We start from the raw sequence: 72,089 nt of genomic DNA on the forward strand, positions 1-72,089 counted from the left end.
AAAAGAACCCCTCATTCCAACCGAAATCCCACCACACGCGTGGCACACACTTGGAACGGACCTATTCTATCTAAGAGGAGAGGAATTTGCTGACTATCTCTCAAAATTCCATTTTGTTAGAAAATTCCTTAAGGATAAAGCACCAGTCAGAAAGTGACTACTATGACAAAAGAGATAATCCGCGAACATGGTATTTTCGACCTCATTTTAGCGGAAGCGCTAACAAAAACTTTATTCAATCTTATGGCATAAACACGAAAGAAGAACCACATATTACCCTCGCAGTAACTGATTTATAGAAAGCCAAGTCAAAATAGTAAAACGCACACTATTAAAGACTTTCGAAACATAATCTGACCCCTTTCTAGCTTTGTTGGCACTTCGAACTACTACTATCGACAAACATTCCGTCAGCAGCAGAAGCACTATTTGGAAGAACAAACAAAGACCGACTACCCAGAAAGCCCTTGAAAAACATGAAAGATTAGGCTTTATCCACAAATCTTGAAAAACGTCAAAAATCACAAGAGGTCTATAACAACCAAATTGCACACCATCAATCTTCGCTCTCAGTTGGACAACCAATAAGATACCAAAACAGAGCCAATAACTAAATGGTAACCCGGTCTCATCACAAGAGTTCATGAATCGTACCCAAGATTATACCATCTTAAGTCACGAAATGGTCAAGATATTCGTCGTAACAGGAACCATTTTCGTCCTATCCCCAAGGAGTGGCCTCACGGGACAACCCAACCACCAAGCGTCGTCAAATCAGGGACAGCACAGGTCCAACTGCCATGTTCACCGGTGCAGGAACAGTCTTGAGCACGAGCGCTCACCTCTTCGTGGAGACGAACTACCCCAACATGACACACAGACAAACAAATCACAATGCGTTATTCGGAGTGGTCGTACTGTTAAGTTACCACAGGCTTACAACTGTTCGGCATGGCCATTTGGAAATCAAATGTTATGGGAGTACGATCACTCAACATGGCAAACACACTTCACCTAGGTTGCAATTTAAAATTTTAAATAAGATAAATAAAATAAAATTCCCTTTTTTCATCCCATTCGGGAAATTTATCTCTAGGTTCTATTCCAAGAGAAGACTGGAATAACCCAGGCGTCAGCTAGGGCGAGGTGACTTGCTTTGGGCCACACAGCGCAGGGGCGGGTGATCGAACCCAGTACCTTTCGGGTACGAAACCGCGAAACCACGCTGCCACTTTAGGCACAAGAATAAGCCGCTATGGCATGAGTAGGTCTTATCTTCATCTTATAATATCCTAATAGTATAAAAAAGCGGATGCATTTGTTTCTTGGTAATAAACTTGAGGTCTAAGGAATAATGAATTAACTTTGAAAGCGAGAACAATACATAAACTCATACCAAGGATACCCGATGAAGATGATTAATGTTAACTATCTCCTAACCAGCCAGAATTTTTCATTAAACTTCACACCCACCCAACACAAAAAATAGATTTTTGTTTAGACTCAAACAGAAAAGGAACAAGTTAAGTATATTCTATACATAATATTGTCCAGTGTCTAATTTTTATCGCTAGAACAAAGTATTTTTTTTATAATTTGAGATGTACAAAGGATATCAGAATGAGAAAATTGTTGGAGGTATCATAACGAATGTGACGATTTTCCTAAGGGTGGTAAGGAGAGGTTTAATATTAACTGAGTGATTCACAGCTTATAATCACTTTTTAAAAGAGGGAATATGATTTGTGGTCTGAAATCACTTAATTCCTGATCAGTAACGACAACTCATGTTTCCTACTTTCGTTTGTTCAAGCATTAATAATTGGAATTTAAAAGCAAATTAATGTTATCGTCTTGAATCATTATCTGCATCTAACATTTTATCATTACACTATCCAAAATAGGACTTGCCGAGTCGATCATCGAGAAAAAAATAGGATGTGGTCTATTCCAAATTGTCATCGTGATATCCTTATTCATATTAACCAAGATGTCATCCCTCTTCATATTCATATTTATGGCATTTGGGAACTACAATCCTGGATGGAGATGTCTAGACAACAATACTGTCTCCCACAACGCCATTAATGATTCTGATACTCAATTACTAAATATGAGTCCCACGAACAGAAGCCTGGGATATTCCAAAGATCTCACGTGTGAGGAGTTTCAGGCATGTGAACTGGTGGAATTTAATCCAGAATCAATAACTATTGTTACAGAATGGGGACTCGTCTGCGACAAGGCATGGATTTCATCTCTGATGATTTCTATACAAATGGCAGGAAATCTTGTCGGATCTTTTTTCTCTGGCCATGCAGCGGATACTTTTGGACGGAAGAAAACTTTGTACGGATCTCTTCTCATAATTATTGTTTTGACGTCAACTTCTATTCTTTCCACCTGTTGGGAAATGTTTGCATCATTTAGATTCTTTATAGGATTTGTAAGTGCGTTTTTCGAATCATTGAACTACGTGTACACGGCAGAATTTCTGAGTAGAAGATGGAGGGGGCCTTTAATGGGTATTCCTGGTTGGGCAATTGGTGGAATAACATTTGGATTTGTATCGATGCTTTTGAAAAACTGGAAACATGTTCTTTTAGCTTCGAGTGCTGTTTTTATTGTTTGTTTCTGTCCCGTTATTTGGGTTCCAGAAAGTTTAAGATGGTTAGAAGTGAAAAACAAAAGTAAAGAGTTTAAAATTGTTACTAAGAAAATGGCCCGATTAAATGGGGTAACGCTTGAAAATGAAATGTTAAAAGGCCGTGCTGTCGAACCCGAACAAATGACAGAAACATTACAGAAAATTGATACAGCAAACTATACAATTATAGATTTATTTCGTTGGGGATACTGGCGTGTAACTATTCCCATTTCAATAAGTTGGTTGCTTATCTCTATAGTTTTCTTCTCCACCAGCTTCGGAGTCAAAGCTCTGAATGGAAATTTTTATTTAAACAATATTCTATTATACACAATATACATACCTTTCACAGTTTTCCCACTATTTGCTACTAATCTGTTCGGAAGAAGAGGAGCTTCTTGTGTGTTTGTTCTTTCATCGGGACTCTGTTTTTTTGCAGCAATGACGCTGGACTTGTGTGCCTCGGGAAACGATCAAATGATATCCTCGCTAATTTTATTTATCCTTGGAGTAATATGCGTTGATACGTCTTGGACATCACAGCAAGTCCACGTTACAGAGCTTTATCCAACAGTTGTACGAGGAAAAGCCATGAACTGGGCCAATGTCATGGCCAGAATCGGCGGAATTATCGCCCCTTTTCTTATTCCAAAAGATTCGCATCACATTTATGTTTGGTATTTGGTAATAGGATGCTTGGCGGTCATTTCTTTTTGTCTTTTTACCAGATTGCCAGAGACAAAGGGAAAATCTTTGAAAGAAACATTTGAAAAGATTGGGGACATGGCTGTCGGTGTGGAAGAGAATGAGAAGGAAATGATGATGTAAGGGACGTAAAAGACAACATAGAAACAATTTTAACTAAGATCTAAACAAACCGAAGACACTTGCAAAGTACTAGTTTACTCAATGACTTTAGAATACTCTAGACTTACTCTAGACTTTACTATTGCAATTCCCTCCTCTACGTGTTGCCAGACAGCTTGATCGTTAGACTGCAGATACTCCAAAAGAAAGTTGCCCGCATTGTTACGATATTTAAAAAAAGAACATATCACTCCAGTTTTGCATTCGTTGCATTGGCTTCCCGTGGAGAGGTGGATTACTTACAAACTTGTCAATTACTGTTTTAAGTGCATCCAGGGCACTGTTCTCAACGACTTGTCATCTCTTCGTTTTAACTCTACAATCTAAATAGCTCTCTCCGCTCAACTTTTTTTGTACTTGGACCGTTTAATTCTTACCTCGAACTTAACACAACATGCGTTTGAACATTCTGCTCCGTCTGTGTGAAATACCCTTTCACTTTCAGCAGACACTAGACACAGTAACTCCATATCCTCCTTTAAAACCTTGTTGAAGATAGAGTACATCACTTTCAGATTTTCTGTGAGTGTTTTATTAACTGATGTATTATATGATCGCATCTGCAGATTATTTTTTCGTCTATGTATAGATAGTATGCGCTGAGCTAAAAAGTTCAGAACATTGCTACCCGAAGTATAGCGGACCAACACACAAAACTATGTGTAACCTTAAACGTTTATAGTTTGTTTAATACAATTTTGTGGAAAATACTCATAAACGCGGGTGGCAAAAAAAACAATAACAAAAACTGAGTTACGTCAACTTCGATCTATCTATAAGCGCTTCCGAGCACTTTTAGTGGAAAAGCACTATAGAAATTGAGCATTATTTTTTTAAAACAAAATACTTGAGCTTTTATATAAAGCAATATCCACTAAACATGCTCAAAGCACCTCACTTTGGTCCCTGACCAACAGCAACATGTAACGTGTACCTGTGGACGGACAGGTCATGTGTTTTTGTTCTATATTATGATCTGTAAAGGTAAGGGGCCCCACCTTCTTGTGAAATGTTTGTGACTTGTGTGTATACCTATTCATTGTTTCACTTTCATTGTTACTGTCTAGTGAATTGAGTGATCGTCATTACATGGGCGGATGAGAGAGAGGGAGAGAGAGAGAGAGAGAGAGAGAGAGAGAGAGAGAGAGAGAGAGAGTGGGTGAGAGTAATTTGCTTTAATAAATATATAAAATATGAAAATTTACTCATCACTCTTTGGTTGTTAGTTTGTTGGGCTGATCAGTTTGTTAACGTTAGCAACCCTTTAAGGTCATTGACTGGGATAGGAGATTCTGCAGACCACCGACTCACTCATCCAGAACAAAAGACAGAGAGCAACGTAGAAAAAGAAAACAGACATTATGGGCGAAAAGGACACAGCAAGTGACCTCTTGCCCACAGTGGGAAGTCAGAAGACCCCATCCAGTAAAGAGCCTTTACCAAGGACTCAACTTTGGAATGCACACATAATGTCTCGAATCAAGGATCTACGGGATCAAAGTCGAGCACCATTCTACAAACCATGAAGATGCTCGACGTATTGATCCACAACGGTTCTTTTAAGAGGATAATATGTTTCATGAACGATTTTTGAGAGCTGTCTGAAAGTGATCAGAAGATCGTGGACTGATAGAGTGATACGTCAGATATATCTAATTGTAAATCTTTGTAGTCCAGTAGATTTAGAGTTCGACCCGGAAGAAATTGGTACCAAGCTAATGTTTATTCTGATGACACTGGATTATGTTCTGAGCCTTTTGTGACAAGTCCACCAAAATCCGTCTTTGGGAAAAAAAATGACAGCCATTTTAAATATAATATCTGTATGAGAATATTTTCCTCTTTGTCGTTGTTAAAGGGAAATAATCAATTAAAAAGCTATTCTCTTCCTTTAACACAGACGAAGGTGGGATAAAATGACGTTGAGAAACCCCTCAATTGGGCGCCTCAATGTCATTTTCATTTAATTTATTTTTCGTAGATCCAATCCAGTCCAACATGGTTTCAACTTCATTTGATGAAGACTGACACGTGTGGTGGGGTGGCATTGGCATTAGTGCCGCGCTGAGGACCGGACCGAGGACCGGTCCCACGGTCTTTTAGCTGTGAACCGTGGTCCAGTCCCAAAGAGGAAGACCGCCGGCGGTCCTCACTTCTTATCACCTTTCAACGGTCTCGCGCCATACTACTTCCCCAGCGATTCGTTGCCTCGGTCCTTTGCCTATCTTCCACCAATCACCACCCATCCCACTTAATTAATCGCACCCACCCCCCTTTGCCATACACTAAACGACACAGACGACCATAGAGGCAGACGACCACCTCCCTCCACTCCGCAAACCGCCCTTTCGTGTGTGAGATGGGGGGAACAGGAGGCGCACGCCTTGGACGATTCCATTATACGGGGTAAATTTCAAAATTTACTACACCATAATGATCGCAATGACAATGATCTATGATGAAGGCATGACCCCTCTTCTCTAATGGGTTATTGTTTGAAATGTATGTGACTACTAAAGATGTGTGTGTGTGTGTGTGTGTGTGTGTGTGTGTGTCGAACCTAGCAAGTTGCAAGTCTGATTTTTTGTTTTCTTTTGTCCATCTCTTGTCGCCACTCCTTTCTATCGCATTGTTGTCATTTAAAATAATACAATAATATTAAAATTTCGTTTGGTGTTTTAACTAATCAAGTAATATGAGTTTCATTAGTTTCTTCCGTCCAAAAAAAAACAGTTATAACGTCTGTATTTTTAAAAGGTCCAATAGAATATTTGGGGACCCCGATAGCTCAGTTGATAGAGCACTCTCTTTATACGCAAAGGGCCAGAGATCGATCCCGGGTGCAGTCGATTTTTTTCTGAATCCCTGTCTACTCAGCAATGAATGGGTAGCTGAGTTTGTTAGATCTGGCGAAAAGTCACCATCGACCCCTCTTATCACCTCATCCACCCCCTCTTATTATAACTTCACGTCTCTCTCTTACTATTCAATGCTCGCTGCCCTCTAATGTGTGTGTGTGTGTGGGGGGGGGGGTAGGAGTTGCGTGTGTGTATCAACGCCACGAACAACTCGATCAACGCCTTGGGCGATGCCATTATCTCCGTTAATGGGGATAAATTTCAAATTTTATTAAATTATCGAAGTAACAATGAAGTACGGTGAGCAAATAAAGAAGGCATCACCCCTCTTCTCTAATTAGGTTACAATTTGAAATGAGTGTGACTACTCCGTGTGTTTTACTCCTGTAGGCCACGGTTTTCATCGTGTAGCGGTCTTTAACGGTTCAAGAATGAACGGACCGGAGACCGGTCCTTGCGGTCTTCATTTCCCAAGGACCGTAGGACCGTGGTCCTTAAGCTTGCCAAGGACCGCCCCGCACTAATTGGCATACTATCTAGTTTTAAACTGCTCACTAAGCATGAATCAGAACTGGTTTCAGAGCACGCCAGTGTCATCGCTCTCTTTACGTAAGGTTTGCTTTTATCTAACGCGACAGCTTATCTTGATGGGTAGCATAAACACGGCAAAACGCAATAAAACTTGTTAAGCCGTTACTGATCTCTTAGTGAATAACATACATAAGATTTAGACATGTGCTACACATCATTTAATATTTCTGAATGAGTTAAATGAAGAGAATCGAGAGCAAGTCATAATACAATGCACCTCAGTTACAACGAATCTATGGAACTGGAGGTGAAATGTTCGTTACGAGTTTAAATGTACTTCGTTATAGCACAAATGGTGTTGGTTTTGTGTCTGGGTTAGGATAATTGAGTTCGTTTCTGTCGTACAGTTTTATCATGATTGGCTTTATTATGGCGTGAAACTGAAATTTTGAGTGGAGACATGTTCGATGCAGAAAGATACGAATTTAGACTATGGAGCTGGAAATCATCTGATGCTGGTTTTATATATTATATTTAGTTTGGCATGGGCATCTGTGAAACAAATGTGCGTTCCTTGGTTTTATTTGGTTGTTGTGCCTGTACTCGAAACTGATATTGGGGAGTATATCCAGTTAATGCCTTGATAAAACCCAATAAAAACAAATAAAATATATTCTCAGCGTTGTTGCGACAGGAAACGATAACACAATATACAAGACAAATCAGGATGAATGAAACACTTAAAACGATTGAGACATGTGAGAATGGCGTTGTTAATGTTAATAAACAAAATCCATTGATTTTCGTGTTTTGTTAATAAAGGGGAAAGCCGAAACGTCTACATTATCTATTTTCCTTTTTTTTAATTGAAGCTTACTTTCAATATTTCACACTGACTTGACTGGATTCACGTCGGATTTCAACATGATTAAATTTGTCATGGATGTTTTTCATTTTTTGTTGGGTTGTTTTTGTTGGTTAGTTACTTAAATCTATAACTCCATGACTGGAATTATACAGTAGTTTGTTTCTCCTCTTTTCTAGGGTTTGGAGAACTTTTTACTTTATTGTTCTTTAAACATCAACCCAATTTCAAAAGATATTAGGTGGTTGGAAACTTTTATCTATATTATAGAAGTGTAAGAAACATATTTGAGATGTGAACTAAATTTTAGTCGGTCGATATTTGAAGGAGATTATACAATGTTTTGTCAAATTAAAACAAATGCAACCGAATACACGAAATTGCATTTTCCACGATGATACAAATAAAAGCTATGAAATCATTAGTCGCTAAGACAAAATAAAGTGGCCAAGTCAACTTTTATGTAAATCTTGCTGCTCGAAGCTCGAAGAAATAAACAATATGAATTTGAATGGAAGCTTCGATTTTATCACAAGAACAGATCGAATGAACGTTTCGGGTTTCCCCTTTATCAACAAAACAGGATGAATGCAACACTACAGATGGATGAGATAATGTGGTAGTGGCGTTGTTACGATGAATAAACATTACATTGAATGCTGTAGTGTTTCATTCATCCTGTTCATATTATTTATATCAAGCCAAATATAGACGTCTGATTTTCGATAGATCAAAGATAAAATGGATACAATGTTTTTAACTATTAAATTTCAGCGGAAAAACCAATCTATTAGTCAAAAACTTTAAATGTTAAAAGGTAAACAGTCATAGTCTGAGCCTGTTATATTTTATTTTAAAAGTGCAGATCTATCAAACAATAATTAGATAATTTATGACTTGGTACATTTGAAATGTTTATGTGTATTTTTCCTTTACTTCATCCGCCTAAGATTGCAATCCGGTTAAAATTTTCAATTTTCCAATTCCTATTAACTAAGCTCTTAAACTGAGACCGCTGTATTACCTTACTGTTTTGATATGAACTTTCAATGTTAACATCATATTTGACTCAGCGTCCAAAACTAGTATTATGTCAGAGGAAAATGTGTGCCAAAAATAAATAGTTAAACTCAAAACGACCGGAAATGAGAAATTTCAGTATTTGGCAGTTTAAGGGCCTATAATATTATTAAAACTCATTCGGTTTTGGAAAAATCGGATAATACTATAAAATAATGCTATTTATTGTTAAAAAAGAAAGCAAAAATAACAGAACAAAGAAACCCTAATCAAACAAACAAAACAAAACAAAAACAAAACAAACAAAATAATAATATTAATAAAATGATAATATAGGAAGTCAAGAAAAAATTTTCTCAGTATCCGGCTATACTTAAAGTAAATTTTGACATGACGCTTAATGATATCCTGGCCATGCTTAAGGCCAAACTAACCGTTGTAGAAAAAAAAAGGAAAACATTTTGATAAGAAAAAATATCGGTGAAATCATTAGAGAGTTATAATAAAGGTATTCGTGAACTTAGTAATTTAAACTCGTTCCCAAGATCACGAATGGAACGGCATTGGGAACTTATTCAGAATTCCAGACGCATGCGTTCAAGAATCTCATATTCATTCTCTTCAATATATAGTTGTATAAAAACTAAGTTTCTAATTTTTGACCACGTATTAATTTAGTTTTCAGCATCTAGTTCATCCCAACATAATACCGTTTAGAGGCTGTTAGTCACATTTAAGAGAGATAACTAGTTTGACTACCCTTGCAGTTTTTATACGATTTTAAATATCTTAATGATAAAGGTGTATGTCAGTACATGGGCTTTTCATGATTGGATATGGAATATTTGAAGTAAAGCAATTATGCTTGGCCTTGTTTCTTTTAAACCTTTAACTGCGAGGCTTAATTATTTTCAAATCCCAATTTCTCTCATTATCCATCTGCATATTTATAACTGCAAATCTTTTAAAAAAACAAACCAAGAGTTCATAAATCGTGATGCTAATCTGGTTTCAATGGGGGGGGGGGGGGGGGGGGGCAAGTCATAACATTGCGATGCCGCTTTTTTGAGTGAAAACGGTAAGTTACGATGTCAGGTTAAATTCAAATTGACCTCTGCCAGTAACGGGTTAAAGGAAATGTCTCTTTATATACTATCCATTTATTGATAACAACGGAAAATAGATTGTACAGTTTGACGAACCATTTAAGTGTATACTTTTATTCACAGGACGGTTTTAGAGTTGACACATCATATTACCAACGATGGAGGAAATAGGTAATTTATATTTATATATAAACCAAATAATGCACACAATTTATATACATATAAATATATATATATAATGCAATGAGTCGTATACTTATTTGCATGTCTGATAACCGAAATTGTTGTGGTCTCTGTGATGGAAATACTCTCAATACTCGCATACACGAGTAGCTTATTTTTATGTTATTCCTGTTGATAATTTTATGTAGCTTGTGGTCTTTTTTTTTTGGAAAGTGTGTATCAATTAACTTCAGGAACTGCTGTCCAATATTTGTGCACAAATCACAATACGTTATTCGGAGTGGTCGTACTGTTAAGTTACCACAGGCTTACAACTGTTAGGCATGGCCATTTAGAAATCAAATGTTATGGGAGTACGATCACTCAACACGGCAAACACACTTCACCTAGGTTGCTCTTTAAAATAAAAAAGATAAATAAATTAAAATTCACTTTATTCATCCCATACGGGAAATTTATCTCTAGGGTCTATTCCAAGAGAAGACTGGAATAACCCAGACATCAGCTAGGGCGAGGTGACTTGCTTTGGGCCACACAGCGCAGGGGCGGGTTATCGAACCCAGTACCTTTCGGGCACGAAACTGCGGAGCCACGCTGCTACTTTAGACACATGAATAAGCCGCTAGGGCATGATTAGGTCTTTTCTTCATTTTATAATATCCTAGTAGTATAAAAAAGTGGATGCATTTGTTTCTTGGTAATAAACTTAAGGTCTAAGGAATAATGAATGAACTTTGAAAGCGAGAACAATAAATAAACTCTTAACAAGGATACCCGATGAAGATAATTAATGTTAACTATCTCCTTACCAGCCAGCATTTTTCATGAAACTCCACACTCACCCAACACAAAAATAGATTTTTGTTTCGACTCAAACAGAAAAGGAACAGTACATTCTATACATAATATTGTCCAGTGTCTAATTTTTATCTCTAGAACAAAGTATTTTCTTTATAATTTGTGACGTACAAAGGATATCAGAATGAGAAAATTGTTGGTTGCATCGTAACAAATGTGACGATTTTCCTATGGGTGGTAAGGAGAGGGTTAATATTAACTGAGTAATTCACAGCTTATAATCACTTTTTAACAGAGGGAATATGATTGTCGTCTGAAATCACTTAATTCCTGACCAGTAACGACAACTCATGTTTCCTACTTTCGTTTGTTCAAGCATTAATAATTGGAATTTAAAAGCAAATTAATGTCATCGTCTTGAATCATTATCTGCATCTAACATTTTATCATTACACTATCCAAAATAGGACTTGCCGAGTCGATCATCGAGAAAAAAATAGGATGTGGTCTATTCCAAATTGTCATCGTGATATCCTTATTCATAATAACCAAGTTGTCATCCCACTTCATATTCATCTTTATGGCATTTGGGAACTACAATCCTGGATGGAGATGTCTAGACAACAATACTCTCTCCCACAACGCCATTAATGATTCTGATACTCAATTATTAAATGTGAGTCCCACGAACAGAGGCCTGGGATATTCCAAAGATTTCACGTGTGAGGAGTTTCAGGCATGTGAACTGGTGGAATTTAATCCAGAATCAATAACTATTGTTACAGAATGGGGACTCGTCTGCGACAAGGCATGGATTTCATCTCTGATGATTTCTATACAAATGGCAGGAAATCTTGTCGGATCTTTTTTCTCTGGCCATGCATCGGATACTTTTGGACGGAAGAAAACTTTGTACGGATCTCTTCTCATAATTATTGTTTTGACGTCAACTTCTATTCTTTCCACCTGTTGGGAAATGTTTGCATCATTTAGATTCTTTATAGGATTTGTAAGTGCGTTTTTCGCATCATTGAACTACGTGTACCCGGCAGAATTTCTGAGTAGAAGATGGAGGGGGCCTTTAATAGGTATTCCTGGTTGGGCAATTGGAGGAATAACATTTGGATTTGTATCGATGCTTTTGAAAAACTGGAAACATGTTCTTTTAGCTTCGAGTGCTGTTTTTATTGTTTGTTTCTGTCCCGTTATTTGGGTTCCAGAAAGTTTAAGATGGTTAGAAGTGAAAAACAAAAGTAAAGAATTTAAAATTGTTACTAAGAAAATGGCCCGATTAAATGGGGTAACGCTTGAAAATGAAATGTTAAAAGGTCGTGCTGTCGAACCAAAACAAATGACAGAAACATTCCAGAAAATTGATACAGCAAATTATACAATTATAGATTTATTTCGTTGGGGATACTGGCGTGTAACTATTCCCATTTCAATAGGTTGGATGCTTATCTCTTTAGTTTTCTACTCCACCAGCTTCGGAGTCAAAGCTCTAAATGGAAATTTTTATTTAAATAATATTCTATTATACACAATATACATACCATTCACAGTTTTCCCACTATTTGCTACCAATCTGTTCGGAAGAAGAGGAGCTTCTTGTGTGTTTGTTCTTTCATCAGGACTCTGTTTTTTTGCAGCAATGACGCTGGACTTGTGTGCCTCGGGAAACGATCAAATGATATTCTCGCTAATTTTATTTATCCTTGGATTAATATGCGTTGATACGTCTTATGCATCACAGCAAGTCCACCTCACAGAGCTTTATCCAACAGTTGTACGAGGAAAAGCCGTGAACTATGCCACTGCCATGGCCAGAATCGGCGGAATAATCGCCCCTTTTCTTATTCCAAAAGATTCGCATCACATTTATGTTTGGTATTTGGTAATAGGGTGCTTGGCCGTCATTTCTTTTTGTCTTTTTACCAGATTGCCAGAGACAAAGGGAAAACCTTTGAAAGAAACATTTGAAAAGATTGGGGAGATGGCCGTCGTTGTGGAAGAGAATGAGAAGGAAATGATGATGTGAGGGACGTAAAAGACAACATCGAAACATTTTTAAATTAAGAACTAAACAAACCGAAGACACTTGCAATGTACTAGTTTACTCAATGACTCTAGACTACTCTAGACTTACTCTAGACTTTACTATTGCAAATCCCTCCTCTAAGGGTTGCCAAAAAAGCTTGATCGCTAGACTGCAGATACCCCAAAATAAAGTTGCCCGCATTGTTACGATATTTTAAAAAAATCATATTACTCCAGTCTTGCAGTCGTTGCATTGGATTTCCGTGGAGAGGTGGATTACTTACAAACTTGTCGGTTACTGTTTTATGTGCATCCAGGGCACTCAACGACTTGTCATCTCTTCGTCTCTACAATCCAAATAGCTCTCTCCGCTCAACTTTTTTGTACTTGGACCGTTTGACTCCTAAGTCGAACTTTACACGACATGCGTTTGCACATTCTGCTCCGTCTGTGTGGAATGCCCTTTCACTTTCAGCAGAAACTAGACACAGTAACTCCATATCCTCCTTTAAAACCTTGTTGAAGACAGAGTACATCCCTTTCAGGTTTTCTGTGAGTGTTTTATTGACTGATGTATTATATGATCGCATCTGCAGATTATTTTTTTTCGTCTGTGTATAGATAGTATGCGCTGAGCTAAAAAGCTCATAACATTGCCACCCGGAAGTATAACGGACCAACACACAAGACTATGTGTAACCTTGAACGTTTAAAGTCTGGTTAATACAGTTTAGTGAAAATTACTCATAAACGCGGGTGGCAAATAACCTATAAGTGCTTCCGAGCACGTTTAGTGGAAAGGCACACTATAGAAATTGCGCATTATTTTTTTAAAACAAAAAACTTGAGCTTTTATATAAAGTAATATCGACTAAACATACTCAAAGCACTTTACTTTGGTCCCTGACCAACAGCAACATGTAACATTTTACCTGTGGACGGACAGGTCATGTGTTTTTGATCTATATTATGTTCTTGTGAAATGTTTGTGACTTGTGTGTATACCTATTCATTGTTTCACTTTCATTGTTACTGTCTAGTGAATTGAGTGATCGTCATTACATATGCGGATGAGAGAGAGAGAGAGAGAGAAAGAGAGAGAGAGAGAGAGAGAGAGAGAGAGAGAGAGAGAGAGAGAGAGAGAGAGAGAGAGAGTGGGTGAGAGTAATTTGCATTAATAAATATATAAAATGTGAAAATTTACTCATCACTCTTTGGTTGTTAGTTTGTTGGGCTGGTCAATTTGTTAACGTTAGCAACCCTTTAAGGTAATTGACTGGGATCGGAGGTTCTGCAGACCACCGACTCACTCATTGGCATTGTCACTTTGTGACACTATACTTAGGACCATGGCAAAATAACGAGCAATCTCAATCCAGAACAAAAGACAGAGAGTAACATGGAAAAAGAAAACAGACATTATGGGCGAAAAGGACACAGCAAGTGACCTCGTGCCCACCGTGGGAAGTCAGAAGACCCCATCCAGTAAAGAGCCTTTACCAAGGACTCAACTTTGGAACGCACGCATAGTGTCTAGATCCAAGGATCTATGGGATCAAAGGCGAGCATCATTCTACAAACGATGAAGACACTCTACGACAGCGGTTTATTTGAGAATATAATATGTTTCATGAACGATTTTTGAGAGATGTCTGAAAGTGATCAGAATGATCATGGACTGATAGAGTGATACGTCAGATATATCTAATTGCAAATAAAATTTTGGTGGCGTTTTTATGCACCTCCGTTGGAGGTGTACAAAAACGCACCGTTTTTATGCACCTCCGTTGGCGGTGATGGTAAATTAATGGAAATGTTTCTGCAAACGTCCATGAGGTTTAAGTAGTTTTAGATTATAGTTTAGCACGCTGCTTAGTGATTACCGATGTACATTTATACAATGATAATAAATTAAAGAATAATAACAATAATTTAAAAAATCAAGAGTAAAAAGAAACATGGCCAGGGGCGTGGCTCTATTGGTTCAAATGGTGCCTGGCACCGCATCCATCTTTTAAAAATGGATAACACTATTTTCAAAAATATATAAAACTGAGAAATGGTATATACCGCTTTTGCCAACAATGCTAATCATTAGTGCGGGGCGATCCTCGGCAAGCTTAAGGACCACGGTCCTACGGTCCTAGGACCGGTCCTTTTCGACATTGAACATTCCTGAGAGACTGTTGGAAATTCGAACCGGTTTGACCTTTGAGGAAATTCGAACCGGTTTGACCTTTGAGACTGTGGGATCGTTCATTCTTGAACCGTTAAAGACCGCTACACGATGAAAACCGTGGTCTACAGGAGTAAAACACACGGAGTAGTCACACTCATTTCAAATTGTAACCTAATTAGAGAAGAGGGGTGATGCCTTCTTTATTTGCTCACCGTACTTCATTGTTACTTCGATAATTTAATAAAATTTGAAATTTATCCCCATTAACGGAGATAATGGCATCGCCCAAGGCGTTGATCGAGTTGTTCGTGGCGTTGATACACACACGCAACTCCTACCCCCCCCCCCCCCACACACACACACATTAGAGGGCAGCGAGCATTGAAGAGTAAGAGAGAGACGTGAAGTTATAATAAGAGGGGGTGGATGAGGTAATAAGAGGGGTCGATGGCGACTTTTCGCCAGATCTAACAAACTCAGCTACCCATTCATTGCTGAGTAGACAGGGATTCAGAAAAAAATCGACTGCACCCGGGATCGATCTCTGGCCCTTTGCGTATAAAGAGAGTGCTCTATCAACTGAGCTATCGGGGTCCCCAAATATTCTATTGGACTTTTTTAAAATTCAGACGTTATAACTGGGTTTTTTGGAAGGAAGAAACTAATGAAACTCATATTATTTGATTAGTAAAAACACCAAACGAAATTTTAATATTATTGTATTATTTTAAATGACAACACTGCGATAGAAAGGAGTGGTGACAAGAGATGGACAAAAGAAAACAAAAAATCGGATTTGCTACTTGCTAGGTTCGACACACACACACACACACACACACACACAAACACACACATCTTTAGTAGTCACATACATTTCAAACAATAACCCATTAGAGAATAGGGGTCATGCCTTCACCATAGATCATTGTCATTGCGATCATTATGGTGTAGTAAATTTTGAAATTTACCCCGTATAATGGAATCGTCCAAGGCGTGCGCCTCCTGTTCCCCCCATCTCACACACGAAAGGGCGGTTTGCGGAGTGGAGGTTGGTGGTCGTCTGCCTGTATGGTCGTCTGTGTCGTTTAGTGTATGGCAAAGGGGGGTGGGTGCGATTAATTAAGTGGGATGGGTGGTGATTGGTGGAAGATAGGCAACCAAAGCAACGAATCGCTGGGGAAGTAGTAGGCTATGGCACGAGACCGTAGGACCGTGGTCCTTGCAAGGACCGCCCCGCACTAGTTGAAAGGTGATAAGAAGTGAGGACCGCCGCCGATCTTCCCCTATGGGACCGGTCTTCGGTTCACAGCTAAAAGACCGTGGGACCGCGGTCCAGACCGGTCTTCAGCGCGGCACTACTAATCATACTCCCTTTCTGTTCATTCTATCCACGCTTCTATCCCGATTCAAACAATCAATTGACGAGTACCGGCGACTGTGTACCATCGCTGGGCGGAGAAGTCACTGGATTACCCCACTCACACGATTGCATGGAGAGGAATTTATTTTAAATATTTTTTAAAATCCATTTAAGGCTATTATCATCAGTGTTGCCACATTGACTACCTGAGAAAATGGCTCAAAATGTTACCATCTTCAATTACGAGAAAAAACAACCCGCCTCGGGTGCCGAGAAATTGTTGCTCCAACTCTGGTGGACTGGAGAATAATAATAGCTGATGTTGGTCATTTACGTATGGTAACTTCGGCCATCTTTGTTATGATCGAAATCACGATTATTAACAAGTTCATTTGTTTCTCTCTCTCTCTTTGTCGTGATTATTGAATATAGAAATTTATCATTATTATTATTATTATTATTATTATTATTATTATTATTATTATTATTATTATTATTATTATTATTATTATTATTATTATTATTATTATTATTATTATTATTATTATTTAACAAACGATCAGAATTAACATGTATGATACAGAAACATAATCCCATGATAATATGTCTTACTGAAATTATGCCAAAAAATGAACTTGAGATTGATTTAGAAATTGAATTTTTTATCGATGGTTATAACTTATTTTTGAATGATTACCCAAGTCGGGGTGTTGTTATCTATGTATTGGATTGTATTGATGCCAATATATTCTCTTTTGATCATCCTATAATTAGTGAAAGTGTATGGTGCGATTTTGAATATAATAATTTACACATACTTGTAGGAAATATATATAGGTCTCATAATTCAGACAAATTAACTTTCATTGGGGATATAAAAGAAACCTTACAGTCAATAGGTAGAATGAAATTTGATTGCGTGATCATTGTCGGAGATTACAATTTTCCGAACATTAAATGGACAGAACCATGTCTAACTTTTCCCGACTCTCCTTTTGTCGAGGCAATTAGGGATGCTTTCTTTATTCAGCTGGTGACACAGGCTACGAGACACCGACTGAACCAAACTATTAATATACTCTTGACTTGGTAATATGTAACGATGATTATTGGATTAAAAACATTGACCATTTGCCTTCGGTGGGTAAAAGTGATCATGACTCACTATGTACTTATATCGTTAAATCTTTCATCCGCCAAACATCCTTCACATGTTTATTTTGATTATTTCAAAGGTAATTACAATTCTTGTAGAGAAGACCTGAATGCCGTGAATTGGGATGCTCTTGAAGGCTACGGTGTGGATGAAGCGTGGTTGTTTTTTAAAGACAAACTAAAATGTATAGAGTCTAAACACATTCCATTAAGATGTAACAAAAAATTTAGTTCTAATAAACCATTGTGGTTGACAAAAAACGTTAAACGTACAATTAATAAGAAACATAAATTGTATAAGAAATTCAAAAAATATCCTACAACAAATAATTTTCATAATTATGTCAATGTTAGAAATAACACCAAATACACGATTCAAAATACTGTGTAAACGCATGAATGTACAGTGGCACACGAATGTAAGAATAGTCCGAAAGGTTTTTGGAGATACGTAAACAGAAAGCTGAAAAGAAAACCAGGTGTTAGTGTTTTACTGAAAGATGATGGTACCAAGGTTACTTCCTATATGATAAAGCTAATGTTTTAAATGATTATTTTTCATCTGTGTTTGTTCAAGAAGACACTACAAATATACCAACTTTCAATGTTACAAATCAATTAAACGTCCCCGATTTTTATATTACACAAGAAGACATACTTGCCAAATTGTTGAATTTAGACGTGACTAAAAGCATGGGACCCGATTCCCTTCACCCCCGTTTACTGAAAGAAGTGGCCTTTGAAATATCACAGCCGCTATCAACAATATAATAAGTCTTTTGGATCTGGTACCTAACCCAGTGAATGGAAACAAGCCAATGTTACTGCCATTCATAAAAAGGGCAGCAAACTAGATGCTGCAAACTATAGACCCATCAGCTTAACATGCATACTCAGTAAGGTTATGGAGTCTATCTTGAAAGACCGAATAATGGACTTTCTCGAAAGTCATACGATGCTAAACGATAACCAGCATGGTTTTAGATCAAAGATATCATGCATTACTCAACTTTTACAGGTGATGGAGGATTTTACCAAGTTAATTGATCGTGATCAAAGCATTGATGTTGTTTATCTCGATTTCCTCAAGGCTTTTGATTCTGTACCTCATGAGAGATAATTCATTAAACTAAAAGCATATGGATTTAAAGAGAATATCTTTAACTGGATTAAAGACTTTCTTAATAATCGAATACAAAGGGTCATTGTCAATGGTGTGGGGTCGGATTTTAAGAATGTAATTAGCGGTGTACCCCAAGGAAGCGTATTGGGACCACTTTTATTTCTTTTATATATAAATGATTTACCATGTGGCATAAATTCAGCCTGCAAACTGTTTGCAAACGATACAAAGATCTATAGTACAAATGAAAATCATAACATTCTACAAAATGATATATTTTCACTTTTCAAATGGTCTACAACATGCATTTGGATTTTAATGTTTCGAAATGTAAAGTATTGCATATAGGAAAAAATAATCCATGTCATAATTATTTTACCGATACTTCTATGTCAAATCTACTTTCCGTTGTGCCTTATGAAAAGGATGTGGGAGTTACTTTTGATTCACATTTGAATTTTGATGTACATATTGATAATTGTGTAAGGCGTGCAAACAGAATAAAAACACTACGTAAAATTTAATACCTGTATGAGAATATCTTCCTCTTTGTCGTTGTTAAAGGGAAATAATCAATTTAAAAACTATTCTCTTTCATTAACAAAGACGAAGAGAGGATAAAATGACATTAAGTAACCCCTCAATGTCATTTTCAATTAATTAATTACATTTTTAATTTAATTTTAGAACACCGTTATACTAGGTAAGTAGAATATCCTAGATGGGGGAAAAAGGGGAGTTGGGGGGGGGGGGGAGGATATTGGGCCCTGGTGACTGACAATGCAACTTGTTCATCATCACGCAGACACAGAAAAACCTTCTTTCCAATTATAAACCACCATGACAATTTCAACACTTAAACATACATAATCACAGGAAGTGCGAAACAACTCAACTCAGGAATAATAACAACAACGATAACAGCAACAAAAGTACACCCCCCGTAGATCAATCCAATCCAAAATAGTTTCAGCTTCATGTGATGAAGACTGACACGTTTGGTTGGATGGCATTGACACACTATCTAGTTGTTAGTTTTAAACTGCTCACTAAGCATGAAATAGAACGGTTGGAGTAAATAGTTATTCGAATATTTTATTTATACATATTTACCGCCCGTTAAAGATTAAAGTCCGGCACTTTTATTTCCCGGCTTTTAAAAAAATGTATATCTCTATACACAACATACAGGAACATCCCATACTTAAAGGAACAGGACCTAATCATTAGAATATTATATCAGAAAGTTGAAGAACGTAATGGTTTTATATACAGCTATTATTTTGTGAAGAAATTATTGTTAAATCAAAACTGTTACATGGTATTGGGATAACAAACGTGGGTGAATAAGGAACAAGAAATATTATCTATCAAGAAAATGAGAATGCTTCAACCCAAAGGCTACCATTAGAAGGGGGGAAAAAAAGGAATTATACAGAGCACACATGTTCAAAAATGTTGATATCATTAAAAATATAAAATAATATCAGGATGAATGATATGAGCTTGGTATCACTGGTTACTGTACAAATAAGGGAATTAGTTTGATCCTCAGACGAAGCAGGCTTTTTTGTGGTGGTGGTTTGGGGGGTGGGGGGGGGGGGGGGGTTAAGCCGTTTACGGCGCTTGTAACACATGTCGATCATATTAGCATAAGTAAAAAGGAAGAAATGTGATACTAAAAAGTTCTAGAATTACAACTGAAGTACCCAAGAAAAAGAAGACAGCGGGAATTAGCTCAAATAGGAAACAGATGTAGATTCCAAGAGCATCCCATCAATGTACTTAGTTTGAGATCACCTAAAAGTCTCTTCCAGACACCAGCACAGGATCCCACGAAGAGGAACACACTTAAATGTTTACAGAATACATAACTAACAATACATAACAGAGATTTACAAGGGAAAAAATATCCTCTCCCAAAACTATACTATACATTTGACTGTTTCCCTCCCAGCCAAGGACTTCGGCTCGGGTCAGGCAAAACTAGGTAACCCCATTCTAAGACAAAGACAAAAAGCAAGTAAGAAAACAGATATTGGGGGATAGAAGACAAAGTAAGTGCCTACCCACTATTGGAGGTCAGGAACCCCACCCATTTGTGTGTGTGTGTGTGTGTGTGGGGGGGGGGGGGATTCTTGTATTGTTCTTTCTTGCTTTGTCTGTTCATTCATACACACTTTTTCAGATCTATTTCTATTGTACAGCTGTGGTTTTTAACTCTCTCCTTTGTATCTATTTTCAGAATTTTCGCCAAAACTTCAAACCCACTCAACCGCCGCACCCAAAACTAAAAAAGATTTTTCCTTCTGAAAAAGAAAAGCAACAGGTACATTCTATAATTAATATCATACAGCGCACACATGTTTAAAAATTGTTGGTAAAAATAAAATACAGAAAATAATGTCAGGATGAATAACCACTTCGTATATTAAATGCCCCCTATACATCTAACGTTCTACCGGCCGGTATGCTGGTAATGGTATACTGGTCGGTAGAATGTTAGCTGTGTGTGGGAGTCGGCAGGTAGAAATGTCATGTCGGCAGGAGACAGCAAAATATTCGATATGTTAAATATTTTTTGGGTTTGCCACCGGAAGGCAGCTTTCCTTTGATATTTTTTTTTAGCCAGAAAGCAAAACTTTTAGCCTATCAATATCAAAAATATCACTTGGGTCTTAAAACTAAATGCATATTTGATCTCAGCAGGTTCAAATTAACAGTCCACGCGTACACGCATCGATTTCATGCTTATTAACATTATTAATTACTTTTAAAAATAATGTTTGCATTAATTTACTGTGTAGTTTTGTCCGATTGATGAAGGATTAGGATCTCGCTCTCTCTCCCTCTGAGTGGGTGTGTGCGTATGTGTGTGTGTGTTTACCGTCTCAATATTGCTTGCTCTCTCTCTCCTTCTCTCTTCCTTTCTTTCTCGCTCTTTTTCTTTCACTCACTCTCTGAATCTCTCTTTCTCTTTGACTCTCTCTCTCTCACTTATGTGTCTGTTGTTTTCTCTGTCTTAGTATCTCTCTTCCTTAGTCTTTCTTCCCCTCTCCCTCTCTTTCTTCTCTCTGCCTACATACATACACATACTTACATACATACATACAAACTATCTCTGATTTTTTTTCTCATCTTCCGACGTTTAGTGTACATATCAGGAAGTTTGTTCGATCCTCGGACGAAACAGGCTGGACTTTCATTTTGTGAGGGAGGGGTGGTGGTGGTGGTGTATTTTTCGTTCTTGCTTTGTCTGGTGTTTTTCAATATTCCGCTCAATTTGGCAGGCCTTAGCAACGCGCCTTTCTGGTTACATTCTAATAAATTTATACATATCGGATGCGCCTAATATATTTTTGCCGTCGATCTGGTTTTAGAGTTTTTTAAATTTATGTTTCCATTGTTTTTGTATCATTGGCTGAAGAACGGTTTTGAGCCCGCAACGTTCCGCATTTGATATTTTGTTCTTTTTTAAAAAGCTGTTATACTCAATTTTGTCTGTTACATTTTACGGTCCACAGCTTCTAGCAGCTAAGTATCACTTTGATTGCTGTACATATAAGGAAGTTTGTTCGATCCTCAGAAGAAGCAAGCTTCTTTTTTTTTTAAGGGGGGGGGGGGGGGGGGTGTTCTATTTTCCTTTCTTGCTTTGTCTGATGTTGTTTCATACCCACTTTTTCAAATCTATTTCTACTGTACAACCGTGGTTTTTAACTCCTTACTATCTATTTTCAGAATTTTCGCTAAAAATTCAAACCCTCTCAACACAAAAATAGATTTTTCCATCTGAAACAGAAAGCAACAGGTACATTCTATAATTAGTTTTGTTCAGCACTATGAACTATACAATACCATGTAAAGTTCTATGGCTAAATCCAAAAAAAAATAAAATATTGTGATATCCATTTCCCTCTGGTGTCCACCTCCTATTATAGTCTGACTTCAATTCACACTAGTATCCGCTCCCCTTTGCTCGGCGCATAGTTGACTCCTTGGAAGAGGCTCTTTACTCGTATTCTCTCACCGTACTCAGGTTTAAAATGAGTACCTGGCCGTTAGCAGTGTTGTCTCTGTCGGAAAAAATGTAGCATCGCCTAACAGGCGTCATGTCTCGTTCTACATGTTACGTATTGCAGTTGGTCAGAGACCCCTTTTGAAGCTCTTTGAGTACATTTAGTGAATATTGCTCTGTATAAAAGCTCAAGTTTTTTTTTTTTTAGTCCCAGGTTCATTCCCCTCTGATATCCTCTTCCTCAAGTCCCAGGTTCACTGCGGCCCATTTCCTATAACTTTTGACGGTTTTGTTAGGTTTCTGAAAAAGTATGTACTCTTCTGGGTTCCCTCCCCACTAATGTCCACCTCCTCTTTTCCCTGGTAAACTATCCACTGGTATCATCCTCTCCAAGTCCCAGATTCATTTCCGATTGGTGCCCACCTCCTATAGTCCCGGGTTCATTATATCCTCTGGTGTCCACCTCCCATAGTCCGGCATAAATTCTCACTAGTATCCATCTCCCGTGGTCCCAGGTTCAGTTCCCTCTGATATCCTCTTCCTATAGTCCCAGGTTCATCCCCATTGGTGTACACTTCCCTGAGTCCCTGGTTCACTCCCCACTACTACCCACAACTTTTGTTTTTGTTTTTAAGGGTTTTACGGCGCTCGCAACACATTAAGGTCATATCAGCGCCAGTAAAAAGGAAGAAAATGGGATAGTAAAAAGTTCTAGAATTACAATTAAAGCAAAAAAGAAAAGGTAAGACAAGGGGGAATTTTTGGTTCAAATAGGGAACAGCTGTAGATTCCAAGAGCACACCGCCAAAGTACTTAGTTTGAGATACCTAAAAGCCTCATTCAGACACAAGCACAGGTCCCAACTAAGAGGAATACACTCAAATGTTTATCAATCATATAATATAATATGTAAACTAAACATAATACAATGCATAACAGAGAGATGATTTACAAGGAAAAAAATATCATCTCTCAAAACTACAACTATACATATGACTGTTTCCCTCCCAGCCAAGGAATTCAAGCCAGGGTCAGGACAAAACCAAGTAATCTCATTCAAGACAACGACAGGGAACAATGAAAAGGTTTGGGGGATAGAAGACACAATGTACTCTGCCTATGGAGGTCAGGATCCACCATACAAACTTGTGGGTTCGTAAAAGAAACACCGAGAAAAAAATAGAAGTGATATTGTATCACAAAACAATGATTCACCTTTATTTTTCTAAATTTTTATTTTAGTTACAAACATAACAACAACAGAGTTCATCTCACTCCAGTGAATATTTAGGTAGGTCTAGAAAAACTTTACTTTCTAATACAGCATTGTCACATCCTTCTACTCCGTTGGGAACAATTAATAATGGAAAACAGAGCTGCCTTTCACCATTCAACGGTTCATGTGCCCAGGGTAAACCACCGACCCATCACATTTGACGGCGATGAAAGAAGGTATGAATAGGTATCCCAAATTTCAGCTGTTAACAGGTGAATGTTTCTTCACAAATAATGAAAAATGAGGTCTCTTTGAACAGTCTCTCTTTCTCTTGAATGGATGAAAAACTTATACCATTAAAATCAGCAGCAGCCTTTGAGTTTGAGGATTATAATATCCCAAATTGGGCCTGACAGCTTGTTTCAACACATAGCGTCATCTAGTGTAAACAAAGCGTTTTTTTTTCTTCTCTCCCCTATCAAGATTTATGTATTTTTCACAAGTCATCAAAAAATGGTGGGGGGTGAAAACATGGGACGTACACATTAACATTTTAGGTAACAGATGACCAAGGATGAATATACATGTGTGTGTGTGTGTATATGTGTGGATGTAGTGTTTATTGGTTTTTTTAAAAAATATGCGAATACGCCCAAATGCCAAAAAAAAAACCCCAAAAATGCAAAATATGCGGTGGAAGGCAGCATCATTTTATGGTTCTCACGCTACTGTTATGACGATCGACCCAATTAGCAAAGTCCGGTCCGCATTCGTGCACCGTCACAACACAATGTTCAACTACATACATGCTCTGCCATTTCGGGTTCTTGCCCACATCGGTACATGTAGGCCAGGTGGAAAGTCCCCACTGATAAAGCGCACTTGCTGTTAGGCAGCTCCTTGACCGAAGCCGATTCGCAGCCACCCAGCGTTTCCTCTTACTGGTATCAAAGCATGGCAACTTCTCACCAAGCTTAGAGGAGTGTACGTCCCCGCCCCCACGAGGGATTGAATTCGTCCAAACCGACTTCCATCTCGTCGAGTGCCTTGTGAGATGTGGCATTGACTTTAATACCGTAATTACGTTCAACAGTGACAATGCTCAGTATATGAAGCAGGCATACAAGGATGACCTGAAAAGACTCATGACCAACAGCCTCCATGTTACATGCATGGCGCACATTATGGCATTGATGGGAGATGCCTTTAGAAAGCCATTTGACAGAAGCAACAAATATGTGAAGGGTGCCAATGCAGTGTTCTGGAATGCTGGAGCCGCAAAGGCAGACATATTCTCTTCTTAAAAGGGCATTCTGTAAGCCCCAAGATGCCACCAAATCCCATTGGCACAAAGTGAATGTATGCCCATTGGGGAATCTTTTTGACTTTTTAAAAATACTCTTAATGAACCGTTTTATTTCTTTTTTTTTTGTCTCCACATTTTGTACTTCTCTGTTTTATTCTTCTTTTATTACATTAAAATTTTTTGTTTGTTCCTTGCAAAATATTGTGCCACATTTACTGCCTATTTTCTTTCTGGGAAATAACTATTGTGCTATACATCTATTTTTTAGTCAAACTGAAAGAGTATACATGTTTTCTTTCCTTAAGCAGGCTGGTCATTTGTTTATATATATATGATTTAGATCACAGCCCAAAATATACAATATTCAACTGTTTGTATCGCCATTCATATGTTTCAAGTGGAACTGTTGGTTTGACGCTGTCCATTACAATAAAACACATTTGGGAAGAGATCGAGCACTGCCAGAACTCAGCACCAGAGTCGGTCCTGTACCTCGTGGAGGTCTTCAAAGATAAAGACCACGTGGACTGTCTGGAGGCAGAATTTTCATTCATTAGTGAAAAATGCCAGGAATTCGTCAGTGCGACAGACCATTTCCAAAGTCAGTTGCTTCTGGCTATGAAGGTATACATGTATTTTTTTTTTTTTTTTTTACATCTCCTATGCACCTTCAGTTTCAAGTCTCTCTCTGATGCTAAAAAGTCGGTCACTCTCTGTCTGTCTCCCATATCATTTTCCTTGTTCTCTCTCCTAAAACTAAACTTTTTAGTTTTAATTACATTTTTATTGGCTGGATTCACTAAATGCCTCATGTTGCATGCAATTAACAAAAAATGCAAGATACGTATGTTTAAAATGCCCTCATTCTCTGTCTCTCATCCCACCCTCCTGTCTTTTATCCTTGTTCTTTCTCATACTTTCTGTCTATGCGTACCTCTTTCTCTGTTTTTGCCTTTTCTCTCTCTCCACTTAATCTAACTTCAGCTGTCATTGTGCTCGATCTATATAATTTTTTTTCCATTACCTTTCTCTGTATCATAACAAAGGTTTGGTCGAACAAGACGGACCTGCAGCACATGTTTGGGAGCTGTGGAATCAGTTTTTAACAGATGCATCTCGATACTTTCCTGATGACATGACACAGTCAAGTAAAATGTCCTTGCAGAGTCTGTTTTGTCAGGCATTTTCGGCTGTAGCCGACAAATTGGATAAGTATATGACCGTAGAAGGTCAACCAGGGATAGAATTCTTGAAACAGGTACCATTTTTTGACCCATCGAGATTAGCGGTTTTTGAAAGTGGTCTGAATGCCCTGCCGGGTTTAAAAGATGTCCCCTCAGATGAGATTAAGAAATACAAAGACGTCTTGGGACCTAAAGCAGTGAGGGTTTCAGGGGGTCTGCCCATTGATTGGACAATCTTTTGGAATAGCTGTGCCAGTGATGTTCCGGCATTGGTCAAATGTGCAAAAAAGTATATATATGCTTGCGTAAGCTCAGCCGATTCTGAGAGAAGCTTTTCTCTCTACAACCTTGTGTTTTCAGAGAGACACAGATCTTTGAGTGAAGAAACGCTCAAATCTCTTTGTATTACAATAACTTCATTGAACAAGAAGTATCGAATTGTGTAGAATAATTTCATGTTCTTGCATTAGTCTTGATGTACATTACAGTTATACAGTCGAACACGCTTTAAACACATTGATGGAAATAATGAATGCAGTCTATGCCCCATTGTTTTCCTTATTAATTTAAATAAACTTTTCACGCTCGTAGTCAACAAATGATAATGAACTGTGTTGAGTGCAGTCTTTGTGTATGGTAGTAGTCAATTCTGTCTTCAGTGTGATCATCATGTTGCCTGGTGTTGTCCTGTTATGCGAATAAATTAATTTTTATCTATCCACTTTGCAGATTTTGATTTAGTGCAACTTCTGCCATTTTTTGCAACTTTTGGTGCAACTACCTTGATTTTCTGGTGCACCTTTGCGTACTTTTCAGTGCAACTTTCTGACAGGACAGGTATATGCATCTCTGTCCGTAGTCCGGGAAGCTGCGTACAAGAGTTGCTGGGACTTATTTCAGCTTGAAACGGGGACGCTGTCCATAATACGCTTCACAGGGGTATCCCCATTCCCTGTCTCTCTGACCTTATTTAGCCAGTTTACCATAATCGTCTCCCTCCGGACATCAGGGACCTGGATTGCTGCCATTATCGGGCCCCCATTCTCTAGGAGTTGTTGCCAGCGTTCCTGACACTACGTGCATTGACTTCCGAAGTTTTACATCGACATTCTCAATGTTTCTGCTTCTACCCCACACTGGAGCGCAATACTCCGCGGTGGAATAGCATAGTGCCAGGGCGGACATTCTCAGGAGTGCTTGGTTAAGCGAAATACAGTGGAACCTCCCAATTACGACACCTCCGAATAGCGACAACCTCCTGATAACGACATTGACCCGTGGTCCCGATTTTTTTTCTATTTAAGATCTGTAAAAAAAACCTCCAAATAACGACGCACTTTTTGATAAAACCTCCGAATAACGACATCATTTTGGCGATTTTCGTCAGTTTTCGTAGATATCTGATACTAAAAATACCGAGTATGAGTACTCAAAGTTTATAAAAACGATTCCTGCTTGAACTGATGAGAACGCAGCTTTTTTTTGACGAATCTTGGCTGATATGCATTAATAAAAACCAAGCTATAAATGTTAGTGTAAGCAAGTAAACACAAAATCTTGGTAACTGTGATAGTAGTAGTAGTAGTAGTAGTAGTAGTAGTAGTAGTAGTAGTAGTACCGTCAACTGGGGCTACTTAGGCCACCCGGGGTAACTTAGGCCACTTACTGAAAACAAGATTGCTTATTTTAAAATATAAATTACATGTAGCTTTCATCTTTTAAATAATTAGAACCCAATGGATCTAATAAGCACTCATGAATTTAACTTTTTTTAAAGCAACCTTTTATATTCTACTATGTGGCCTAAGTAACCCCGGATGGCCTAAGCAACCCCGCTTGACGGTAGTAGTGTTTTTGTGGGAGGAGAAGGAATTTTATCTAACTCGCAGCGTCCGAATTACCTGTTTTTGTTTGTTTTAAAGGGTTTTACAGCGCTTGTAACACATCTATGTCATATCAGCGCCAGTAAAAAGGAAGAAAATTGGATAGTTAAAAACATTCTAGATTTACAATTGAAATGACATAAGAAAAAGTAAGACAAAGGGGAATGGTTTAAATAGGGAACAGATGTAGATTCCAGGAGCACACTATCAGTTTACTCAGTTCAGATCACCTAAAAGTCTCATCCAGACACACGCACAAGAACCCTCTAAGAGGAATACACTACAATGTTTTGTTTGTTTTGTCAATGTTAATAAAAACTGGTCCCGCGGGCCTTACCACGCCCACTTTGTCCGCCATCTTGGAAACCTCTAAATAACGACACCTCCGGATAACGACATAAAACTTGGTCCCGTGGCATGTCGTTATCGGGAGGTTCCACTGTATTTGCTGCACTTTAAATAAAGTAAAATGTTCCGCACCTATCGGGATGTGACAAAACAGTCCTATTGTGTTCAGAGCCGTTGTGAATTGCTACAAAATCTACGGGACAGGACTGTCCCAGGCCCGTGTTCATATCATTTGTGATAGTAGAAAAATATAGCGGCCTTCCACATTAGGACAAAATATCCCAGACTTGGTGCGCCCTGTCAAAGTCGCAATGCCAGAAGTGTATGAAAAAGTCGTCCCGGGATGGGAAGATCTGACAATTGAAGCACGAAAACTGAGAGGTAGGTTTAATTTTTTTTTTTTTCAATTCTGAACATAAAGAAGCAAGAACAATTTTAAGAACAGCAGACACTGATGTGGTTGTGTTCGCCATTCACTTCGCTGAGAAGCTAACATCTTGGGAGTTTTGAAGTATATATGGCTCTTGAACCCACGAAATAGCAGCCAGACTTCAAGCAGACAGGGTTGACGCACTGCCGATCTTCCATGCTCTAACAGGATGTGATACTGTTTCTCTTTGTTCTGCCTCAAAGGAGATTATATCACTTCCTGTGGCTCTAAAGCCACTCTAGGTGAGAAACAAATGAGAAAATCGGACGATTCACCTCTCTATCATGCCTTTTTCCAATATCTAATGGTCACTTCCGGTTTCGCACATCACTGTTTGGTGCCTCTAAAGCCTCCCTTCAGTGTCACTCAAGATTTTATTCAAGTTTGTGGATAATTGGATCATTTCCCAGTCTTTTATGATTAACTTCCTGTTTCAAGGGTTCACTTCCAGTTTAGTGATGTCACTTCCTGTATCACTATGTTATTTCCGCAGGTATCTCTTCAGGATGATGCACCTTTGAGGGCAATCCGACGATTCCATAGTATCTGAGGACAGATTGAACTTCTCAAAAGTGGGTTTTGACCGATGATGTCACTTATAGTCAGTCCATGTCACTTCCAATGTTCACCTCGAGGTCTGTGCCGATTTTGATGCAAATTGGTCAAAGCGTTTGTTCGCCAACCTCAAATTCATAATATTAATTTAATCAAAACACAGTGATAATTGTTGCATGGGTGGATGATTTCTAGGTTGCTTCTCAAAGTGTTCAACCTATGGACTGTGTCAAAAACACAGTGAAGGCAAAATCCCAAATGAAAGATATGGGAGAAAGGCCACGATAACTGCACACCCTATGTCGACAATCTTCTACTTTTCCCATCAGATTTTTGTTTTAAGACCAGTGTGAATCAATGACAATGGAAACACACGTTCACTTTCACAAATCATAAATTATTGTATTAGAGGTGCCATCAAACCAGGTGACCAAGGAGAGATGCACATTCCTCCCATCAAATCCAAGCATCAGTAACACACTGTATAGTCACCTAGAACAACTATAAAAGACGTCTAACTTTTACGTCATGGCACAAGACCAAAGGGCTAGAGCTCAGATAGTCGCTGGTTCGGATAAGTGAGTGACCAAGGCATATCAACGAGTCTTTTTATTTGATTTTGACAAGCTAAACATGTTTTGATTTATAGTATAGAATTCATTTAAAAAAAATTCTGACAAGCCTTGGTCATCCCATTTAATAGTTGAGTTTGAACAATGTATGCATATCAGAGGAGATAATCCATGGTTAATTAACGTCAGCAATGATTGTCTCCCTTCACATATAGGATTAATGCACGGTTTTCAGCTCTCTTGAGCACTGGGCAGAAAAGCGATGACTACTGCACTTTTCTTTCAACCTTGTCACGTAGCCGCTTATTATAAAAGTTGATTGATTTAATCTTCATTACTCACTTCTCTCTCAGCCTTATGCCTTGATGGCCATAATATTCGGCTCCTTCATAATATTTATATTTTCGAGATTTTCATCTTCATCTCAGCACTATGTGGGAGCACCCTTAAGCACCATTAAGAGTTGTAACCTCCTTTGCCACCAAACTATCTGGATCGCATTTTGACCAGTGAGAAACACCATCGAGAAGTCACAAGAGCTGGGCATCATTGGAAGGGAAGCACAACTTCAACTACTCTCAGACTGGAAGTGGAAACTCCACAAGTCCAGTCACAACATTATTATCATCATCTAATCAAGATCGCAAAAGTTATGTAACCATCTTTTATTACTTTGTCACTGTGATCACTATTCATTGATAATAGATAAGAAACACTCTATTCATTAAAAATCATCTTTGTATTCACATCTTAACACAATAGCTGCTGAGCAACGCGTCATGCGTTGATCGGTCTCTTCGCTCTGTGCGGAGTAACGTAGACTGCGTTGTTTGCATTTTCTTTATAGTTTCGTAGATTTTAGCAGGTTAGACTTTTTATTCCACATTCTTCCTTTTACTTAGGCATTGAGAGTGATTGTTCTTGACTTGAAGGTAGTTGAACGCCGTTTTTCTGATTTACTGAACGTTTTTAGACGATTTTTTACGATTTTCCATTGACCGTGACCTCGCGTGTTTATGTAAACATGGATACAGCTGGTCCGACTGGTTCGTGTGGTAGACCTAGACGCCTCACAGCTGAACAGGCTATTGATTTGTTTCAAACTCTAAATGATAGTGATACTGATTTATCAGATTCAGATCTAGAATATGGTTACAGTGGTAGTAGTGACGAAAGTGAGTCTGAATCTAGATCTAGAGAACGATCAGTGCTACCATCACTGTCATCATGCTTTGGGGGTGTGGCAGGCAGGAGGAAAGATGGGGGGAGGAGGAGAAAAGGTGGGATAGATAGCAGTGGAGATAACAATATAGTCAGAGGAAATGATAGGACCAGTGGCAATGCTAGATCTAGATCTAGATCTCCTCAACTTGAGATTAGTGAATGGAATGAGGTGAGGATGGGTGCTGATCAAAATCAAAGACATGACACTCAGACCAAAACTCACAATGCCTTCAGATTTTTACCCCTAAATGATCCTGGCATAAATTCAGATCTGATAAGTGAAAGCTCTTCACTTTTGGATTGTTTCAGACTCCTATTTGATGATGAAGTCATAAACATTTTAGTCGAATCAATAAATGCTTATGCTGAGAAGAGAATTTCCTCCATGACGGATAACGGAACACCACTTCCAAGGAGATCCAGATTTAGGAATTGGAAACCCATTTCAAAATATGAAATACTGAAGTTTTGTGCCATCAATATGGCGATTGGAATTGATGATCGACCATGCCTGACAGATTATTTTTCAAAACATGAAGTATTTTTTACACCATTCTACTCCAGTATATTTTCTAAAGATGCTTTTTTGTTGATCTACTCCTCGATGTTGCATTGTGGAGAGGCAAATGCTGAAGGAAAATCTAAAGTCGAACCCTTCATAAATAAATTTGTAGAGAAATTCAACACTAGTTTTATTCCATATCAAAATGTTTCCATCGATGAGATGATTGTAGGCTTCAAAGGACGATGGCAATATTTACAGTTCAACCCACAGAAACCATCAAAATATCATATCAAAAGTTTTAGTCTCGTAGACAGCTCAACTGGCTATGTCGTAAATTTACTAACATATTATGGCAAAAACACATCTTATGACCCAGATGCAGACCAACAAGGGGGCCAGGCAGTGCAAGTTTTCCAAACCCTTTTATCCAAGATTGGAAAAGGATATCATATTTATGCAGATAGGTATTACACCATAAGAAAGCTTGTCGACTATCTGATAGAAGAAAGGCATTTATATACGGGCACACTCCTGACTAATCGCCGCGGATTTCCAGAAGCCATCAAGAAATTGTCCCTTCGACACATGGAATCCAAGTACTGGATGGAAAAGGAAGAAAAAATAATGGTAGCTGTCTGGAAAGACAAAAAGGCTAAAAAGCCAGTGGTCATGGTGTCAACAAAAGCTGAAGTAGCAAAATTAACTATGCGAGAAAAAGAAAAGCCTGCCATGATCCACGACTACAACAAAAATATGGGAGGATGTGATTTGGCCAATCACAAAGTTGGTTACCATGGAGTGCATAATCGGAAGAGTAAGAAGTGGTGGAAGAAACTTTTCCATTGGATAATTGAAGTTGTCTGCACCAACGCCCATGTCCTGTTCATTTTGAGCAAGCCTGACGCTGTGAAGAAGCCGAGTCTCAAGAATTTCAAACTCGAGCTCATCGTCAACCTTCTCTCGGAAGCTGCCTCTATCATACTAGAAGAGGAAAGGATGCTAGGGAAGCCAAAACCTGGTCGACCATCTCTCAATCCAATCCCAAGGCTCAACTCATATAATTGAGTATTTGAAGCAAGACAGGAGATGTAAAGTTTGTAGTACCCCACAAAAACCCGCCCACACACATTTTATATGTCCAGACTGTCCAGATCAGCTCCACCTTCACCCCAGAGATTGTTTCAAGAGATGGCACAAAGATGCCAATCTCTTTACTAACTAGAATTATTTTGAGTTTTACCTTTGTAAATAGAGATGAGAGATGAGGGAGTCGTGTATATATTTTTTCATTGTTATTTGGGGAAAAAAAAGACAATTTGTAATATTCATAAATTCAAATTTTTTTTAAGTTTTACATTCCATTTCTTTATACATTTTCACTTCAATATGATGGATTACTACATAATAACTGGATTTCATGGATATAATGCCCTGATCTTGGATTTATATGGAAATTTATGTTATTTTAGGTGAGTGAATTTTCAAAATAACACGTTGAATTGAATCATATAATTGACTTCTTTCTCCTGGTGTCCCTTCTAGTCTCATCTAATCATTGTCTACTACACAGTATCATATTGTCCATTCATTCATCTTTATTTTGGTACCAAACATTTGGGTCTTCTTATCCAACACAGTTCTCACAATGTCATTATATTAGGTGTACCCCAATGCCCTTTGAAAATAAATACACAATTTTTTAGTGAAAAAATTCCGCGGTTAAAGGGTTAAACTACTCGTCATTTGTTCTTTTCTAAGAGTAACAAATAAATTCTGATTGGGGGAGGGGGGGGGGGGGGGATTATATATCACATATTTATTTTATAAATGACTACATGAAATAAGTTAGCTCTTGATCGCTGATCATACCATGACAGATATAGAGAAAATAAATAGAAAAAGGATCAATATCTCCAATCCTAATCGGATTATGATCTAAGAGTGGCATCCAAAGCTTTATCCTCAGCCAAAACTTTATTAACTCTGTCACGAAATCTTGTCTCTCCTTCAATAGATCTGTCATCATTAAAAAAAAATAATTAAAAATTATATTAAAAATAATGAGTTTTCTTTGCAATTATATATATATATATATATATATATATATATATATATATATATATATATATATATATATATATATATATATATATATATATTATATATATAATTGCAAAGAAAACTCATCAAACACATACTTTCCACAAAACTAAAGCTTATTACACTACACAGTCCTTACCCACATCTACTCACTCACTTGAGTCTTAGATTTTCAAATTTCTAAACAATGGAAAACATCATAGTCTGAAACTTTTCAAAAACTCAAATTTGCTTTTTACACGACTCTCTAATTGCTTTTACTTTTAGTTTTTAGATCAGCAGAACGATTTACTTAATCTTCCAGCACTTTAAAATTGAGGCAAACTGGATTAATATTTTAAGGAAAATGTCAATGGTGAATCTAAAAATCGTACAACTGCAGTTTCATTGATCACAATATAGGTAGCTAATACTAATATGCATTTCATATAGAAGGCTAAATATAGCTCAGACATTCATTGACTCATTGCGGAGAAGAGTGAAATTTGCAAATTGACATTGTTTCACGGGAGCTGTAGAAATGGTTGGGAGCAGGTGTACAGCGATTGCCACACTTTAAATAGCACAGTCGGAGCAGAGACTTCAGATTATTTTCAATTTAAAAAAAAAAAAATTCAATAGACAGAAGAGGGTTGATGGATCAATTGTTGACCAATACTGGTGAGAGGATTTACTGTTCTCGCACTCGGATTTACATAATCTTAAATCTTAGGAGATCAGTGAGTATTGAAAAAAAAAAAATGAAATAATTATTCAATTACCATAAGAAGCACTTTGTGGATATATTTAACAATATAAAATTTATAATATAAGAAACAGACTACAATTACCATTTTCTGTTTCTTCATTAAACTGATGATATTCTTGAAAAAATATATTGTCAAAAAATGTTATGACAAATTTTTACCATTTATGAACAAAATGAAGCATTTTGTCAAAATTAACACGGTTTTTGTTGATAATTCATAGTGGCCAACTTTTCAAAGAGCTAAATCGGGACACCCTAACTCACAAATTTATCATGGCCCAAAACTGCAGTATGATTCGACTATTATATAAAATAATCTAGATTTAGAGCTTTTTCTGATCCTTCTTTTTATTTGCAAGTCAAAAAAGCATTATCCTAGGACAAGAAAGAGTCATGTCCATAAACATAAACAGTCTAATTTTATTGTTTTCTCTCTTTTTTTTTCTCCACTTGATAGTCTCTTCGACATGAACAACTTAGTAACTACTTTTACAAGGAAACTTATTATGTATACTTATTAATATGTTTTAATAAAATTTCTGAGGGCAAATAAAATTCATATCCATCCTACTCATGTTTGAATCCTTACTGTTCTGTCAAAAATCAAGGGACAAACACACACACACACACAGATAGATAGATGGATAGAGAGAGAGAGAGAGAGAGAGAGAGAGAGAGAGAGAGAGAGAGAGAGAGAGAGAGAGAGAGAGAGAGAGAGAGGGACATAGAGAGAGAGAGAGAGACAGAGAGACAGAATCTTGAATTTTATTTAAATTTAAACTAATAACTGTATTACTGTTACTTCTATCTGAATGAAAACGGTTACTTATGTAGTTAGTTATGAGAACCAGATAAATCATGCCTTGAAAGAAATTCATTCTCGCAATAAAAAGATTAATAAACCACAACTTTCACTTACTTGAGGACTTCTAATTTGGCCATGACAGCTTCTAAATGTCTCTCTTGTTGAGTAAGCCCATAGGCACTTAGACTGAGATATCCGGCTATCCCCACTAAAGATCTGAAAACCAAATCCAAATGGATAAGCAATGAATAGTATGTTGATTATTCCAAAATAATTTGAGACTTGTTTTTTCCAAATATGGAAAATTCAACAGTGCACTGAACTGGGATAAATAAGACGCTGTCAATAATAAAAGTTTTGCTCACAATATGGAGATAACAAAGACAAGAACTCATACAGTGAAATTATTGAGTAAAAATAAATCTCACTAACAAGGAGATAATTAAAAACCGAACAAAATAAAATCATCTTAAAAAATCAAGGAATCCAAGTGAAAATTACAAGCTATGGCAAAGGCACAAAGAGCCATCACAAGGAAATTTAAGGAAGAGTAGAATTGAATATAAGCAAGACAGATAATTTTTCATCAGATACCAACAAATCCTAACTCAGCTCTAATCATCACATCTCACAACACATATGAACTTGCAATATATCCTTATACTTGTAGTCTTGAAGCTTCTCAGTTGAGAAGTCCTCTCAGCTACCAAATAGAGAAAAAGAACATTTAACAAATTAAGTAAATTGAAAGAATCACAAAGTAAAGGGAATATTGCCATCAATACACCAATTCTAACCACTTACCCAAGAAAACCTCCCACTACGGAACCTGATATAAATCCTTTGAGACCCATATTAACTCTTGCCAAGCCTCCTGTGATTCCTAAAAAGCAAAAATTAAATTGATAAATTTGAGAGATTTTACAATTGTAAAAAGCAAAACGAAAGATGATGGACTCACTCTCTCTCTCTCTCTCTCTCTCTCTCTCTCTCTCTCTCTCTCTCTCTCTCTCTCTCTCTCTCTCTCTCTCTCTTTTCTCTTTGTGTCTGTGTGTCTCGCTCTCTCACCCTAAATTCCAAAAAGAATATAAAATAAATCTCACCAGCTGCTAGTGCATACTCCAAAACAGATGACTTGTTACGATATGCAGAAATCATGGATGACAAAAATCTGATTGAAATGAATGAAATTAGCCCATGAATTAGAATCAGCATTCAAGTTCAAAAGACTAAAAGACAATAAGCAGACATGCCAACCCTTCATATCCCAAAAGTGGAATCAGAACGCCAGAAAATAGGAATTTGAGACAAAAAATAGGAATTTCTTACTAATGGATACCCTATCATAATGAGAAACAATTTTGTCACCAAACACATAAAGACAGTATTCTGGCACAGCTGGCAAAAGTACATAAGATGTATTCGGTAATGGAATGAGGAAGGGGGAAAAGAGTGCAGTTAATTTTTCTACTTAGCTCCCTTTTGACAATCATTTAAAAAAATTACCTTTACTTCACAACCCCCCCCCCTTTTTTTTTTCCCCCTCTTCTTACCGTTGTCATCATTTTCGAAAATTTGAATTTTAGAGACAATGACAGAATAGCAGAAAGGAAGACAGAAAAAAAGTGATTTCGCCAAAAGTGGAAGGGTTGGCATATAAGCAATAAGTCAATCAAATAAAATAGATAATCAAAATTCAGGAAAAAACAAATTTTGTGACTGTAGAAAATCATTCTCATGTATCATATGTATAGAGATGAAGGAATATTGAATGTCATGAAAATCTATATTTTCGTCAACTGTTAAAATCTGAAAAAATGCAAGAATAAATCATCCCAAAAAATCGACCCTTGACAAAGCATTACACCTCTTGATTACATTCAGCTATGCTACTATTGCACTCGGTAACTGGCACTGCATCACTTGCATTTCTGCTTGGTTTGATTACTCCATCATTCACATTTCTGCTTTGTCTGAAACTGTGTCCATCACAGCTTTTCATATCTTATTTGCTACCCCAAAACTTTTCACTTTAACCATTATCATCTGTCAGTCAACTTGATTTCATAAAAAAATTATTAAAAATATGAATAAAGTACTCACAAAAATGATGCTGAAAAGAAAGTGATCTTTGTGGAAAAGGCAGCTGCTTCGCCCCCTGCTTTCATGAAAGTGTGGTCTTGTAATCGTCTCTAAAAACACACATACACAGAAAAGAGAGAAACATGATTAGATATGGGAATTCTAAAGTAAGTCCCAATGAGACAAACATAGTGTCAGTGAGGCAATGTCTCAGCGTGACAGGCTGTCCAGTTTCTCTCTGGAATGATAAATCAAACAAATGCATTTTTAAAAAATACACTGATCAAATGGAGGAGAAAGACTGAAGTCATGCATGCTTCTAATGAATATTAACAGGGAGGACCATGCATTTAATTTTTATCTACATATGAAAAAGAAAAAAAAAATCTGTTTCACATCAGTACTAAGCATTATTCTTGGAACTTAGAAACAGCTGTATTAAGATGCATTTTGGAAATGATAACATGTCATACATTCAGTTTATACTTACGACAGCTTCAAATCTCGTCTTAAAAACTGTTCCCTGATGCTCCCTGATGAATTCTTTTCTCGCAAATCTTGCAACAGGAATATACTTGCAAAAGAAAGTCAGAACGAAAACCTGGACGATGGCAACTTCCATGTAACTCAGCTCAGGATTGCTTTTTCCTCTGTGACTGAAATCAAACAAGAAAGAAATAAAAAGTAGTATTTTAGAGCTTTATAAGGCCCCTGGAACCCTAATTTATCCTCTTTAAGAACCCGACTCAAAATCAAGGAAAAAGATATCAGTTCAAGTTTTAGTCAATGTTGTTAAATCAACGTAAACTTTAAAAAAAAAAAATTTATATTAGTAATAAGGTGTTCAATGCAAAAGGTCTCTTTGCTTGCTCGCATCATCAACATGCTTAAATTAAAGAATGGGGATCCTGAAAGCTCAGTTGGTAGTGCACTGGTTTGACAAAAGCAAAAAAAAAAAAAATTACTTGCTACCCTTTGGATAGGAAGTAGTCTACCACAAAGTACTTTCTGCTAGATCTAATGGACACAGCTACCCAATCACTGCTGGGTGAAAAGGGGAGTCTGAAAAAAATCTCAACTGCACGACTAGGATTGATACCTGTCCTTTGTCTTTAGCTCTGTAAACTGTGTGATTGAGAACCTTATTTTTAAATTTAGAATATAAAGGACTATTTTTAAAAAATCCCTCATTATCATCTCTTTGTTGTAAGTGAAATTTACAAATCTGTTTTTAAAAAAATGAGAATTACAATCATAAACCTACTCTTTTTCAAAGATCATTTTGACCCTCTCCCAGCCAGTTTCCTGTTGTATGTAGGCATGGGCAAGAGTCTCCAAAGCTTTGGTATGCTTTGTTTGTTGTTCATCGTCTTCATTTCCATTCCTTGTTGTGTCCTCTTTGTCGGCAGCATAAACTTTTCCAAAAATGGAAGGCCTAAAGGGGTTGTTAATAAATGAAAAGAGACACCGATTTCTCATCAGACTTCTGTTTCTTGGCTCATGGTAGCCATCTTGATATTTTGAGTGTTTCAGTGTATAGTAAGGGAATGTCAGCTGACTCATTCGTACACTTAGTATATTGATGTTCTCTTGGTCGGCAGAAGTGTTCTCCTCACATTGGGGCCTGTCCGAAAAGGAAGACAATGTTAATAACAGACAGGATGATACAAAACATAGAACAAAAAAAGTGTGCCATCTTTAAAATAATAATAATAATGCAACATAGTTCATTATTCACTCTGTACAATAATTACAATATATTTAGTTATTATGCAAAGACATCTTTGTGACAGTTTTACAGGTAAATAAAAAGTGTTACCTATTATAAATTGATTGGAATGTTTTAGGTAAAAAGTAAAAGGACCAGGGAAATGCATCCCCATGCCCATGCCATATTAATCTTAAAATGATTTCTATATAATATATATTTTTAAATCCGTCTTCCTGTAAATGGTGCCAACATGTTTAGACTGTTTTCGTGAAAAAAAGCACTTTCTCAACCAAGATCAACAAGACAAGTCCAACACATTAAATTAATTAAGACAAGATGATGAGATGATTATGACGATGACAATATAAATATCAAGTTCAAGTTCAAGTTCTTAAGATGCAAAATGCACACTGTGTCTCTCATCGCAAATCTTATACACATAAATGTTATCTATCACACCACACTTATCCTGTCACTCCTAATTTAATCTTCCCACTGTTCTTGTGTATGTGGAAAACACGTTCAAATGATGTGGGGTCTGTGATATCTATTAAGTCATGTGGCATTTTATTTCATTCACATAACGTTCTAGGTAAAAAGCTGTATTCGTATATGTATTTGTTCTTGCGAATGGCTGGGGAAATTTGTCAATGTGATGAAGCCTGGTAGAGTATCTGTTTTTTGAATTGTTAATGTAGATTGGAATGTTTTTATGGCTTTTGACTGTTTTGTGAAGTAGATGTATGCACATGTTCTCTCTATGACTATGAGATTGGAGTGTTGACTATCTTGCTTCGTGTGTCAAGAGCTGCTGTCACACACCTGGGTCCATCTTGCAGAAATCTTGTAGCTGATCTATGATTGTTTTCAATGGCTTTTATGTCCTTATTCTTGTAGGGATCCCATGCAGTACAACCATACTCCAAAAAGTCTCACAAATTGAATATATGCCTGTGGCTTTCTCATTTCAGGACATTGATGAAGATTTCTCATGATGAAATCTAATGTTTTGAAGGCCTTTGTCACAATATGGTGTTCCCACTGCTCTTTTAAACAATTATCCACATTCCAGAATATGGAATGTTTCGAAATGCAAAAAGAAATAAGTAAAGTTAATAAAATATATATAAAAACATAAAATTAACCAACAATAAATAAATCAGTCGTTACTACATATTAATATTATATACACAATATGCGTCGAGTTTCAAGTGGGTGTCATGCCTGAATGGTTAAGTCGTCTGCCCTGGAAGGTTTGTCAAAATCGACGTTGTGGGTTCGAATCCTGGTTCCGCCACTTTTTAAAAATTTATTTTTTAAAATTCTGTCCTCTTTAAACAGAGCATTGCAAGGGATAACTGGATTTGACATTTGATCACTATTTATTTTCTTGTGTTAAATACCACTTGATATTGACTGTTTTGGAATACAAATAACCACTGGTATATTTTTTTTCAGAATATTTGGTATTTTTCACGCCTAGTTTGGCATTTTGCATAAAATCTTTCTGCCAACTTGTTACACAGTTACATGTGTCTACGAAAATTTGTTAACGACAGCCAAAATCCTAAAGTCTAAAGCTAAGCTCACAAGTTTATTCACCCAGTGGATGTTATAAAGAAAGGCTATATGAAATTTACGGGATACAAATATATTCAGAATGTCAAAATGTATTTTGTCCTTTTGATTTACATGCATGGCACAGCACTTTTCTGACCGTGCCGTGACCGACTTGACCTCAGTCTCAGTAAAGAGCGCCAGTGCCAGTACTCATCATTCAGCTGGTTGGGCTAGTTGAAACTTCGGCTTAAGCATTTTCAGATAAGTACCTCATTTCCATGCATTTATAGCAAAATGTCTTTTCTGAATTGTTTAAAACCATGGCTGAAGTCTTATTTTAGAAGAGAAGCCTAAACAAGCGCCCACAACCAAGGAGAGGAGAGGACAAAAACGAAAGTGAAAGTTGAATCTTCTTGAAATTAGAGAGTGGATGAGCGGAAAGAGAGATATTTATTGAGTAGCTTGTACTTTATGTTACAAAGGAGGCTTCGGATGGGAACAATACAGGCAATGGACGTTTCGGGTACAAACCTTTCGTCAGCACAACAATAAACAAATAAATGTTGAAAACAAATAAAATGAAATGGAGTGTAAATTATATCGCCTGCACCCGCGACGATCTTGGTCCCTTTGAGTTTGAAGCGAGTACTCTCTACCAACTGACCTGTCGGGATTTAAAGTGGTATATTCCTCTTTATTAATATTGTTTTTGTTATTGGCTGAAGAAATGTTTTGAGCCCGAAACATTTCGTTTTTTGATATTGTTCTTTGCTATTATATTCATTTTTGTATAATACTTTTTACACTCCAGAGCTTCTAGCAGCTTAGTATGACGATGACAATTATGTATAAGGTCAAAAATATTATTAGGAAACTTGAGGTGAGTTTATGTTTTATAAAACAGAATAAATACACTTAGATAGTTTCATAACGTGCATGAACCCAAAATTTCAAATTTCCTATCACTTTAAATTTAAATTCACTTTTGTACCCCCCCCCCCCCCCCCCCCCCCAAAAAAAAAAAAACAAAAACAAAAAAAAAACCAACCCCCCCCCCCAAAAAAAAACAAAAACAAAAAAAAAAACAAAACAAAAACAAACAAAACAAAACAAAACAAAACAAACCAAAACAAAACAAAAACCACAAAAAAAACCAACAAAAAACAAAACAAAACAAAAAAAAAAACAAAAACGAAAAATGAACCAAAAAAAAAAAACAAAAAAAAAAAACAACAACATACAAACAAAAAAAAAAACAAACAAAACAATCCAACAACAACAAAACAACAACAGCAAAAAAAAAAAAATAATAAATAAACAAAAAAACACACACACACAAATGCAAAACAAACAAACAAATAAAAAAAAAAACAACTAAAAGTTCGTAATTTCTGTCACGTTACTCCACTTTTCGTGATCCGATTAACCCCAACATAATACCGTTTCGAGAAGACAGGTCACTTTTAGGCATCTACCTCATAATATCAGTTTGATGCAGCGGGTCACATTTGATCAATTTAGCTAGGAGTCGAGGTTTGCAACATGTTTCAAAATGGTTCCATTGACTCGCGCTATTTAATATTCCCGAGAATAGCACAGCCAGATGGGAATGATAAATTAACCAATTGACTGCCGTGTAGGCTACTCTGGTGGGAAAAAAACCCCTCGTATTTCGAAATCCTAGATTTGAGAGTTATAATAATAATAACAATAATAATAATAATAATAATAATAATAATAATAATAATAATAATAATAATAATAATAATAATAATAATAATGATGGTGATGATGATAATAATAATAATAATAATAATAATAATAATAATAATAATAATAATAATAATAATAATAATAATAATAATAATAATAATAATAATAATAATAATAATAACAATAATAATAATAATAATAATCACTTTGTTCATCCCCAAGAGGAAATTTGTCTTCAGGGTCTGGAATAATCCAGGCGTCAGCCGCAGTGCAGCGCCGCCAAGTGAGTTAGGGCGAGGTGACTTCCTCATGGCCACACAACGAGGAAGGTAGACGAACTCGGTACCTTTTGGGTACGACGCAAAGACCGTACAGCTGAGCCACGCGGCATCCTAAGATAAGGGTCATTTAAATCGATGGATATTTGAAGGACGCCATTCTGGCCAAATATTAAATTTTCTAGAGTAGGTTTGCCTAGTGAATTGGTTTAATAAAATTAATTTATTAATAATGAAAATGCACAGTTTCCTTACATTTCCAATGCGAAAAGCAATGTTACCGACGCACGTTTATGCATTGAAAGTGAACAGCTGAAAAACAAACAAAAAAAAAAACAAAAACAAAAAAAAACACACAAAAAAACAACCAAAAGCAAAACAAAGGAAGAGCATTTCTCAACGAATGCAATGTTTGTTTACTTTGAAAATCACTTCCCTCTAGAAGCTACACCATTAACAGGCAAATAGGGAGAAGTTAATTTATTATTTTCATACAAATGGCTGAACCGTGGGATCCAGAAATTTGTCCGTTCAACCGGAATTGTACAGGATGGTTGGGCAGGAAAAGACCAACTATGCTGACCAATGCTTTACTAATTCGGGTGAGTTTTTAAATACAATAACTAGCAATAACAATAATGATCAACGTGCACATAATTTGCAGGTCTGATAAACTAATATAATTATTGGGTTGTTTAAGATTGTTGGAATGGACGACAATGTTTTGTGTTGTTTTGAGAATATTTCCATTACAACCGATGATAAGTTAGGTTATCAAACCTGCATACAAGTTCATTAATTCACTTTAATGATATTAATAATGATGATGATGATGATGATGATGATGATGATGATGATGATGATGATGATGATGATGATGATGATGATGATGATGATGATAATAATAATAATATAATAATAATAATAATAATAATAATAATAATAATAATATAATAATAATAATAATAATAATAATAATAATATAATAATAATAATAATAATATAATAATAATAATAATAATAGATGATGATGATGAAGATGATGATTGATGATGATGGTGGTGATGATGATGATGATGATGATGATGATGATGATGATGATGATGATGATTTTGATGATTTTGATGATGTTTGTTATAGTCCACTTACTACGCTTGTTTTAAACATTGTGCAGTCTTGACAGTCTTTGTAATATCCCGTTTACACCTTCTATTATGATGATATTATTTCTTAGTCTTCAGGCTAAGATTGCTTTAAACACTAGTAGGGAACCTGCAATATTCGGGAATAAAAAAAAACAGACTTACGAAGACGCAATCATCTATTTTAATTATTATACTATTGCATTATGGAAATTAACATAGATCAAGATGAATCTTTTGCGCTATCAACGATAAAATAAGCCCGGTTATAAAAAGTATGTAAGTGCGCACTACCTACTTATCATTATGCCCTAGCAGATATTTTAGTCAACGGGTGATGGAATTACCCTTAATTGGATTCAATCGTCTGATGTCACGTCGCCTAGCAACGGCGGCCATCGTGGTTCTAAACAAAGAAAATCTGTACTTTTTATTCCTCATGCTGTCTAGAACTTTTCATATGTCTTGTGATCAGAATGTGTAAAAGTCAAAACATGATCAGATTTATAATGGGTTTTTTTTCCCCCTTCTGGGTACGCTTTTATGCTCGTCGGAGAAATATTTCACAAGGGCGTCCGCAATAGTTTAGAGGCAGTTACTAAGCTACCATGTGTCATTACGAGGGAAGTGACGTTACGACCGTTGAAGCGCATTGGTCTTTTAAAAATGCATTTGCAAGTTACCCAATATGTAAAAAATATTTTTATAATTTTTAGATTTGCGAGTATTTCTGTGCTCGTTGGAAAATAATTAATATGATCTGTATAGAACAATTTTGACCCAAACCCATTAAAAAAAAAAAAGAATAGATTTTATAGTCTTGACAATATTTACAGTAACCCGTTCACACATAAAGAGACTAAACAATCTTTACTATATGTTTTTTGTTTTGTTTTGTTTTTTTTTTTATTTTTTTTTTTCCAAACAGGACACCGTTGGGAAACCACTAACTAGAGGAAGCAAATTACCTCCCCTGAATCACACATACGGTATGGTGCTCACAGATAGAACTCGGACTGTGCAGGACGGTGAGCCAAAATCGACACTATAAAATCATCAGTTTACTTAATGATGTTCAGCAGTAGAATCAGCAGGTCAACTGCAAAATAAATAAATAAATAAATAGATAGATATATAAATAAATTTTAGAAATACTAATAAATAAATAAATAAATAAATAAATAAATAAATAAATAAATAAATAAATCAATCAATTAATTGATTAATTAATTGATTAATAAATTAATAAATGAATAGATAATACAAAAATTGAAAAATAAAAACAATAACAAAAACAAAAAAAACAAACAAAAATAAATAGATAAAAATTGAAAGATATAACTGCTTACAACAGCAGTTTCCATACTACAGATAAAAAATCGTGAAAGTAGGATTGATATCGAACAAAATTTGTGACGAGCTTTTAAGATCAAACTTACAAGATATATATCCCATTTACGCAACGTATACCTTGATAAACGATATTTCATTTTTCTATAAACGAAAAAATAAATAGATAACTAAAATTACCACTCTGAAATGAGTTTGCTGGTTTTGATCCCCCCTTTGAGCCTTATTAAACTCAAACAGCTGCGGTCTCGTTAAAAAAAAAAGTATCAAATCATTAAGCAATTATAAGCCTTTACATAATTATTTTTCCAATGATTTGTCAAAACTATCTGTGGCAGCTCTCCAAGGATGGGGATTGATGAATATCCCGGACGATCATTTCACTGCCAACAAGGAGCAGGTATCATGATTTAATATTTTGTTATGATTAATGATAAATATTATGATGCTGGCAATGGCAATGATGATGATGATGATGATGATGATGATGATGATGATGATGATGATGATGATGATGATGATGATGATGATGATGATGATGATGATTAATGACGATGCTGCTGATGATGATGCTGATGCTGCTGATGCTGCTGCTGATGATGGTGATGATGATGGTAATTATGGTGTTGAGATTGTCATACAAAATCATACCTACCAGTCGTCATGTCCTGTATGGAGGAAATGGAATTTGGTTTAATGTGGCTTGTGAAGACCATTGAGCATGGTGATTTCATGAACATGTATTACGTAGATCGATTTTCATATTTTGATTTTTCGCATTCATTTTATTTATAAGGATATTATCGAGGTTATGATGGAACAATTTAAATGAATAAATAGTCAATGAATTATCCGAGACGACTTTGGTTATGTTGATGATCTATACAATATCAATTCTCTGAAAATTCTTTTAAAAAATCATCATAAAGATAAAAATTTAATTTATCGTCGTTTCGATGAGCATTTTATTGATTAAAAAAATAAAAAGATTCTCAATTTATTTTCTAAGGCATTTTTCACTTTCTTCACTTTTATATTGTTTCACCCTACACATTATAAATTCTTTTTTATCTTTGCTCTCTTTTTTTACAACATTGTTCAAGTTTTGATTGCAATTAAATTGTTTTATATTTTAAAAGAATTGTTAGAATACTTTATTTGATTTGGGTTTTTAAAATGTCGGCTGAGTTGCTTGTGAAGGCTGTAATATACAATATGTGACTGATCGTTATGACTGGGTTAACCGGATGCTTAAAATTAGATTTAGATACTAGCCAAAAGAAATGCCTTTATTCTTATCATTGTGACTGAACCAATTAACTGCCAATAAAAAGCAATATGAAATTGAAAAATAGCTTAAATATAATGAAAGAAAACAGATAATGCGGATGTTTCGGGTTTCCCCTTTTTCAACAAAACACGATGAATGAAACACTACAGACGAATGAGATATGTAAGAAAGCCGTACTTTGGAAGGAAATGTATTTAGAAAATTGGCCAGAAAACTACAGCCACCACCGCATCATCATCACTACCTCTAATACTACAACCACCACCACAATATCATCACTACCACCACTACCACAACCACCAGCACCACATCATTATCATTACCTCTACTACTACACCACCACCAGCACACCATCATCACTACCACTACTACTACAACCACAACAACCACATCGTCATCACGACCACTACCACTATGCAACCACCACCACAACCACCACCACCACCACCACCACATCATCATCACCATCACTTCTAATACAACTACAGCCACCACCACATCATCTTCACTACCTCTACGACTACAACCACCACCACAATATCATCACTACCACCACTACCACAACCACCAGCACCACATCATTATCACTACCACTACTACTACACCACCACCAGCACACCATCATCACTACCACTACTACTACAACCACAACAACCACATCGTCATCACGACCACTTCCACTATGCAACCACCACCACCACCACCACACATATCATTACAACTACTACTACAACCACCACAACCACATCGTCATCACTACCACTACTACTGCAACCACCACCACCACCATATCATTATCATTACCACTACGACTACAACCACCACAACCACATCGTCATCACTACCACTACTACTGCAACCACCACCACCATATCATCATCATTACCACTACTACTACAACCACCACCACCACTACTACTACAACCACCACCACATCATCATCACCATCACTACTACTACAACTACAGCCACCACCACATCATCTTCACTACCTCTACGACTACAACCACCACCACAATATCATCACTACCACCACTACTACACCACCACCAGCACACCATCATCACTACCACTACTACTACAACCACCACAACCACATCGTCATCACAACCACTACTACTGCAACCATCACCACCACCACCACCACCATATCATCACCATTACCATCACAATATCATCACTACCACCACTACCACAACCACCAGCACCACATCATTATCACTACCACTACTACTACAACCACCACCACCACATCATCATCACTACCACTACTACTACAACCACCACAACATCATCATCAACACCACTACTACTACTACTACTACTACTACTACAATCACCAACACCACATCATCCTCACTACCACCAGTACTACAATCACTACCATTAGGTTTTGGAGCTTTACTTTATTTGAAATAAGGAAACTTCGGAATGTATTTGGAATTGTGTTTATATATCATAATATATTTCTAATCAGTTATCTATTTAGAACTAGATACTATACAATATGTTTGCCAAATACCATTCCAATTCCTTTTTCTTGTTAGCGGGAATTCCTCTTTCGGCATTGAAATTCCTACGAGTGGTGTCTGAAATTCCTGTGAGCCAAATTTAAAGTTGGTGTCTCTTTGCTATGATGATGCAGTGAGTGTGAGAGAGCCATCACTACACACATAAACAACAGACACAATTTAAAAACATAACTATGACACGCAACCACTCACACACGAGGCTATACTATTTATCCTTTTCTCCATATAGAACAGGACAAGACAAACAAGAGCTTGACTCTCTCTACACTTAGCATTGATGTTTGTCGTCTGACGAGTTCAACTCTCGGTCGACCTGTCAATATTCCTTTTTGCCTAGGACGTAATCATAAATAATGGAATGTTGTGTGGTTTTGACCGTGAAGAAAACCTTAAGAAGTCACATTTATATTATTTTAGAGACATCGTTTTGAATAATTTTGAGTTAAACGAGCGAACAGGAAGTTATTTTCTGAGATTTCATGAACGGCCGATTAGCGCTTGTTTACTATGGTAACGTAATTCCCAGCCCATGTCTCAATGGAGGATATTTTTCTCATCGAGGCCGCTGGTTGGCTCGTACGGTTTCCATTGGGTAAATTCCTTGAATTGGAACAACCTATCAAGACTACATTCGTTTTAAAAAAATAGAATTCTAATAATAGCAATATAGAGCATCCTTTCAATTGTTTGTCTATAGTTCCATTCTTAAATTCTACATTTTATATAAGATTACAGTAGAGAATGAGTGATTATATCAAATGATTACACATGTTTAGTGAACTGTCAGCAGTATTTTATGGAAAACAAGCTATGAAAACCCACGAAACCTGTTCGACCAAAAATAGAACATGATACAATTTCAGTAAACGCGGCATTAAAAAGTAATAAACCATCGCATCATTATCCTAACCCTCCTTAATTATTTGTTGTGTGCCAAGACGTTCAACGGAGAACGGTAAATATGCTCATATAAAGGGAATGGGTGGCTTGATGCCGCTTGAAATTAATGGATCTATTTGCTCATTTGAAGACGAATGATGATTATTTTATTGTTGATCTCAATAAGTATATTGATATTTTTCATTTCTTGGACAGATAAACATTCTTACAACATTCTGAATATCTGAAATTGTTCTGATTAACCGTCATGCGTTTCGATTAACCAGTAGAAAATATACAGGAAACGTTCTGTCACCGACAGATCGTCCCAATTAACAGAGTATTCCGCAAAAAGCGGCGTTCCAATTACCGTCTTCAACCGTATGAACTAAAAACATTTGGTTGCTTTCCACAGTTGAAAAAAGCCCAGCATAGGAAAAAAGACTATTTTATTGATAATGACGAGGTTGAACGTCCGCCCACGCCTATGCTGAATCACAATCAAGATTATGGAGTCATAAACAAGTAAGTAGTCATGGTCTTTCTCATCTTGGCTATTTCCATCCTTTACTTTACATTAGTTTTGTTTAGTTTTGGATTTTTTGTCGAGCTTAAACTTTAAGAAGTTAAAAGGCGCTTGCAAAATTTTAAGGTTTTATAAATGTGTAGCTAGAAATAGGTTTCAATTCAATTTAATTTTCCCTATAGGCTTTCGCCAATATTTTACGTTTGATGGCAAAATAGTTTATAATTATTGAGTGTGTTCGTGTGTGTGTGTGTGTGCGTGTGTGTGTGTGAGTGTGCGTATATATATATATATATATATATATATATATATATATATGGTAGATTGTTCTGCAAGTAACAGCTCTGTAGGAGGGGATAATTATCTTGTTTATATTATCTTGTATGGTATCATGTCCCATCCCCCGTCCTCATACTCTCTCTCTCTCTCTCTCTCTCTCTCTCTCTCTCACACACACACACACACACACACACACATATATATATATATATATATATATATATATATGTGTGTGTGTGTGTGTGTGTGTATGTGAGAGAGAGTGTATGAGGACGGGGGATGGGACATGACACCATACAAGATAATATAAACAAGATAAGTTATGCCATAGCTATACATGTATACCATAAAGAGTGTACCCTGACAAATTGCTGTTGCTCGACAACTTTTTATAAAACTGAAAATCCAAACTTTACAACAAACAATATTCAATGCCAACTTGGTTGACACGTAGTATATGCAGCGATCAACCCAAAAATTCTATAAATGGAAGCTGCACAATCAATTGCCTTTTATAATAAGCAAAATGTAGTAGAAAAGACATCCATTCATTCTTTCAACACAAATCAAGAGATATTAAAAGAAAGCAATAAAATGATCTTTGGCCTTATTACGCGTGAACTTTCTATTTCACAAGAGACCCTCAAAGTGCTCTTTGTTCTTTAGCAAACAGAAATTGATACATCTTGCAACGTTTTCAATTGTTCTTTTGCACATTTCATGTGTCACGCCTCTTACCACTATCGTTATCTCGTCTTGTAATTTAAGGAGTGTTTTAGGAGAATTAACAAAGATTCGGTTCCATTTGGAAACGTCAAGCGAGTGAAGTTCAGGGCTGTGAGGTGTTGAACCCAGATGTTGTCAGTCTGGAGTGAGATAAGTCTGTCTTGAAATGTTTCTTTCAGAAGTCGAATAGTTTGATTTGTGGTGTGTGGAATCACCCCATCTTGTTGAAACCAAACATTCTCAATATTGATCCCTTTCCTGTGGAGAGAAACATTGACAGTTTCGTTGTCCAAATTCTCAAAGAAAAGTGGAACGGTGACCATATGACTGTTCGTCGCTCATCAAATGTGATTTAAGAAGGCGACATCCGGGTATCATTTTTTCTCTTTTTCTCGTTCGTTCGATCGGTCCCTCGATGGGGACGATTTCGTTAAAAGTCCACTCGTAGACTCTTGAGAGGTCTCTCAGGTACGTCTGCAAATTTTGGATGTGCGCCCATTTTCGACGTATGAAAAAAAAAATCTATGCTAGAGAAACAAAATATCTATGAATGGACTACGGAAGGCATTTTGAAGTTAACATTTTAAAAATATTTTCTTTTGGTCATACACGAGTCATGTTCTGGCATTTTTAATTTGGTAAACTTTTTATGTTAGACCATCTGCAATTAGTTATTGTAATGGTAACTACAATACAATGATGATCGCGTTGGTTATAGCTATATTCATATCAGGATGACTGCGATGACAGTGTCTGTGAATATAAGGAAGCTGTTTATAAACTGCCAGATGAAGAGTATGTCATTTTCAGCAAAGGCAAAGCCACAGAATGAAAGGGAAATTGATTTTGGTCCACATTGATGTCAATATAAAATACAATTACAGTATAGTGGACATAGCCTACGTACACTGACGTTGGCTACATACACATACCCACACACACAACCGCACACATGCTCAATTGACTCTTGAAAAGAATTTATCAATCAAGTGGAATCAAATATGATTTCACAGCAGAGAAGGAAACATGAAAAGACAACGAAGAGAAAAGGAATTCATCAGACTTACATCCGGCATGCGTACCCAGTTTAAGACCACTTAAAGTTTCATTTTTAGACACCGGAATGGGATCACAAGAGAAAAAAAAAGGTTTCAAAGATTCAAAAATACAACACATACATACACACATACAACACCCACACACACACACAAACACAAACACACCACACACACAGATACACAGACACAGTGTGTGTGTGTGTGTGTGTGAGAGAGAGAGAGAAAAGAGAGAGAGAGAGAGAGAGAGAGAGAGAGCGAGAGAGAGAGAGAGAGAGAGAGAGAGAGAGACTAATCTTTCAGAAAAACAAAAACAAATAAAGAAACAAATAACAAAAACAAAAGAACGCATAATAACAAGAATAACAAATGCACATCCTATAGCATAAATTGATTAAAACAACAACAACAAAAAATAAAAAAGAAAGAAAGAAAAGAAAAACAGATTGAAAGAAAAAGAAAAAAAATCTTCTTCCAGGAAAGAAACACATGGCCAAATAGGGACAGCAGATATTATACGAAAAATAACAGGGATTGTGCCAATATTATTATATCAACGAACTCACAGCCTCCCTATGAACAAGGATTTTGAAGATTTCCTTTATTTGAATTTCATCATCATCATCATCATCATCATCATCATCATCATCATCATCATCATCATCATCATCATCATCATCATCATCATCATCAGCAGCAGCATCTCATTGCAACCACCACCAACACCAACACCATCACCACCACTACCAACACCACCACCACCACCACCACCACCACCACCACCACCACCATCACCACCACCATCATCATCATCATCATCATCATCATCATCATCATCATCATCATCATCATCATCATCATCATCATCATTATCATCACCATCATCATCCTCATCCTCATCATTATCATCCTCAACATTAACATCAACAGGGTTTACTCGGAAACAATGGACGAGATCCTCACCAATGCATTCCAGAAACAATTTTTAAAGGAAACAAAGGCTGGCAATAAATGCTATATGGAGGTAAAAAATTATAATAAGGAACACAAGTGTGATGTAAAATAACTGCTTCCAATCTCATTGGAAGTGTAAAACCTCTTTCTGGACGACTGTAATCTTCTGGTTTCAGAGTGATGGCATCTTATTTTCTAGTCATAATATTATCCTCACTTTTTAGGTCCTAGGAATTTGCCTATACATCCTGCTACTAAAATAGTTATGCCACCTTATGATTAAATATGTAACGTATTCAGTACAGCATTAGTCCTCCGAAGGACTGGTTACAGACACACTTCCAATCATTCTGGAACCGGAAAAGTAGAAGGGGTGATGTCTCTGTCCTATTATAAAGCCATTTTGATGTCCCTGGCCTCGATGACACCGCCATATGGCGTCTCATCGTAAAACGAAATCAAGCGATAATAAGCGTAGTCAGCGTTGCATGGGTAAAAATAATCGGACCACTTCATTAAAGAGATCATTTTACACATATCATCTCACTCGACTCAAACGTGAATCAGTTCCTACGGTGACGGTCGTTGTTAGAGAGCTTCTGATAAAACAAGGACGTCAAACAGGCGACTTGTACAATTGAAATTTGATATCATAATATGACATCACCTCCACCTCACGTCTTCTCCTGAACACAGTGGTCGTAGAAAAGACATTAGAGATGATTTTGCAGTAAAGGCCCTCAATCCAGATGTGTCATCAGATTCCCGTATTTGTATTGGGCTGTCAATCCTTGTCCATTCCTTTACATTATCAATCCAGAAATATTTTTTGGCGGTCCTATCCTTCTACTTCCATCCAATGTCCATTGCATAATGGATTTTTGCCAATGTTTCATTGTAAGAAACATGGCCAAACCAAAATAATGTTCTTCATTTGCCAAAAGACAAGAGGGATTCCAGTGGCCATGTTACAGAAACAAATATTCTGTAAACATCTTCATTCGACGTATGGTCTTTCCAGATGATGCCCAAAATGCCCTATAGCATTTGTTAGCGATTGAATATATCCCTTTTAGGATTTATGAGGTTAATGTCTAACTTTTACTACCATATTAGGCGATTATTATAAAAAGTGCCTCAAATAATTTAAGTTTGGAACGGAGTGCCAGTGCCATGTTCTTGCTCAGGGAGCATGGTACCAAATTCCATTGTCATCATATAATTCACGATTAATGCTATGTGTACTTACACTCTTATATGTCCTTCAACACCTCAGTCAGGTACACATTCACATCCGAGTCAATGAGTTAATATGTGATTCAAGTCTAGCGGAAGACAACTGCGCCACGGTAGGCGTTTCTATCTTTATCACCTAACTGGTCACTAGTTTCACCTAGTGTCAGTTGATTCGGTAGAAGTGCCTGCTTCATTTACACCCATTAAATCCCGAGAGACATCGTCGTTACGGATCCGTTATGTTTTCAAATTACCATAAATTTGGACCCTGCATGTGAAGGTTAACAACTTTTGGATGTGAAGAGTCCGAACCTTATTCTATAATTTAAAAAGTAGTCTTTCAGAGCACTTAGGCCCATTGACCCAGAGTTTATACCGATTTCTATCGCATGAAAGAGACAATAACAATTAAATGCTATCCTTTGGATAGGACGCTAGTCAATCGCAAAGTACTTTCCGCCAGATCTAACAGTCCTAACTACCCAATCACTGCAGGGTGGACAGGGGGGAAGGACGTGAAAAAAAAATTCTCGACTACGCGTGGGATCATGGTGCCTTTGCGCGTGAAGCAAATGCTCTACCAACTGAGCTATCTGAACCCCCTAAAATACAATGACAAAACGCATTCCGTCGTTTTGTCTAGAACACACTTACTTTATAATACATCAGGCTTGAAACATTTTTTTTTTTGACAAACCGGGATATTATTCATTGATCTATTATATATATCTATTGTAAAAGATTTTAGGGCTACATGAGAAAAGTTATTATGTCAAAGTAAGGCAGTCTGACGCTTTCACACTTTCAACCCTCTCCTTACCATCTGCAGGAAAATCGACACATTCAATACGATTCAATAAGCATTTTTCTTTTTCAGATTTGTTTTGTACTTCATAAGATATGAAGAATAATCTTTAGTAACCTATAGCCGTAAGAGCATAAAGCTGTTACTGTTATAAAAGCTTGCTTTGCTACACACAATCATGTATAGTATGTCCTTATACTTATGAGTTTGAGTGTAAAGAATTACATTTTTGTTTTGGGTTGTTATGCCATTTTGGGTAAATCCTGAAAATAGTCGGGAAGGAGAGAGTTTAAAAGTGTGTTGGGAATTAGGCTGGGGGGAGGGGCGGGGGGGGGGGGGGGGGATATTGGATTGAAGGCAAAATGCAACGCTATAATTTGATTTATAAACTAGTGATTATGTTAAACGGGTTACTGGGATCTTAAGCTGAAATCCATTTTGAATCATCTTTTTCTTCAAGGCGGCTAGAGCTAAAGAAATTAAAGAAAAAGAACAATTCAAACCAGGTTACAGTTACGAAAATCGAGCATGTCTGCTCAGGAAAAGTGCCCAGTTTGATAAAGTAGAACCAAGTGAACCTTGGAGGATGAGGAAATTCCTTGATGTGAGTAATTGAAATCACTTCTTCTTCTTCTTCTTCTTCTTCTTCTTCTTCTTCTTCTTCTTCTTCTTCTTCTTCTTCTTCTTCTTCTTCTTCTTCTTCTTCTTCTTCTTCTTCTCTTCTTCTTCTTCTTCTTCTTCTCTTCTTCTTCTTCTTCTCTCTTCTTCTTCTTTCTTCTTCTTCTTCTTCTTCTTCTTCTTTTCTTCTTCTTCTTCTTCTTCTTCTTCTTCTTCTTCTTCTTCTTCCTCTTCTTCTCTTCTTCTTCTTCTTCTTCTTCTTCTTCTTCTTCTTCTTCTTCTTCTTCTTCTTCTTCTTCTTCTTCTTCTTCTTCTTCTTCTTCTTCTTCTTCTTCTTCTCTTCTTCTTCTCTTCTTTCTTCTTCTTTCTTCTTCTTCTTCTTCTTCTTCTTCTTCTTCTTCCTTCTTCTTCTTCTTCTTCTTTTTCTTCTTCTTCTTCTTCTTCTTCTTCTTCTTCTTCTTCTCTTCTTCTTCTTCTTCTTCTTCTTCTTCTTCTTCTTCTTCTCTTCTTCTCTTCTTCTTCTTCTTTCTTCTTCTTCTTCTTCTTCTTCTTCTTCTTCTCTTCTTCTTCTTCTTCTTCTTCTTCTTCTTAATATTATTATTATTATTATTATTATTATTATTATTATTATTATTATTATTATTATTATTATTATTATTATTATAGTTTAAAAATGACAACAAATATAAATAAAAATTTTGTGTTCTATTGGTTATTACTGTTGCCATTATCATTACATGTGTTGTACAAGTACTATAACGTTTTTAACCAATGCAGGTTGAGCCTCATCTATCAACATTCAGAAGCCCTGGAGCCCTGGTAAGAGCTAGGAAGGCTGACAACTTCGAAAGAGTTGGTCGTGACGGAATTTGGGGTCACGGGATAGCCACAAAGGCCAAGAGTTTGTGCTGATAAAACATGTTATTAAATGAGAACTAACAGAATGGAAGAAGAAAATGTGGGTTCTGCCCTGAGCCAATTTGACCTTATGGTCAAATAAGTATAGGTGATATTAGTTTGGTTGAATGCTCACTTATTCTGCCAGATGGACACGTCGTACTTAGACGCAAAACAGGTGTAAACGTTAATGCAAATTGTCTGTCAGAGGGACTTAATTGGGAACAAAACACCCAAACGGGAGATTTAAAAACAATAACAAAGAGCCAAGTGACATCCGTTTTTTCCCCATTTTGTGATAAATAGGAGAAATAATGTTTCTATAATTTTCATGGATTTGTTACTATGAAAAAATACTGAGGAAAAAATTATTTAACAAACGTGAGCTGAGAAAATCTGTGGGCCTGATTGTGGTGATTTATGTCCTCAAACTGGGTAGTACTTACTGTCAAAATTGCGTATGAGGCTGTGCCACCCCATCTTTAAAAAAACAACAAAACCCCCCCCCCCCCAAAAAAAAAAAAAACCAAAAAAAAAAAAAAAAAAAAAAAAATACAAAAAAGAACAACAACAAAAACAAACAAAAAATAAACTAGAAAAAAACAAAACAAAAACAAAACAAAAAAACCAAAACAAAACAAAACCCAACGAAACTAATTTTAAAAGAACACAAAAAACCCCCACAGAAAATCTACAAGATATAACATAATTAATAACACAAAGGACATTTTTCTGATTAAGTTTGTAATATCAATGACACTCCGTCTGAAAACTGAAAAAGAGATCAAGATAATGATATCAACATCGAAAAAGGAGGACAGGTGATGGATGGGAATTTCTATACGAAACTGCCAAAAATTATATCAAAAGTGTGATACATTTACGTTTGAAATTTAAGTACAATGCGAACGTCTCAAGGGCTGATATATCGTCTGTTGGACTTCATCAATCAAAACTATGAAAGTGTTCTGTCATGACTAATCGGTTAGAATGAACACGTTCTTTTAAAAATTAGGGATGGGAGTCAAATTGTTGCGTACAGCTAATGTTAATTTTTTTCCCAATGACCACAGAATTGCTGGCAAGTCTAAAAGTTAAAAAAAACAAACTATTTCTTACAAATTGATGTATGACAAACTTGAAAACATTTTCTTATATAGAATTTCATAACCAAATTTTCATAATTTCATAAGTCAATATTATTTTTTATAAAATATCCATGGCATAATGATCAGTCCTTTTATGTTGTGAATCTCCACCTGGCCGCCTTGTTGCGAAATTCATTTGCCTGCACCAACAGACTTTATTACCGGACTGATATTTCGTTGGTGGCTCAAAAGATTAATTACAATCTATTTAGATTTACACAGTACAGCAGTATAATAATCACCAAAGCCTGTTCGTAATGGCCTTTGTCTTTACTTTGTCTACTTTCGTATCTACATTTGAAGTCGTCAGCATGCTGATTTTGGATAATTTAGACACACTTTTCATATATTAATTAGCAAGGAATCTTCTGATCGTCCGGTGTTAGGTTGAAGTGAAGCGGGTGCAAAAAATAAGGGTATTTAGAGTTATCAAGATCAGAAATGTGCAATTATGGCCTTAGGCACTTTACCACACTATATTCTACTCAATAATACAGATAAGTGCCAAGTTTCATATTCACTCATTCGCCTATTCCTATGACCAGATAGATGATCGTCAGGGAGACTTACTGGAGCAACCTCGGTCAATGGCCGTCTCTATCAGCTCGTATAACGTCAAACCTGTCCATTTTTTCTTGTCTTCCTCTTATCCGTTGACCTTCCACGTACTTTGCATAGCCGTATTAAGTTTCATATTGCTTGATTGTAAATTTCATTTTCAGCCTCAATATCAGTTCGACAAAATATGGTTCTGAGATGGAAGGTCTCTTATTTAACCTACTTCACCCCCCCCCCCCCCCCCCCCCCCAAAAAAAAAAAACAAAACAAAAAAAACAAAAACAAAAAAAAACACAAAAAACAAAAAACAAAAAAAAAAAAACAAAAACAAAACAAAATACAACAACAAACCCCCCCCCCCCCCCCCCAAAAAACTATGTAAAAAATAAAAAAACCAAGTAGCTATAAACAAACACATTCTGTCGATTGCCTTCGGAGAGTAATGCATGTGTAACACCACTATGAAAGAAAAGAAGGGTAGAGCAAAGTCTGAGAAAAAAATATGGGAAGGACTTCTCCAAGGTGGCTAAAGAACACTCCTTTTCTAACCCTCTCTCCTCACACGAATTATGTCACGCTCAAATATTTGGCATAAGTAACGCCTTATGAAATTCCCTCCTTAACGCCCACCCCTCCCCTTTTCTCAACTATGGTGAAATTGTAATTCAATTCTATTTTTCAACATTCAGTGCATTTTCGGCGCATCCGTATGTTTATCATGTAATCTAATTATTAATATTCTTACCTTCTAATTTTGTCAATGTAAGCAGGTAAAAAACGTAATTTTACTTTTCGGAATTAAAATAAAAATCAAATTGCATCTGATTAAAACATAAGGAGAAGTAGAAGAACATTATATTGCTAACGATCAATAGATTGTGTAAATAATAAATAAATACATGTTAATAAAATAGAATAAAATATACAAACCTAAATAATTGTCCATGCTTCTTATTACAGTATTTTAAGCGCTTATCCCATATATTATTATATTTCTGTCGGTAGATAACTAAAATTATATTTGGACGAAAGTTGCTATGTATTGTACAAATGTATCGTGTCGTCTAAAAAAAATCCGTGAATAATTCGTTAAAAAACGATGTAAAGAAAAGGGATGTTAAAAGTTAAAGTGTCCAGAAACAAAAGATTTTAGTCTTTGTCACCTTTAGAAACGACATCCTTTATCCTTTACCCTCAATAAAACATAGATATAATCCATGTTTTATAGTTTTGACAAATCATTCTGACATAATACCTTTTGAGGCGATAGGTAACAAATGTAATATTTCTTGGCACAAGAAGAAGCTCAGAATGTTGAGTCTATCTTCACTGCTACAGGTTAAATGAAATAATATGATATAACACATATAGCAATTAGGGATTATTATTGCTCAATGGCCCTCAAAATGCTTTAAAAAAAATAATCCCAGCATACCGTATGGATCCATATTCTCCCCTTATAAAGCGCACGTCACTTGTTAGGCGTCCTTTTCAATGAATATCCTGATTTTTGTTGCGCCGTTAAAGGTTAAAGCAATGGGCAATTCATTCACTAACCATTTTTATTTTGAAATATGGAGCTTATCACATGTCAAATATGCACTGGTGCCAGATGAAAATCTGAAGAAAAGGCTTATAAAGATACTGTGCAAGACAACGGAGAAGAAAGATATACAAGGCAAAATCATCCCAAAACCAGGAAGGCTGCTTTTTATCTTATTCTTATTCTGTCATTTGTAGTGAATGACACTGAAATAACAATGGATAGTATGAAGTTGACGTCACTCAGGTCTTTGTGATTGTTTTTTGCCATCCGCGTTTATGAGAAATTATCACCAAACTGTACTAACCAGACTATAAACGTTCAAGGTTACACATACTTTTGTGTGTTGGTCCGCTATAGATAGAATGCGCTTGGCCAAGGAGTTCACAACATTGCCATCGGGAAGTATAACGGACCAACACGCAAACTCTGTGTAACCATGGACTTTTATAGTCTGATTAATACAATTTAGTGAGAACAACTCACAAACGCGGATGGCAAAAACAATAACAAAGGCCTGAGTGACGTCATCTGCATACTATCTATACTTTCCGGATAGCAATGTTGTGAGCTTCTTAGCCAAGCGTACACTATCCATACTTTTTAAAATCATCCCGATGTGATGTGATGAATTGTGAGTGACTTAGGCGATTCAGCGGCGTGGTATCTCATCTTGTAGCAAAATCAAGCGATGTTGAACGTGATATATGATTGGATGAATTGCAGGACTTTTGAATCAGCGTTGTGTCCTTGTCATTGTCACACTCGTAGTCCCTCTCGATTCAAGAGTTAATGAGTAGGCTTACTGACTGGCCATTGGCTATGATACAAACTGTAAGAGTGCTGGTACGAAATGGGCATCTAACAGGTGACATTCACAATACGATTTTTTAAAAAATGGTTACACATGGCGTACTAGGAGAAGAGTCGAAGTATTGTGAGGCAAATTGGGTATGGTGATACAACAATTTACAGGCGAGTGACTTCGTTAACATCAGCACCAGAGAAGACAACGCCCCCTTCCCCCTCCCCCCCCCCCCCCCCCCCAAAAAAAAAAAACAAACAAAAAAACTGCCAATAAAACAACATACAAAAAAAAAAAACAAAACAAAAAAAAAACAACAAAAAAACAAAAACAAAACAAAACCAACATTTAAAAAAACAAAACAACAACAAACAAACAAAAAAACCCCCAATAAAACAACCCCCCCCCCCAAAAAAAAAAGACAAAACAAGTTCTGATCTTTTGTTGTTGATGCCCATGTAAGTGAATAGGCAACATTTCCCTTGCTTTGAAGAGTAAACGGTATAGATTTTTATCACATTTATTGTTTTTTCCTTCTGCAACAAATCTTTGTTACTTTATCAATTAGGAAATACGAAGAGAAATCTCGTTTTTATGTTAAATTTTTAGATATTTTATTGTTTTTGATAGCATTTATAGTTTATAGGAAACAGTTCAAACATATCAGCAAAATCATAACATTACATTATAATAAATGCTGTGGTTACACAGTGTTGACAAACATTGTAAAAATGAACATTGTTTGAGGTGGTCATGATAGATCCACACAATGCGACTACCAACATAAAAAACTACGGTGTATTTAAACTTCAAATATCGATAAATTCAAATAAATTTTATTCTCAACTTTACACAAATTTTAAAACCTGACACTTCCGATTCGAAATGTCATGTTTGATCATTTGCGACATGTTAACAATGATCTTAATCTATTGATAATTGAAGTAGAGTTTTTCTCCCGTATATTAAAAAAAAAACGTGTTATTTGCTCAGTGCATGATAGAAACACGGTTTTTATATTTTAGGGATGAGTGACGCCAGAGGTGGCCATGCAGAGACCGCAAAACTTTCTGCAGAATTTGTGTCCGTCAACTGCGTCCATGCAGATTGGATGCTGGGTCTCGTTCATCAGAGCACAGTCACGGACTGTTAACATGTCACTGCAGAGAGATGGGTGGATGGTGGCTGGAACGAAAGAAAGATTAAATCTTGGATTCAGAAACCTCTTACTACTTTGATATTGGGTTTGCTTACAAAAATTGGAAAATAATTCCAAATAGACGGTGTAAAATACATGTTAACATATAGTCACTTATCTTATGGTAATTTTAAGAAGGCGCTGGCACTGTATCTTAAAGTTTGAAATGGAGCATATAGCTTTATAAAGTTAAACAAATGACATACAGACTTGATAACTTCGACAACAATTGGAATTACATATATCTTCTTTCTACATTTGCATATTCTAAAAGTGAATTTTATTATGACAGTTAACATTTCCATGGTCATTTTCCTTAAAACTGAATACGGATTGTCAGTATGAATAGTTCGTGAACATTATTACATGATTCTAGTATTCTTGTATTTGAAATTCAAATCGACTTCCCAATCGCTACGCGGCCTTGGGAATGTGCTTAATTCGACGAATTCTAATGCTTCACAGTACAGTTAATATTTATTCATCTTTTGTTAACTACATTCTGGTTATAACTGGTGAGAGACAATTATCAAGTAGAGAGCAGTAAAAGATGTGAAAATTGGGCTTTAAACGATGCCCAAGTGTAAAGCCCAATTTGTATCATTTATTCTGTTTTGTTTTGTTTGTTATATTTTTTTATTTTTTGTTCAAAACGTTTCCAATACAACAATGCGGCATTGGCGTTGAGCAGAATCGAACCATGGTTGTAATGGATTAAAGATTTATTCCAGCTACTTACGACATCCAGTTTCATCGGAGGCATCACCACAGTCGTTGTCTCTGTCACACCTCCATGATGCATCGATGCAACGACCGTTGGCGCATTTCCACTCAGTGGTGGGGTCACAGTCTGAGAGAAGAAGTTTATGACATAAATGAAACACAAAATAATTGTATTTTACGATGTTTACTAAAAAGTTAGGTTGGATAAATAAATATCAACACCTGTATTGCCTTTTTCATGGATTGATCAGGTTGAATGCACTCCACAACGCTTTATTTATTCTTCCTTAGGCCAGATAGAACAACATTCCTTGAGCATACAGTAGAATTTGCTGATGACGTATCCCTTTTGCAGTAGAGTATATTCACATTAGCCGTCACTGCTTGTAGTCATGTGCTCATTCACACCTTTGCTGAGCGAGATAATGTGTGCAATGTGCACTACCCTGGGACACAACGCCGAAGCCACAATATTTTTTTTCAACATCTAGTCATTGACCACACCTAGCATATCTTGATTTTGTTACAACACGAGACACTGTAGCGCTAAACATTCGACGTCACAAGTTCAGCAAATCTACGTACTCAAAACTTGTTTTGGTTAAACTCAAATTTTACCTTTCATTTTTAAAATCAAACCCATGAGTTTAGTATGAACGTAGAAGAAGAAGAGGTCGACCAAGATAAAGAGGGCAATGAAGAGAAGGCGGAAGAAGAGGAGGAGAGGAAAACATATTAAAAATAATAGGACAATTAAAGTGATGATGTCTTGGTTCAGATGTTTTTGCTACCACAAATGGTGATGGTGATGATGATGATGATGATGATGATGATGATGATGATGATGATGATGATGATGGTGATCGAATAGAATATTGTCGGCGCGGTAACTAAATTAATGTTTACGTACTGCATGTGAGTTCATCAGAGGCATCCTGGCAATCATCATCACCATCACACTTCCATCTGGCATCAATACACTTGGATTTGTCAGCACAGTGGAATTGGTTGGCAGCGCAGGCACCGGCTGAGGACACAAGACGTAATATTCTACTATTATTCCTCCCGTAGTGAGCCATTTTTGGACCGGATGGCACACTAAAATGTAGTCTTTCAGTTCAGAGATTTTAGGCCTATGGAACCGCAGGTTATCCCGGTTTCCATAAGGTGACAATAGCCATTAGTTACTACCTAGGACTTCATATAGATGCCGCTGGTTACTACCCTTTGGATAGGACGCTAGTCTATTGCAAAGTGCTTTCGCCATATCTAAAACCACTAGATCTAACAATCCTAATTACCCTATCACTGCTGAGTGTACAGGGGTCAGAAAAAATTTAGACTTTACCTAGCAATGACTATCCCGCACAAATCTTTGGGCCTCTTTTTCGCTCACGAAGTGCCCAAATTCGCGACAAAATATGGGACGAAGCCGTTCCGTACATGCTATTTAAAAAAATTAATTACGACGCTGTTTATCGATGACTATGACTGAAAGTTGGCACACAGTTAGAAAAGAGGTCATTTTAGATTATGTCAAGCGACAAAACTCGTACGATTACCAGAAGACCGTTAAAAATAGATTTTTACTCTTTGGAGTACAATATTTCTAAAACTACAAAGAGGAGAGATTTTGTCGCTCATAAGGTTATATATGCACATTTCTTCTATTTATATTTCAAATTTCATTGGACTATGATAAGTACTTTTCCCGTATTCTCACAAAACATCAACCCAATTTGCATTTCAATGAGTGAAAATATGGAGACGGCCATTTTGCTTCCCTCATCGCACGTCGCACGACACGAAAATGACGTGAGCGAGGCAAATTCGACTTCAAAAGTGGCTAAATAGAAAATCATATGGCTTTCACTATTAAGACTGGCCCACTTAAAATGAACTAAATTTTAACAAACAAAAAATTGAATAGACTAGGATAAATGTCACTGAGACAAAAATAGATGAATAAAATTTAATAAAAGAAACAAAATTATATATTTGGCCACACGTGGCCATCTGGAATCTTGTTCGCGAAGACTGACGACACAAATCCTCGCGCGCTTTTTTTTTTGAATTAAGGCATTGTTTCATTGTTATGTCATAGGGATAGTAGATTAACACTCTCTCTCTCTCTCTCTCTCTCTCTCTCTCTCTCTCTCTCTCTCTCTCTCAAATAAATACTAGAAATAACATAAGCCATGGTCTCACGGGACTGATTGATAATAATTTAGCAGGCTTTTTTCGTGTCATTTGTATGGGTTGTAGACACAAAATTACACTTCGGAAAAGTTCCAAATGATCAATATTATGTATATTTTAAAACAAAATTATAGTTGACCCTAGCCATACAGCTCTAAAACTATACAAGTTAGAACTCTTCTGATGTCTTCATCATATTTTCTGATGAATTTGCCATAAAATTGCCAAGTTTTAATATCTAATTCCACGTATTAAGCGAGATACAGCCACAAACCAGAATAAAACGCAGAAAAAGTGTCCCATATTTTCCGTATTTTTTTCTCTTTGTGAGTCATCCAAATAAATGACATCTTTGAAACTGCACAACTTTGTTATATATTAATGGATTTTCAAAATTTAAAAAGATTTTTACTCAGTGGAGATAGGGCTTTGATTTAAGAATAGTATTTCTTACAAAAATAGAAAACAAAAATTTTCATAGTCATTGCTACTTTACCCGGATCGAACTCAGTCCCACTTCTTGTGAAGCGAGGAGTGCTCGGAATCCCCAGGATGGCAATCTAAATAAAAGAAAATTCTCATCAAGTAAATGCTAGAAGATGTATCTAAATCTGTTTGGTTATGCTCCAAAATGAACCATGTAGGGGAGTCAGTTCTATTCAATGTCGGATATTTAAAGTCGCAATATAAATCTGAAATCCTTCTAATCAAACTTCACCGTTGTTCTAGAGATAAAAGATATTTTCAAAAAGTTATAGAAAAACAAAGACAATATTGTTTAAATGAATGGTTTATAAAAATCCGTTTACTTACTGCAGTTCTTCTCGTCCCATCCGTCTCTGCAGTCATTGTCACCGTCACACACCCAGGCCTGTTCAATACACAGGTAGTTGTCGCATTGGACCTCTCCTACAGGGCACTCGATTTTGTCTGGAAATAAACCACAAATGTGAATTGCATTTCAGGAACACATATGATGGATGTTTAATGTATAATTGCTGAATCTTCTGGATGCTTTAGAACACATAAATACCATACACAATTACAACACGAAGTCTTTTTCTTTCCTTTTCAAGGGTAACAACCACATCATGACGACAAGAGAAATATGTTTATTGGTGCCAGTTATCATGTTTTTATATTGTTGATGTATCACAGTGGTTCTTCTTCTTCTTCTTCTTCTTCTTCTTCTTCTTCTTCTTCTTCTTCTTCTTCTTCTTCTTCTTCTTCTTCTTCTTCTTCTTCTTCTTCTTCTTCGTCATCTCCTCCTCCTCCTGCTTCTCCTCCTGCTTTTCCTCCTCCTCCTCCTCTTCTTCTTCTTCCTCCTCCTCCTCCTCCTCCTCCCTCCTCCTCCTTTTCCTCCTCCTCCTCTTCTTCTTCTTCTTCTTCTTCTTCTTCCTTCTTCTTTCTTCTTCTTCTTCTTCTTCTTCTTCTTCTTCTTTTCTTCTTCTTCTTCTTCTTCTTCTTCTTCTTCTTCTTCTTCTTCTTCTTCTTCTTCTTCTTCTTCTTCTTCTTCTTCTTCTTCTTCTTCTTCTTCTTCTTCTTTTTCTTCTTCTTCTTCGTCTTCTTCATTATCTCCTCTTCCTCCTCCCCCTTCTCCTCGTCCTCCTCCTCCTCCTCCTCCTCCTCCTCCTCCTCCTCCTTCTTCTTCTTCTTCTTCTTCTTCTTCTTCTTCTTCTTCTTCTTCTTCTTCTTCTTCTCCTCCTCCTCCTCCTCTCCATTCTTCTTTTTCTTTGTATTCCTTTTCCAAATTAGTTTGACTTGTATCTCGGTTAACATATCACATTATTTGATACCCGTCGCTCTATACGGTCTTATGTTGGAATTAACTACATGGAGAAAATTGATTTAAGGCAAAAATGATAAGAATCAAGAAAATTAACATAAAAAAAATAACAGTAAGCTATTCTTTCCTCAGTAATGGTAATTATTTTAACTCAAATTTTATAAGTTAAGTTTACTTTCATTTCTAAGTATCACGTTCACATTGACATCATACCATTTTGAGACAATTAAATCTATGAGAAAAGCTTACGGCAGTCAGTTTCATCGGTGCTGTCACCACAGTCATCGTCTCCGTCACACTGGAACTCTTTGGTGATACATTGGCCATTTTTGCACTGGAGTTGATGCTCTCCGCTACAGTCGGTGGCTGAAGAAGTGTAAAAAAAATTGTAGAGGCTTCTTAAGAGAGATGAAACAATATCCTATAGCATTGATTTCATGAGTAAATCGCTGTATAAGTTCAAGCTCGAAAGAATAACACAAGCGTGATCCGCAGTGCAGCATGCGCTATGATGTAAGCTTTATTGGTTAATGCAAGAGGAAAACGGTCCAGAAAGCATGAGTCAAGCCTGGATCCTTTCGGTGGTAGTTAATGCCTTTTTGACCCGGCCATCTCGCATCTCACTAGAAAGGCGGTAGATTTTGAAACTCATCAAATAGGTTTGCAAATTAATTAGAATATTTTCTTTATAAATCATATGCTTGCACAGTGATTTTCAGCTGCAGACTTCTCTGCCATCGGACCGAAAAACAACTAGACCCGGTCTAGATAGGTCTAGACGTCTATTAGTATTTCAAAATTGGTGCACAGGTGTAGACATGTGTGATGGTCTGATAAAAAGTGTCGGATGTTGTGCTGAGATATGAACAAAAAAGTTTTGTTAAAAATGTTTTCTTTTTTTTCTTCAACTTCGTATACTGAGACTTGTAACGTCTCTAGTTAAGATATTTTGATAATCTAAACTGGATTTTACTCAGAGCATATTTTTGTACGTTTGGACTAAATTCCTAGATTCGAAACTTTTGATCACGTGCTCGTTTTGTGAGGCCACCACAAGTGTGATTAAAAACTAGATACTTACCATCATCTTAACTATTTATAGCACTTGTCTTATTGTCGTTAACTAGGAAAAAATTATGGAATCCGCTATGACATCACATTTTTCTTATCTCTTAGGTACGCCCCAGATTTGTATATCATCATACACCTGTGCCTTATCTCTAGTCTTAAGCCAAACTATTGTAGATTACGTTGACCTGTAAATGTACGTATAACGGTACTGGCAACACGAATAAGCCTATCTGTAAAAATGACCACTGTGTAATGTTAGTTTATTGGCATCATAAGGTCTCGCCTTGACCATCTGCCCTTTCCCTTGACCATCACCTATCCAAACTAAGACGACAATGACCTTATTATTTATTACTTAATTTATTTCAAATCATTACTTAAGTAAGCGCGATTGAATTCGTACTTCACTCGATGCATTGCGCTTAGTTAAAATACTCATAACATCCACCAGTCGGATATAAAATACCAAAACACAAAACTGTGTAACCTTGAACGTTTATAGTCTGATTGATACAATTAAGTGAGAATTACTAATAAAAATGACTGGCTAAAACAATAACAAAGAGCTGAATGACTTTAATTTCGTTTCGTCTATAAAGATCGGGTCTCAATACTGTTACTGCTCTTTTTTAAAACCAGAAAATTAATAACGCTTTTTCAAGACTATTTTCGTATATCCGCCTGTATGGTGAACTAAGCTGTCTGATTTTTCCAAGACGCTAATTCCAAACGTTACAACTTCAGGCATTAATTCTCAGTAAATCTAAATAACTATTGTAAAGATATTCGGCGAAATTATTTACGTAGCCACTAGACTTTATTTTTGCATGCAAACATCCCTTACCCAATTGAGAGTGTTGTATTACATGTATCTCATTGTATGAATCCCGGGTTATTTACAGCTCATATAACTTTGAAAATTATGTCAGTTAATTTGTCGAAACTAGTCTAATAAAGATGTAAATCGTTCCATTTTTGACTCGATAATTTTTAAAATGTTGTTATCTGTTTGTGTATTTCTGTCTCTGTCATAGACCGATAACCATAAACCAACGCTCGTGTGAATTTTAAAATTATAAGACTGATAAGAATTAGTAATTTTCAACAATCAGCTTGTTCTTAAAATGAATGATATATAGTTATTTATTTCTTGAATTTATTTTTTTTTCCTTCTAGTTTTGTACGGCATGTCGGGAACAAATCGCTTGCGTCCTCTGTGATTATATACAGACGCGTCTGAGTACAATGAACAATGAAAATACCCAGACATACTGTGTGTAATCAACGGCGATGTCTTGTTATTAGCTTGTCACGCATAGCAACAAGCGGTCACGTGACCATTAAGCGCGCAGCATCAATTGTATAAATGCAGTTAGGTTAAATACAAGCAATACAGAGTACACTGAAATTCATATACAACTAAATAATAAAAAAAAATGAGTAAAATGATAATATTAATATAAGTTCAGATACTTACGGCAACCGACTTCGTCAGACTTATCGGCACAATCGGCCTCTGTGTCACATACCCAGTCGTTTTGGATGCAGGTGCCGTCTTTACATTGGAACTCGTTCAATACACATGCAGCTGTGGGGAATTGATTGAAACAAAATGGTAGATGCGCGATTGGTTGATTATCTGATAGGACATTGTAATCGTTCGTCGTTAAGTTTACTAGATTTCGGGTGTAATAAAGTGGTGTTCTGGCCGTGTGCATGTGATGGTTTGTCTTCTAACATAGTCAATTTATTTTGAAGGTAGTCAGTGACAAATGGGTGGTAACAGTAGCAAAACCTTGGCCTTGTCTAAGTACTTTCAACAAAATATTTCACACAACTCAAGTGTGACTTAGTACCCAGGTTTTAAACAATGAAAAAATATAAATTAACATTATCTCTATGGAAGACAACTTGTATAGGATGTAATGGAAATTGGCTTCTACTTGGTCTGCTAAGAGAATGCTTTAAACTCGCGAGATACATTGGGCATAGTGGATTCTAGGACACTTGCTACATTAAAATCCAAATTCATGTATTTTATTATAGAGACTGATTGACGATGTAAATTAGATTTAAATGTCATTGAGTCTTTGATGGAAGAAAATTCGTACAATTTTGAATTGAAGGCCAAATGCTTGATTGACGCATTGAATTCGATTTAAGTGATGACTTATACTGAAAATGAGATTTAATGTATTTAAGAAAGAAAAACAAGAATCAGATAAGATTTTACCTGGATCTAGGGACATTGTTGATTGATGGTAGTATGCATTCGGCAATCAAACTAAAACCATTCGTTATGAATGAAGAAAATAAAATCTTTAAAAAATAAAAACAGAATAACTGTATATTGTGTCTGAGTCATTTGTTTCTTTTGTTTGTTTTATTTGTGTTTCCCTTTATTACCCCCTCAATGACAAAAAAGAAGTCATATTTTTCATTTATGGCGGCGTGCCAAGTTGTTTTTGTGCATGATTCGAAAAGATTTCCTCTCTCAGAAGGTCCAAGCATCTCTAACGGCTAACTCGCATCACATTCTACAAGAGCGTCAGCATTTTACCACAGCTTTCAGTCCTTTATCTATATATTCACATGATCATGGATCAAACGTATTACTTTGTTCTGACGATAAGGGTCATATTTTTTATTGAACAGCACATAATTTATCGTTTTCGATAATTTTTTTTTTTAATTCCTCGCAATAATTGATTTGATTTATTTAATACAGCGTCCACCCTCTGTTACCATGGAATCGGGGTATCTGAATATTTCAACACACTTTCTGTTTTATGTATATTATGTGAACTGTAGAAGGTATAGATTCCTTTTTAGACAACCAGCATTTTAGCATTCCCTTCAATTTCGAGTCTCTCACTACCAATGAACCAATACTTGAACCCGATGTTGTCATAATTGTAACATAATCTGCAGGTTTTATCGACATTTTAGTCTCGATTTCAGTTCACAACATTTTGTGACCAGATCACGCTAAAATCAGCAACATTTATTTGCTTACTTGTCAGATATGTTTGATAATCTCTTGTCGACCAGATGGAAATATACGTAAATTAAAATAAGGGTGTATTCTTCAAAAAGAGAAACGTGCTTTGCTACTTTCAAGGCTACTTTATGGCAAATGGGATACTTCAAAGAATATTATCTGAAAAGGTAGGGTGCTCATTACTCTTTGTTTTACAAACTGTGGGGGATACTTTGGCCAGGGGGCGTATGAAGAAATACGCATACACCCTCGCTTTCCTTTCTATGCATTCCCTCTCTCTTTTTCTGATTGGTGCAATATTTCTCGTTGTATCCGTTTCTCTTACTTAAATGCAATATCAAATACGCAGGGTAACGTTTTGAATAATAACCCCCCCCCCCACCCCAAAGTAAAAAAAAAAATTACAAACAAAAAAAAAAAAAACACCCAGCAAACAAACCTAAACGTTGTTTAAGCGATAAGAAGGCGACAGAAAGTGTTACCTTGTCTCTTGGCGTAGGTTCTGACTTTGGGATTTGGGCTGTTTCTCTTGGCGTGTTTCTTTCCTCTTCTGGCCGCCACCACACTCAAAACGGCAACAGCGACGACCAACAACAGAATTGTTCTCTTTGACAACATTTTTAGTGGACTGGGAATGTAAGTGAAGAATGACTGTTTGATTCAATGGTATGAGTGTTGATGGTTATATTTTTGTGTGTGGATAAATTCAGGTTTGGCACACTGTATGTGTGTGTGCGTGTATGATTGAGAAAGAGAGGAAGAGATGGATAGAGAGAGGAGAGAGGTAGAGAGACAGACAGCAAAGGAGATAGATAGATAGATAGATAGATAGATAAATAGATAGATAGATAGATAGATAGATAGTTAGATAGATAGATAGATCAGAGAGAGAGAGAGAGAGAGAGAGAGAGAGTGTGTGAGAGAGAGATAGATAGATCAGAGAGAGAAAGAGAAAGAGAGAGAGACACACACACACACACACAGAGAGAGAGAGAGAGAGAGAGAGAGAGAGAGAGAGAGAGAGAGAGAGAGAGAGAGAGACCATTTTAGATTATAACACATTTATTATGGTCATAACTATCTGGTTATTAAAAAAGCCAAATGAGGAAGTTTAGAAATCAACGTCTTTCAATTTGACGTGCATGTCCGTTTCTATTATGTTTCTAGGGATGGTTAATCTTTGTCAATCCCGAGAGGTGTGTAACAGGTAACAACCAATTGTCCTAGAGTGACATAGACATTTTTTTATTCTCTCGGTCAGAGAATATTTACTCCATATTATATTAACAGACTAAGACAATCCACTTTAATAATTTTTAACCCGATTTTTTTAGACGTCTTCAGAATCTCATGTTTAGCACGTTATGACAATTTGAGATTCTTTCTAACCTTCTCGTTACAAGCAAAACAAAAGTCGTTGCATTCATTACGATACAACCAGTGTCCTCTTTTAAAAAATTGAGATCCCATTCATATCATCAAAATATTTGAAGACATATTTTGTTGTAATGATTGATACTTCGAATGATGTTATATATAAATGATGCCTACCTATCTTTAAGGGAAGGGGGGGGGGGGGGGGGGGGGTAGGTAAAAAACAACACCACCAAACCCTTGAATTGTGCAAATTTGGGTTGAAAGCATGAAAATTACATATGTTGTAGAACATGAAAAATCCTACAATTTATGCTATAGAACCACTCTGAAAGATCAGTATTAGTTGAAATACAATATTTTTAAGATTAGAAAATTTTGAAATGGATGACAAAAATTTTGTTCATTCCTATTGTGTAAACATTCAAA

At 36.5% G+C, this 72,089-nt stretch overlaps 5 protein-coding genes across 9 annotated transcripts in view; 3 read left to right on the plus strand and 2 right to left on the minus strand.

Annotated features, from left to right (window-relative positions):
- Positions 1 to 4,718, plus strand: part of LOC144974831 (solute carrier family 22 member 4-like) — a 31,809-nt gene extending 27,091 nt beyond the window's left edge. The window contains exon 3 of the mRNA XM_078918158.1: positions 1,905 to 4,718. Within this exon, the coding sequence (XP_078774284.1) occupies positions 1,905 to 3,475 (1,571 nt within the window). The 3' untranslated portion in view covers positions 3,476 to 4,718. The remainder of the gene's footprint in view (positions 1 to 1,904) is intronic.
- A 5,262-nt stretch (positions 4,719 to 9,980) lies between these two features.
- On the plus strand, positions 9,981 to 14,119 carry LOC144975669 (solute carrier family 22 member 15-like). The gene is made up of 2 exons (XM_078919860.1): positions 9,981 to 10,065; positions 11,343 to 14,119. Exons 1-2 carry the CDS (start codon positions 10,053 to 10,055, stop codon positions 12,911 to 12,913), a joined length of 1,584 nt encoding a protein of 527 aa, XP_078775986.1. The 5' UTR covers positions 9,981 to 10,052; the 3' UTR covers positions 12,914 to 14,119.
- A 17,085-nt stretch (positions 14,120 to 31,204) lies between these two features.
- On the minus strand, positions 31,205 to 41,949 carry LOC144974832 (complex I assembly factor TIMMDC1, mitochondrial-like). 5 transcript variants are annotated; one of them, XM_078918163.1, is made up of 9 exons: positions 41,243 to 41,335; positions 40,236 to 40,454; positions 38,967 to 39,326; positions 38,193 to 38,358; positions 37,724 to 37,812; positions 36,724 to 36,791; positions 36,425 to 36,503; positions 35,735 to 35,836; positions 31,205 to 33,983 (listed from the first exon to the last, which is right to left on the minus strand). In XM_078918163.1, exons 3-9 carry the CDS (start codon positions 39,263 to 39,265, stop codon positions 33,896 to 33,898), a joined length of 891 nt encoding a protein of 296 aa, XP_078774289.1. In that variant the 5' UTR covers positions 39,266 to 39,326; positions 40,236 to 40,454; positions 41,243 to 41,335; the 3' UTR covers positions 31,205 to 33,895. The 5 variants fall into 5 exon arrangements, with proteins under 5 accessions (XP_078774289.1, XP_078774285.1, XP_078774287.1 ...); XM_078918159.1 differs by lacking the exon at positions 40,236 to 40,454 and having other exon boundaries at positions 41,243 to 41,949; XM_078918161.1 differs by lacking the exon at positions 40,236 to 40,454 and having other exon boundaries at positions 41,054 to 41,338.
- Positions 41,950 to 43,285: 1,336 nt separating this feature from the next.
- On the plus strand, positions 43,286 to 56,748 carry LOC144974822 (cilia- and flagella-associated protein 77-like). Its single transcript, XM_078918145.1, has 7 exons — positions 43,286 to 43,566; positions 45,035 to 45,134; positions 45,795 to 45,856; positions 49,574 to 49,683; positions 52,675 to 52,768; positions 55,200 to 55,343; positions 56,135 to 56,748. Exons 1-7 carry the CDS (start codon positions 43,462 to 43,464, stop codon positions 56,267 to 56,269), a joined length of 750 nt encoding a protein of 249 aa, XP_078774271.1. The 5' UTR covers positions 43,286 to 43,461; the 3' UTR covers positions 56,270 to 56,748.
- A 4,149-nt stretch (positions 56,749 to 60,897) lies between these two features.
- The window catches only part of LOC144974823 (uncharacterized), a 12,856-nt gene continuing 1,664 nt past the window's right edge, over positions 60,898 to 72,089 (minus strand). Inside the window, exons 2-8 of the mRNA XM_078918146.1 lie at positions 70,769 to 70,914; positions 68,763 to 68,873; positions 66,464 to 66,580; positions 65,242 to 65,358; positions 63,140 to 63,256; positions 62,246 to 62,356; positions 60,898 to 61,493 (exon numbers count right to left, since the gene is read on the minus strand). Of these exons, the coding sequence (XP_078774272.1) occupies positions 61,330 to 61,493; positions 62,246 to 62,356; positions 63,140 to 63,256; positions 65,242 to 65,358; positions 66,464 to 66,580; positions 68,763 to 68,873; positions 70,769 to 70,904 (873 nt within the window). The 5' untranslated portion in view covers positions 70,905 to 70,914 and the 3' untranslated portion in view covers positions 60,898 to 61,329. The remainder of the gene's footprint in view (positions 61,494 to 62,245; positions 62,357 to 63,139; positions 63,257 to 65,241; positions 65,359 to 66,463; positions 66,581 to 68,762; positions 68,874 to 70,768; positions 70,915 to 72,089) is intronic.

Source organism: Berghia stephanieae, chromosome 6 (genome assembly GCF_034508935.2).
Source record: "Berghia stephanieae isolate SIO BIC M18660-M18661 chromosome 6, UCSD_Bste_1.3, whole genome shotgun sequence".
NCBI classification, from domain to species: domain Eukaryota; kingdom Metazoa; phylum Mollusca; class Gastropoda; order Nudibranchia; family Aeolidiidae; genus Berghia; species Berghia stephanieae.

Excerpts from the sequence above, each read along its gene's own strand:
- LOC144974832 (XM_078918159.1), bottom strand. The coding sequence starts at position 41,295 with ATGGTTTTAAACAATTCAGAAAAGACATTTTGCTATAAATGCATGGAA. Across the intron at positions 39,327-41,242 it reads TATAAATGCATGGAAATGAG|GCCCCAATGTGAGGAGAACA; the intron begins GTACTTATCTGA and ends CTTTTCGGACAG. Across the intron at positions 33,984-35,734 it reads GCCAAATTAGAAGTCCTCAA|ATCTATTGAAGGAGAGACAA; the intron begins GTAAGTGAAAGT and ends TAATGATGACAG.
- LOC144974822 (XM_078918145.1), top strand. The coding sequence starts at position 43,462 with ATGGCTGAACCGTGGGATCCAGAAATTTGTCCGTTCAACCGGAATTGT. Across the intron at positions 45,857-49,573 it reads TCACTGCCAACAAGGAGCAG|TTGAAAAAAGCCCAGCATAG; the intron begins GTATCATGATTT and ends TGCTTTCCACAG. Across the intron at positions 49,684-52,674 it reads GATTATGGAGTCATAAACAA|GGTTTACTCGGAAACAATGG; the intron begins GTAAGTAGTCAT and ends TAACATCAACAG.